The following is a 72089-nucleotide window of genomic DNA, read 5'->3' as shown; positions in this document are numbered from 1 at the left end:
CAAGTGAAGGAGATGTGGCAAATACTAAATTGCACATAACATGATCACCAAAAGGCCATTGGGGACATTGAGTCTGAGGAGGGAACTGATTTCAGATCCCTTAATGCCAGTGGCAAGATGGAAGGTGGGCTAGTGAGTACATTTTACAAACTGATGGTGTCCAGATCAATGGACAAGAGATCCCTAATAGAAGAATGGACAAGGTGAATAACATGTAAGAAGACTCAGGAACGATGGGAGGTGGTTTGTAAGAATGTTTGCCTATCTTCTGTAAGCCTGGGCGAAAGATGGCATCAGATTAAGATCCTGAATTGGGTGTATTGGACACCTGAGAGATTACATAAGAGAGGTCTCTCTGATACGAGTGCATGTTGGGGTTGGGTTCACAGAGTGGGCACCCTGGAACACAAGCTCTGGGAGTGTGTGAGAGTGAGTGATTTCTGGAGAAGACTTTGCATCATTTCTAACAATGTGTTAGGACAAACCTTGGATTACAATTGTAATACATTAATTCTTGGTGATGATGAATTACTGAATGATCTACGCATCTCACAACAAAAATGGCAATTTAGAGGTGTCTCAGTGGCTACAAGACTGAAATTAAGAGGATGGAAATTGACAATGTCTCCAGAAATAGATGTTTCAATGGACAAAATGTTCAAATTGGCTGACATGGAAAGATTGATTTATCATTGGAAGAAGTCAATGGTCTTTTTTAAAAAAGATATGGGGTAGATTCCTGGACATGTGCTAGCTCTGTTTATACTTTTTCTTTATAGGGGGAGGGAGAGGGGTTATTAAGACATGTTGATTGTATATTGTATCTGTTTGTATCTGTAGAGTGCTGTAAATTGCACAAATTGCTAATAAAAAAAGAAAAATATGGTCACAACTCTTACAAGTTATTTATTAGGGAGGAACAGGGATTTTACTATGAATACATAGGTTTTTTTTTCTGAGTTGTGTTGCATTATGTAACTAAGGTTTCCACAGTTTCCTCACTAAGAATATATGTGACATTGAGTGTGGCATTTCTGTAACAGATTTGAAAGTACATTGAATCACTGCATTGCATCTAGAACACCCTTGGTACCATAATCTTCAGCATCATTGCATGCAGATGGGCTGAATGTGTACTAGTCAGAATAATATGTTGATAGTCATTCATAAAGAATAAACAGTAACCATATTTGATATTTTCACAATCGTCTTGTAAATTGTGTACTTTAGGAGGGCAGGGACCCACATGGGTACTATACTATGTGATGACATATACTGTTACATAATGCAAAGACCTTGGAAGATGTGAAATGAATTGGGGGCAATAGCAAACCTTAGCATCAAACAAGCAGCATAGCTCTACCCTGGACAAATATTGTAGCTGTGAATGTGCTTTGTCGTTGGACATCAAGCTGTTTCATGTGACCTGATATTAGTAACTTTCTACTGAGTTGTGGAAGTATTTGAATGTGGCTTTATATTTGAGAAGTCTTATGATGCAGTGCACCTGATCAATGATTACTTGGTTATGATGTTCGACAATGTTATTTTGCTTATTTGTGGAGATTTCTGGATTCTGCCAGCTTTATTCTCTTGCAAAGTGGTTTGGGAATTGTACACTGAGATAATGTTTACAGTATGCCGGGTAGTATAAGAGTGTTTTGGGAGTTTCAAGCCAAATGCACCACAGTTTCAGAGCAAATGTGAAATAAAGTGAAGAAGGTGAAAGCACAGTGGCCTCATAGTTTGCATTTCAGATTTTTTGTAGTAATCCAACAAATGTATTTGATTGTTTTTGTATAGGTATAACCTTGGAAATTCCATGCATTTCTTTCACCTAATATGTGTATGCATTATTATGAAATCTTAAACTGGTAAAGAAATTGTCTATTTGGTCTATAAGATTAGTTAATATTTTATTTTGATTTAGCATTCCAAAAATGTAGTCTGCTAACCACAGATGCATCACAACCTGACTAACGTAGTTGTCATTCATTGAAACTCGAGTTTGCTTATTTTATTTATGCTTTATGAGATGCTCAATACCATCCCACATTACTCATGCACTAAGAGAATATCTCTACATGGGGCACTTTTTTTATACTGCAGCAATTGCTCTCTAATCTAATTGTTGCATTATGTAGCTCAGCTATGTGCAGTTTCCTCACAAACAATATATGTGAAATCAAGTCTAACATGTCAGTCACATATTTGAAACTAGATTGCATCAATGCACTGTATATAGTACAGTATTTGTACTATACTGTTCAGCACCATTGCATGTACATGAGTCCAACCTGTGGGGTAGACAAAACAAAATGTTGATAGTATTTCTTAAATAATAAACAGCAACAATATCAGACACTTTCACAATTTGATTGGAAATGTTGAGCTTTGGAAGGTCAGGAACCCACTTGGGTTCTATATTATGTGATCACTTATGTTGTTACACAATGTACATACATAGGAAAATGTAAAATGAATCGGGGTGCATAGCAATTCCTATCATCAAACAACCAGCATACCTCTATGCTTGACAAATATTGCATCTGTGTTTATGCTTCGAAGTTGGATATCAGACTCACGTGACCCCATTTTAGTAACTCCCTTTGTGTGAGATTTGTGGAAGTGTTTGAATATAGCTTTAAATATGACATGTCTTGTGATGGAATGCAGCTTATCACTGCTAGCTTTGTTACAAAGTTGGCAAATGTTCTTTTCTTTTTGTGTGGTAATTCATGGATTCTGCCACCTTAAAGGGAAAGTTAATTTAAACTGGTGAGTTTGCAGTGAACATTTATTTTCTTGAGAAGTGGTTTGGGAATTGTACTCTGGAGTTATGGCTAGATATGCCAGGTATTACTAAAGTCTGTTGGCGCTTTAGGAGGCAAAATACACCAGGTAAATGGTTTCTGAGAAATTATAAAGCTAAGTGAAGAAGGTGAGGCCCCATAGTTTGCACTTCATCTTTTCTGCAGTAATCCATCAAATGTTCTTGCCTCTTTTTATATAGGTATGACCTTGCAAATCAAATTTTCACTGGGCTGGGGGCAAGGGTAATATTGAAGAGTTGTGCTAGGGTAGCTTTCTGGGGCTGCCCAGGGCACTTGGCCATTTAATCCCTAGTGAGAGTGGGGATGGGCACTGGAGGGTGGACACACATGGTGATGTCTTCTGTTGAGTAGCAGTAGTAGTGATTACTTTGTAGGTGAAATGTACAATAGAGGGTCAGGCCATTGGCCCTATCCAGCCTGAACAGGTACAAACAGGTGAGGCCCTTGTCTTTGTGCATCATTTGATGAGAACGCCTAAGGAGGACTGATTAAACAGGCGGTGGAAGGAGCAAGTGAGTGGCAGGGCCCAGTCATGTGATCAGCAGCCTACACAATGCTGTCTGCCTGGATCTGGACTGCAGTCCTTAAGTAGAGGCTTGGAAGGCGTGACAACTGGTGCTGGTTGGAGCAACTGAGTGGCAGTGCATTACTTTTAAGCTCTCTTCCCTCATCACCTTGCTCATTAATTGAGGACACACCAGAGAATCATGAATGGCAGGTTGCTACATCAAACAAAATATGTGTAACAGATTATCTTGCAACACCTTTATATATGTGAATTAACAAGTGATGCTAATGTATGTCATGTTTACTGTGCTCAGGGCTAAAATGCCCACTTTGCACCTTCCTTCACATTTCTGGTGAAGGAATGCCTTTTGCCCAATACTCAGACATTCCTCTTGAAAATTAGCCTCATATGATTGGAGAAAGTGTGTGAAGGATTGCATGTAGCATTAATAAGATGAGCAAAGTAGAGTTTCAATGGGTGGCAACTGAGTTTCTCAGTTTGTGATGCATTTGTGGTTGGCACAGTACATTTTCAAGATGCTAAGTATGATTGAAACAACCTGAGCTAATTGTATAAATCATTGTGAACATTTGTTTCACAGCTTAGAATTCATGATAAGGGATGCATATATGAAGTGAAAGATATGCACCAACTATGGGATTTACCAGGTCATACCTATAGAAAAAGAAGCAAGGACATTTGATATGGGAAATATATTGTTCTCACACATAACCATAGTATAACATGTACTACTGCTTGAACACGTTTCAGAAAACACTGAAATAAAATATGCAAAACCCTACTTTCCAAGTAATACCCATAAACTGTACTAAATTACAAACTTAAACATACTGAATACATTTCATATAAACAATTCAAATTATATATTGAGAATATAAAAAAATACAATCACTGAACTTTACCATCCCAATGTTACAGCTTTTTTCTAAGATGCCATCAAGCAAGCAACAATGTGCTAGACGGAAGAATTGTGTGTAGGGAAGTAAACATTTACAATATCATATTTTTAAAAGCAGTGGTCTCAAATCTGTACATAGAAATATAGTATATAATGCAACAATACCTGTTATTGATAATACTTCTGAAATATACAATTTCACAAAGGAGATATGCCAATTTAACAAATTAATGGACCCCAGAAGGTTTTTAGTGACAGTAATACAAGAAAAAATCTATCAAATCCATTAGAAGTTATTAAAAAAACAAAGATTTTTTAGAAGAAAAAATAGCAAATATGCTATCAATTTGAAACAGAGGAAAATGTACCACTCTCATGTTTTCACAAATCTTTGGAGAAGTGTGAAACCAAAATCTAGATATGTTGTAAAGCATTTTTTGAAAAAGAAAAAAAGTAGAAGTAAGATTAAAAGAAGCTTTTCATTTGAAAAGAAAATTGCTCATTTGTGGATTGAATAAACTTAAGAAATTACTTAAGGGGACTACACCATTCCATAGAAATATAGAAACAGTTCATCTACTTACACGTGACAACTTTTGTGACTTTTGGTGGCAAGAGGAAACACACTTCTAATAGAGAAAGATTTTTTATTGAGGAGAGTTACATTCAAGGAAAGAACGTGCCCCTTGCTATTGATGAGAGTGGGCATAGCTATGAAGTTCATTTTTTTTGTTGCAATTTTTAAAAGTCTTAAAGAGATTTTGGCAAGTTTTGAACAAAAATAATAATATTCAAGAAAGATCAAGATTCTACAGAGAAAAGATGACTGTGAATTTTGTGAAAAAACAGGTCTTCTGGGTCACTCTCTCGCTTGCTTTGATAAAGCTAGATGTAAGAGTCAGTTTCATCATATACGGATGCTGGCTGCACATCATACTAAAATGAGATACCTTCTAGTTAAACTATATGAGTAGAAAACACCAGGTATGTCACCTGCACTTTTAAATCAAACTCTTTTGACTGGAACTATAGAAAGGGTAGTTTGTATACTGCAAAGGATACATACAATGCATTTAAAAGATTATGTGTACGTAGATAAAACACTTACAGGAATTGGGAATGATGATACTATGCTTTAAAAGGTTCTGATTTAGTAGAACAGTATAAAAAAAAGTATTACAATGTTTGAGATGGCTTCTACTGAAAGACCTTACAATGTTTGAGTATCTTGTCTCAAGTGCAAATACTGTGCATTAAGGAAAGAATCAAACAGAGTGTAGAAGATGTTTGTAAAGAACTTCATCTGCATTTGTTTGTAGAATGACGATTTGACACAAGTGAGGCACTTTATGTTTGTAGACACTGGGCCTCATTACAACCCAGGCGGTAAATTCCCTACTTTACCACCATGGTGTAAACTCTGTTTACACCATGGTGGATGGTGGATTTACCGCCCCATTCCAAGGTGAGTGGGGCGGTAAATCCCCATTCCCCATTTTCCCTTCCCCATTCCCATTTTTGCCCCATAGGGCATAATGGGAGTGGGGAAGGCGCTAATTACGGCATCGTAAATTACGGTGCCGTAATTAGCACCAAGGCGGGTTAGCGCCTTGCATTTTAACGCCTGCTAAAAGCAGGCGTTAAAATGGTAATCAGGCGTTAAGGGTTAACGGCGCTGATGGCGCCGTTAAACCCTTAACGCCTGGGTTGTAATGAGGCCCACTGTGTTGGGTTTTAGCATCAAACAAGTATTCCTCGAAGAAATGTCTTGAACAACATGGTAGTGCCTGAAATCCATGTTGTGCTTCAAAAAATGTAACATGTGTGAAGTAATTGCATTTCAAACTGTTCATCCTTTCCAAGTTATGGTTAGATTGCAAACAAAGATGTCAAATTTGCATTAAAAAACATAGGTGCACGGTGTGAGAGGCAAACTTATGTTTTTACCTCTCAATTCGGAAGAAAATGTATATACTCTAGGAGTGAAGCGTGCCATTGCAGATTCTTTTTTTTAGTAAATGGTGTTGCTATAAAATATATGAACATTTGGCAACAGATTATAGATATTGGAAAGCTGAAAACGCATTGTTGTTTCTATTGGAGTACAATTATTTATACATAGGCAGTATGGCTGTACCAGACTTGACTATTCTTGATTCAACAAATAATAACAGTGACAGTCAGTTCTAATGTCTATCTGTTGCAGAAGGGAATAGTTTGTATGAACATTACACTATTCACCTTCTACAGTCATGTGAAGTAATGGGCAACAGTTTGGAATTATATCAAATGAAAGCAATGAAAGGTGCACCAATCAGTGTCTTGGAAAATATGCTGGAATCTTGTTGTTTCTGTAGGTTTTTTCCTACTGTACAGGAGGCAGATTGGATGATCTGAGGTTCAAATTCTTCTTCAGAATTTCTGTTCTGAAGATTCCCGATTCCGCAACAATGTTGATTATATTTTTCACTTATTGTATGAAAGTTAATTTTCAACATTATGTTATGCTGTCGCTCATACACTTCAGATCGAAATTAGATCTCACAATCTTTCTGTATGTGAGATGCTGCAAAAGGTGAAATAATAAAATGATGTTTTGAAGGGTACACTTTACAATATTCTTGCTACAATGAGAGGAACTACAGAGTATTGGAATAGGAGACACTCCAAGGTTAGATGCATGATCAGAAACTTGGGCTCTCCAACTTGGTTTGTGACTTTAAGTTGCACTGAGTATGGTTGGGCTGATCTTGCAGAGAGGATTTGTGAATCTAACCCACAGAGATAAGACATATAGCACATGAGACCAGGAGGATTGTGTTCCTTGAACCCTGTAAGTATATTGTGGTTCTTTCATCACCATTTATAATGCATGTTACACTTTATATGTTATAAAGAAAATGGTCCACTAGGCACTGTGGCAAATCTTTTTTTTTTTAGGAAAGAGTACCAGGCACCTGGGGCTCCACAAAAACATATGATGTTTTGCTTTAAGGAAAGTGAAGGCAGTGTGATGGAGTTCATAGAATGTATGTTACATGGTCCATTACTTCTCAGCTTGTGAATGTTGACCTACAGAACAAGGTGGAAAGATTTCAAAGGCACTCATGTAATAAGTACTGTCAAAGAAAAAACAAAAGTAAAGACAAGTACTACACTCAGTGTAGTTTTGGATTTCCAAGGCCTGTGACACCAGTTGGTTGAGTGAATAGATTGATGTCATCTGTTCGACAACATGTTACTGGTAAGTCACCAAGAAATAACTATAATTTAAAAAGAGATAAGGGATGTCAATTCATTAATTATTGCAATCCTGTTATTGTTCAGCTTTCAAAAGCAAATACAGATGTACAGTATATTGCTGATGATACAACAGATGTTGCTTGTTATGTTACAGCATATATGACAAAAGCTGAAAAGTGCAATGCATCTGAGGTGTGGGAAGACTTAGCAGATAAAAGTCTTAGTCAGAAACTTCTAAGCTTTGGTCGGAAGATGCTCTCACATGGAGAGTTTGGTAGCTACGAAGCTGCAGATCTGCTAACTAGTTTGCCGCTGTATGGACGTAGCATTAATGTACTTTGGTTAGGTAGTACTAGATATTGGGTACTGAAATCTGTGTGTGAAATTCAACAGTTAGCTAAAACAGGAGCTGACAGTACAGAGATTCTGAAAACCAACTTTATTGATACCTATTATCCAAATTGATATTTAGATTTGGAGGAACTTGGTTTATATGAAGAAGCAGAAAACAACTCATATCAAAATATTGAAACAAACAATGAAAGAGGATGGTTTATAGTACATGGATGTATTGGTATTCTAGTGAGACATGAGAAGGTAAGTCTCATCGACCACATGAAACTGTCTGGCCAAACTGCAGAGAAAAAGGAATTGTTTGTTCTTCCCATGGCGTGCAGAGAGTGATTTGCTTGGAAGTTTTGAAACCTTTGAAGAATCATTTTCTGCTAGAAAAAATATCTTAATTATATATCCAGAATGTGAGGAGTACTTGGAATTACTGGAGAAAAAATTACGTCAAGCATAACTATTGGCAGCTGAATTGGCAAAAGAGACTTCTGAGGGAAGTCAAGATGCTTGCTCCAACAGGTTTAGCAGCATTCAGTGTAGGAGTTGTTACTATACACAGACTGTTGAGGCTACCAGTGGAGCATCACAACAAACTAGATATCAAAACCCTGCATCACGTGCAGCACAAGATGTAGGAAAAGCTCTTAGAAAATGAAATACCTTGATTGTAGATGAAGTAAGCATGACGTCTAACTTGATTCTAGCTTTCATTAACTTGCAAATGCAAGAGGTTTGGAATACTGACTACAACATTTTGTTTGGAGGTAAAAATGTACTTGTTTTTGGAGACTTGATTCAAATAACTCAAGTGAAAGGTCAACCAGTGTTCAAAATACTTAAGGATAGTCAAAAAACTATAGGAAGTATTGGTAATTTTAATCTTTGGAATTTGTTTGAATTCCAGAACTTATCATTAATATGAGGCAATCTGCAGACTTAGAGTACGTATAAATACCTAATAGGATTCATGTAGGTGTTCTTGAGACTAATGTGAAAGCAGTCTTAAAGGAAAGTCTGATTTCTAACATGTTTCATGCTGATTGCAGTTGGTCTAATGTCATGTTGACTCTTCACGAAAGACAAATTTCTTGCGTTGCTTTGATGTGCTTTGAGTGTAACAAGTTTAACTCTACAATGGTACTGTTAGAGAAGCAAACTATTGTGGAGATAAAACTGTGTGATGTTTTAGATGGTCATGTTATGCCATTAGAGTTGGATAAGAGAGCAAAAGCTCAATTAGTTCTACTAGAGAATTCAATTTATAAAACAGCAGGTCTAGAAGCAGTTTTAAAACTGTGCAATAATGCACATGTAATATTAAAGAGGCACTTGAATGTAGAAATGGGTCTAGTCAATGGAGCGATAAGAAGAGTGATTGCTTTTCACAATTTTCCTAGCTATAGGAAGAGTCATTGCATTTCACAATGTTCCTCACAGTACAAATATTGAACATGTTAAAGTTTGATTTCTCTGACTATTTCATGCTTTTTAAGGATACCTTTGTAAAAAGAAAACAATTTCCATTGTTGTCTGCTTATGCAATTATTATTCATAAATCACAAGGGCTGACTTTAGAAGCAGCACTTATTGACATCGGTCACACAGTGTTTAAAGAAGGAATGTCACATGTAGCTGTCACATGAGAAAAATATTGAAGGTTTATTTTTAATTAACTTTGATGAAAGAAAAGTGACAGCTGACATTTCATGCATAAAAGAATATAATAGGTTACATGTAATATATGCTCCTCACCATTTGCTTATACCTGTACCTATCATGTACTTCGCCAAACAACATAAGGAGTCAGTGAAACTATGTTAATATAAAATGGTTTCTCTTAAGAGAAAAAACAGCAGAATCTACTGGAGTTGTAGAGTCATTAAACTATGACGTTCTCTCATTGCTTATTTAGTCATGAAACAGGAGTTGAATGCTCTTCTAATGCAGCTTTGTTTATGTTGTTTCAAATGACACCATTGATGCAAGAAATAGCTTCCACAGCAGACAAACAGCTATGTGTGGAACTTTCAGTTCTTAAAATATCTGTAGATAAAAAAACACACAGTACACATTTGGCAATGTCAGTTCGAAATGTAGTAGCCATTGCATGTGTAAATCAACAATTTTCTCAAAATACACAGAAAGATATACAATAATTTTGTTTTGCAAAATGAACATTTCCATTAAATGTGTTACAAACTCATGTGTAGCCCCCACAAAATATCCTAGCACCCACTACCCCTGCACAATCCCCGCCCCCTGGCCATATCCACCCTCCCCCTGCCCCCTTTCCATCCTGAAGCAGGTTCTCAGTAACTCCAGTAAGTCAAAAACTAAGGTTAACACCCTCTTTCGGGGAGGACAGGTCCAAAGTGCTGAGAGAGGTGTTATATTTTCTCTGTGGTGAGACACATGTTCCTAGAAAACTCCCAAAATGTCCAGCACTTCAATTCAGCAGTCCCTCGTTCACTGAACCTCTCCTCTCCTCCCCACAGCAAGTGCCTCCCTCCACCCAATGTTTACCTCCCATACTTCTAAAAGAAGGGGAGCCATAGCCCTTCAATATTGGCAGTGGATTCATCCAGAAGATGTGTAAGGTGTAAGTGAATAGAAGATAGGACAGGGACAATGTGCTGGTCTTGGAAGCAAGACCACGCAGAGCAACAGAGGTTCGAATCCCAGATCCGCGCTTAGAAACTGAGCTCAAGTACGGTATTAGGTGCAATATAAAAAACAATTAAATAAAAAATAAAAAATAAAGGTATTCCATGTCATATATCACCTGGATTTTCACCACACGTTCCCTTTCCCCGGGAATTTGTGGTTTCTTCCACCATTGAGCAAGGCAGCATCTAGCAGCGACCAACATAATCTCTAGCATATTCCCCTCTTCCACCTCGCTCTCCTCTTCTGACCAAAACCCAAAAAGGAGAAGCCTGTCGCCCCTTTTATCCATGATAGGACCTCCCTCCAGTATGATTGTACCCTAGAGCACCCCTACCATATGTGTGTCTTTTTCCCAATGGAACTTCCAACAGTGTGGGTCGTACCCCTTGGACATCTTGACTGTCACAGACGATGGGTAATGCCATCTATGCATCAGCTTCAGAGCTTGGTGCCTATATTGGAGGCAGATTGTATAACGTGTTGCCTTCCTACACATACGTAACCCACAATGAGTCATCTATTACTTTCCCCAGATCTTGCCCCCATCGAGTCCTAGCTGGAAGTGGGACCCTGGGATCTGCCAAAAGCATTGACCTATATCCTACATTGACCTACAGCAATCAGTCCTCTGGAGCCCTTTACCGTAACAGGAGCCGCTCAAAGCACGTCAATTCCCTCCTCAGATTATCCCAGCATTGGCCCTTCGTCAAAACCTCCTTCAGCTGTAAGTACCGGAAGGGCGATAGCTCACCAACATTAAAAACACTCCTCCAATCTGTTTAATGAGATGAAATCCCCCTTCCCACATTTGCCCAGCCCTGGTTAGCCCTGCCTCATACCATAGCTGAAATGCAAATGGGTCCTCAATCCCATACCGTATAGGTGGGGCCCAAATACAACTCAAAGGCAAAGGCCACTTGGACAGCTACCTATTGCCCCCCCCCTTCCAAATAGACCACAAAACATCCAGTACCAGGAGGGACAGCACCCTCTTGGGGATACAGGACCTGGGGACCCATAGCCACTCGCCCAGTGAGACTGGAGCCAAGACTGCATTGTCCATTGGAACCCATTGCTTGTCGGTATGTAGGTTCAAGTGGTCCATCACAACTGGAAGCTGAGTCCTCCTGCAGTATATCTCCAGGTCTGGGAACCCAAACCCCCCTCTTCCTTCGGTAAGGTCAGTGCCCTATAGGCTACCCTGTGCTTTGTCCCCACCCCAAGGAATGTCAACATAGCTGCCCAAACTTCAGCGAAGAAAAACAATGGGATCATCAAAAGTAATATTTGAAATTGAAAATGAAATTTGAGCAGCACCATCATTTTAATACAATTTAGGCGCGCCATACACGATAACCCCAGTCTCCCCCACATCTCCATATCTGTTCTGATTTCCGACCACAGTGGTAAAACATTCTTAGGGAAAAGGTCACTGTAGCAGCAAGTTACCTATATCCCCAGATAGCGGAAGGACTCATCCTTCACCCGAAACAGCAACCTCTCAAAATATTGCTTTTCCACCTCTGACAACCCACCTATAGACTACCGATTTCCCCAAATTTACTTTAAAACCTGACACTTCCCCATATCGCTGCAGGGTTTCCAACAAGAGGGGAACTGACTGCACTGGCTTGGCAATGTAGAGAAGGGCATCATCTGCGAAGAGACTGACCTTGCATTCCACACCCCCACAGAGACCTCCCTTATTGTCACTTCTACCCTTACTGCCCTAACCTCTGCCACCCACGGCTCCATAACCAGTGGACATAGCAATGGAGAGAGTGGACATCCCTGTTGTGTGCCCCGCTGCAATGTAAAGGCCTGCGACTCATTCCCATTGATCACCACCCTGGCCATCAGTGCAGGGTAGAGCACCAACATTCATCCCCTCCATCTCAGGCCCATCCCTATGTCCGAGAAGACCTCCTCAATTAAGGCCCGGCTCACCCAATCTAAGACCTTCTCGGCATCCAAAGATAACTGCCGTGGCCCTCCCTCCCTCACCGGCAGGGTAGTAAAAACATGCATCGTCTTTTGCATATTGTCTGCCCTTTACCTATGCATCACAAAACCAGTCTGATTGATGTGGATAAATTGAGGGAGGCACATCTCCAATCACGATGTAAGGAGCCTCGCAACGATTTCTGCATCCACATTAAGCAGGTATATGGACCTATACAATGCACAATTGGTTAAATCCTTCCCCGGCTTCTGGATAACTGCTATCAAAGCCCAGAGGAACGTTGACAGGTTGGAGCCCTCCCCCACAACAGAGTTGAACAGTTGGTGCCGCCAACCAGTATAGACTGGTACTGTTTATAAAAATCTGCAGTGAACCCATCCTCCACAGGGCCTTCCAAGTCTTCAGTCTCCTGATTGCCTAGACCACCTCGTCCTGTATCACTTCCCTCCTCCAGCAGTGCTCTCTCCACCCCCCAGAGCATAGGCAGCCATTGGCTGGCTAGATAACCCTGCACTTCATCTACATCCGACTCCGTCAGTTTTGCATAGAGCTCCCGATAATAATCAGACATTCTTTTGATAGTTGTGTCATATTTAGCTTATATATGCTGTTTTCTGCACCTTCACTAGGCTTCATGATGGTTACGTTATCATGTCGTTGTATGTACTGATGTCTGCTCTGGCCTTGAAGCATGTCAAGTGTTGGCTTGTGTGTGTCTGGTTGAGTAATTCTGCTTCATGGTGAGCTACAGTTTTCGTATTCGAATTTGGCTGAGTGTGCAAGCATCTTTTGGTGTTTGTGGGCAAGGAGACACGTTTTACTTTTTGGTGGCAGTCAATAGTGATTTCATACAATGGCAGCGAATTCACTTTTGTCGCTGATTCTTGCCTACAATGCAATCTCAATAAAAGGGTCACTGGCACGTCGTTGTCTTACTGCTAAAACGTTACTGTTCATTGTGCCAAAGTCGTCCCCTTATGTTTTAATTAACGTTTAATTAATGTTTACATCAGTTAAGCCACTCACATTGTTTATACAATGGTTGCCAAAGTCAGAAACATGACAGTGATTCATTGAACATGTCATTACGTTTTAAATAAATGCAACTTTTGCTATTAAAATAACAATACACATGAATGGTACAGTTGACTAACTGCACCAATCCATTCAAAAATATTTGTATGTAAAGAATCACTATTTCTATTTGTATATTTATAGAGCGCATATCCACAAGGGAACCTGGCTGGGAACTGCATCTATGCGCAGATAGATCTGAGTTTGATAGACATGGATTACTTGCCTTAAGGCCCAAAGATTTATCTGAACAGATATGTTTTCAATTGCCCCCTAAATGAAGCTAAAGAATCACTTTGCTGTAGCTGAACTGGAAGAGCTTTCCAGGCGTGAGGGCCTATGGAGGAAAAACGTCTCTCTCCCCAAGTGGAAGTTCTGGACAGAGAGATTTACAGGGTAATTCATGGAATAAATGTGCGCCGAAAAGGGGAGCGCAAGCATGAAAATCGCATTGCACGTGTGCCAAAGCCGCACACGCAGCCGTTGATCGATTCATCGAATGCGCTGCACCAGTAAAAGCTGGGATGTGTGCCGAATCTGTAGATGGTGCACGCGGGCGCACACATCACTAAATGGTGTGCTCTACGCGCACAGGGAAAGCGCACATAGTGTTGCGCACACAAGAAAAGTGGGCAGAACACTGGGCGTAACATGCAGAATGGGAACAACGCGTGAAAATGTGGGCGCTACGGGGGAAGTACAGGAGGTAAATGCTTGCAACGCCCACATGCGCGCTAACAACACGTATTCATGGAATCGAACAGGGGAAAGGCGTGTGCCAAAAAAGATGCGCTAATCCGGCAGGAAGCAGGCGTAAGCGGCCCCGCGCAGCATAAAAGTGCGCGCAAACAACAAACAAGCTCAGATGCTATGATGAATATACCGTTCCTCGCAGCAGTGGTCGTGGGACATCGCAGGAGGAGGAGGATAGCCAGGCCCCGCATTTTTTTACCCAGGACCATCCTTTTTGGGATGCCTGATGACCAGGTGTATGGGAGGTACAGGTTTCCACCACACATAATCCTAGACCTGGTAAGGGAGTGGGAGGATGACCTCACATGACCCACTCTGTGCTCGCAAGCACTGAGCCCCTTGGAAAAGGTGCTCAATGTACTGCACTTCTTGGCTACTGGTTCATTTCAGCGGTCAAGTGCCATAGGGGGGGGTGTGTCACAGGCCACACAGTCACGCTGCCTACACCAGGTGTTGGCCATCATGACTGCACGCCCCTCAGTCCGCAGGCACATATACATGCCCAGAACACCTGCAGAAAGGCAGGCTGTTGTCCAGCAATTTTACGGGGTGGCACAATTCCCCAAAGTCCTAGGTGGCATTGATTGCACCCATGTGGCTCTACCTCCACCCAGGGCCACTGAGCATATCTATCGGAACCGCAAGCACTGGCATTCCATCAACGTGCAGGTTGTATGTGATGCCAAGGGAATCATCACCTCAGTATATGCCAACTATCCAGGGTCCAGCCATGATAGTTTCATATTCAGAATGTCACCCCTAAACCGGGACCTGGAAGCTGGCCGGCATGGTGACACATGGCTAATTGGTGAGTATAAATGCCTCTGCACATGCATGCATGTCAGAAACTGAGAAATGGGAAAATCCCAATAATGACAACCATTATCACCTCCACAGGGGACAGTGCCTACCCTCTGAGACCTACATGATGACGCCAATTTGGAACCACACCACCCGAGGTAAGATACAACACAGCCCATATTGCAACCCGGGGCATAGTGGAGCGCACATTTGGAGTGCTCAAGTCACGCTTTCGCTCACTTGACCGCTCTGGTGGGCAGCTGCTATATGCGCCCCTGTAGTGTGCTTGATCATAGTGGCAGGTCCTGCACAACATTGCAACCTGGCGGGGCATGCCAGTGGACATGGTGGTGCCCCCACATCCCCAACCGCATGCACAGCCGCTGCTCATGGGAGGTGAAAGGGCATGTTGTGAGGCAGCCCGGGCCCAGCTTGTGGCAAATTACTTCACCTAAAATCCCACCCCTGCGGAGTGCACACAGGCCTGGCACACACCAGCTCACTATCAATGATGATGACAAAAGGGAAAGTCAACTGTCACAGCCATACCAGCCTAAGATTGTTCACCTGGAAGTGCTACATTGTGTGCATCCCTAGCTACTCAACGACACCCAATGCTGTGTCACAAAAAGGCACAAATTCATGCAGCATGAAGGACTACCCCCTTGCAAAATACCACATCAAAATAGTGGCATGCCGCCCAACACCTCCAGAACACAACATGGCATGGCATGCAATGTGAAAGCAACCAAATGAATGCACAACATATGACACAAGTGTCACAAAGTGCACTGTCCCAAATGGAAACAGGCCACAGACAATTTGCTCTCAATAATGAATAAAAATACAACACACATGAACAAATACTTACCAGCAAGATAAAACATCAGTACATGTTCAAACAGTGGCAACATATGAGAATTAAAAATAAAAGTAGTTCAAGTGTCACAACCTCACTCAGGCAGCACATCGACCCCTTCCAATTGCAGAGTGTTGGTGGTAGGCAAATGTTTCAGTGTACTGCATACAACATGAACTGCATCTGCAAAGTAGACAGGCTTGTTAAGACATGATGAAGGTACATGTATATAAGGAAAAAGTCATGGATGTAGAACCATACATAAATCCACCATGCAGTGGAGATTTCTGCAACAATACCCACTAGGGATGTATACACAGTTTTGACTAAAGACTGTCAACACAACTTATGGGAGCCCAATGTCACTGTGTAAGTTACTGTCACTTGGTCACACCCTTTGCAAGCCCATGGAAAGGGGAAGCAGGAGGAGTGTGTGCATCAGGAACCCAAGCATCTAACCCAAAGACAGGACAAGCCTGAATGTGCCCAGCTGGAATACACAGTGGATGCCTACGGAGCCACACAAAGCACCACACTGATAAAAAAAAAAAAAATGGCCATGTGTGGACCGGGGGAGGCCACCCAGGAGGGAGGAGGTACAGGGTGCCCCAACACCCACATGTGTGGATTTTGAGAAAAAACAAAAATACCTCCATGGGCTCATGGCCTGCACGGCTACGCTACAGTGGGAGAACTGCCGTTGCTGTCATCACCCTGTGGTGGTACATCAGAAGGTGGCCGTGATATGGGAGGCAGATGACGCAAAGGCCTGGCAAGCTCCTCCATGGCAGCAAGCATGCTGGTCTGAAAGGTTTAGTTCTGCATGATGATGGTATGGAGATCCCCATGAAGCACCTCACAGGTAGCCCTCATTTCTGCCTGCATGGCCTTGCATGATGCCCAGATATCCTGACGGGTTGCCTGGAGCTCAGCTGAGAGTGTACGTGTCCGCTGTTCCAGCTGCTGTTCTGCCCTTGTACTCTGGGACACCTCAAATTCACCCAGAGTATCTCTGAGGGACCTGTGTTCTAACCTGAGGGCTTCCCTGTGGGCCTCTGACTCTGCAGATATGGCTGTGCGCAGAGTCTCCAGTCCAGCCCGTCGGTCCCTGTCGGACACCAACATGTCCTCCCTGTGTGAGTGGCAAATGGAGTCTGTTGCCTGCTGCTGGAGCTCCACAAGCCTTTCAGGGGGGAGAATGGAAGTGGCCACCCTATCCATTGCCTGAGCCATCATTTCATACAATGCCCCCAGTTGTGCTGCTATAGTGTAGATGGAGTTCTCCCACACAGTATTGCCTGGTGGCGCACGGCCACCGCGTTGTCGGGCACCACACCTGGTTGGGGCAAGGTGATGTGCACCTTGCTGTGCTGGCACTGCCTGAGGCTGCAGGACTGCATTCCTCCTTTGATCTGCTGGCCCAGGAACAGTAGCAAATATTGTGGAGTGTGACCCTGCATCCGTAACCGTCTACTCCCGGTGCAGGTGGGTTGGACAGAACAGCATCCCTGCCAGAAACACTCACCTGCGACGGCACATATGTCTCAATGTCCGATTCAGCACCTGATTCATAGAGGTCTACGGAGGTGTAACCAGAGACACCCGTGCACAGTATGGTCTGTAGGAGTAATAGATTTTCACCCACCACCATCCCACGTCCTACACTGGTGCCCGGTTGTGGCTGTGAGTCCTCCTGGGTCTGCTCCATCTCCTCCTCCTCAACAGCATCAAGTGACTCATCATCTGCAAAAACATGAAAGATAACAAATGGAAACAGGCATGAGCACCATAGCACACACATAGGCATGACGAGGCAGAGATCCAGTACATAAATGACACATGTCCCACATGACAATAACTCTGGCATGCATGCACTGTCAATGAGTTGGAAGGGGAGGCAAAAAGCACACACTGATGACTGCAAGATGGAAAACCAACACATGTGCTGCATGCTAGATAGCACTGGCATCATACATTAGCCTGTGAGTGGCATGGACAATCCACATACATGATACATGCCAGCACACAGACGGCACATACCATAGCCATGGCAGATTTGACAAGGATACCCAGATGGTAGCAAATCAGTACTGTCACCCATCCATGTGAGATGGACATCATGAAATAAAACATGTAAAAAAGAGTGAGAAAACATGCATGTGCCACACGCTGCAACAAAGCCAGTGTTCACTGTTGCAGTGATGGCAGACATATGGATACATCAATGGTTTGTCACTTCGACATGAGAGGATATAATTGTCATGTTCAACATTCAAACAGGGCCCCAAAATGATAGTCTGCAGGCCATGTGTAGGTGCACATTACTCAATCAGCCTGATTATAGAAATCTTTCACCTAATAAGTCAAGAAATGTGGGCCATTGTGTGGTGTAATCCATGACAGAAGTATTTCACATTTGGGACAGTAGGCCACAAAAATGTCTGGTAAATAGCTAATCATTTCATCAATCAGGCTGAATGAAGAGGAAAACAGTATGAACAATGTTGTGCCAAGAGGACAGCTGAAGGCCAAGTGGATTAATCATGTGCAAAAAGTGAACTGTGGTCAGAAGGGATACTGTGAAATGGAAACACAAGGCCGCGGAATGGTTTTGAGGGACCAAATGGGTGACCCATACCAGTCATGACTAGACAGCCTCACCTGGCACTCAATCAGAACACATCACACAAGCAAAATACACATGGATTGCACACAAATGCATGGTCACTCACCGGACATTGCTTCAAGATCTGGTAGGTCTCCCACGCCTTGGATCTGATCCTCTGTGATGAATGTTCCAGACTCATGTTCAGTGAGTTGTTCCTCCTCTGGTGGAGACCCATAGAGGCATGATTTGAAGCCACCTTGTTTTTTACTCTGCGTTTCAGGTCATTCCAGCGCTTAGAGCAATCATTAGCTGTGCGCTTCACAAATCCAAGGGAACTAATGTGGTCCGCGATGGTCTGCCAGTGGGCCCTACTTTGAGCAGTCATAGTCTTGCACCCTGCAGTCACCACCATTTTGCGGCCAAGGGCCGACTCACAGCCCACAAGTGCATCTAGTTCTGCATCATTGAAACAAGGCTTCCTTGACGTGCCGGAGTGGGTAGTCGTGTCTGGGGTCCCAGCCTGTACTGCAAGAGCACCCTTCTTCCTCTTGGAAGGTGGTGCAGACCCTGAGTGGCTTATGCTGCTCTGGTTGGTAGGGGCAGAAGCGCAGGTGGGCTGGGCACTGGAAGTTGCCAAAGGCACGATGACCAAAGGGTCAAAGGGTGATATTGGCAGGACCAACCTCAGTGTGATGGACTTGCACCGACATTGTCCTGGCTGGGACACTCAGAGCTGGGGTGGATTGAGCTGCAGCTGCCCCTGCAGCCTCCTCACCCTGGCTACTTGGGGCAGCAGATTACATTGCTGCCCCAGATCCACGTGACCTGGTGACAGCAACTTTCACTGCCACACGTGGCTTAGACTTGGTGACGCGGAAATCATCCTGGGAGTCATCCTGTGCTGGTTCTGTTGACAACATGTGCCGGTTTAACAAGGGCTGAGCTGGTATCAGCTACATCTCCCCAACGATTGGGGGGGCGTAGGTGTCCCTGATTGGTCCTCTGCACACTGGCCTCTTGGGCCACCCTGCACATCCTGGGCACGTCCCCTACCATGCCCACCTCTTTGAGGTTGGCCACCTTTGCCTGCCTTACTGCTTGGTCGCCTCCCAACCATGGCACTGATGTTGTTGTGCATATGGGAGTTGCAGTAAACAATTGTCCAGGGTAATTGGGTAAAAGGGGAAGGGTACTATTGATTGATTGATAGATTGATAGTTTATTCCTATTGCGCTCGTACACAAGTGTTTCAGAGCGCGACAAGGCAAGGGAGGGGAACAGGGGAGAACAAAACAGCGATCTTACTAGGCCCAGTGACATTGAGAACGCGCAAGTGCATGGGAGAGGGGGTAGGGGAAAAGTGCATGGAAGGGGGGAGAGGTGGAAAGTGCGTAGCAGAGGAGAAACAGATAAATAACAATAAATAAATAATAAAGACAACAAACAGTGGTAATGCAGCCAGCAATTTGCAAGTGCTAGGTTTAAGGTAGCAGACAGGGTAGGTCCGAAAAGTGCAGGAAGAAAAAGGGGGGCTCTATGGGTACAGATACAGACCCCAGTGCAAGGGGTGGCCCAGAGGCAGTGCGGGAGGGTGACAGGATGAGCAGGTACCTGGGCCCAAAAGACAGAGGGTGGCCAGGTGCACGGTGCCAAGAGAGAACAGATCAGCAGGGGAGAGGGGGAGTGAAGGCAGAAGAAAAGAGGAAGGTTTTGAGGTGCTTCCGGAACCGGAGATGGTTCTCCTCAAGTTTTAGAGTGGCAGGGAGGCTGTTCCAGAGGGAGGCCCCAGCCGAAGACAGAGATCTACCCCCAGCTTGTTTCTTAGAAAAACAAATGACCCTGAGTGAGTTGGAGGTAGAGGAGCGAAGAGCTCGAGAGGGGAGGTATTTGCGGAGGGATAGCTGAAGGTATTTTGGACCCAGGCCCCAGAAAGCCTTGTGGACAATGCAGAGGGTTTTGAATTTAATCCTTGCATCCACTGGAAGCCAGTGAAGAGATTTCAGAGCTAGAGAGATACGATCCCAGGGCTTGAGGCCAAGGACAAGTCTCGCAGTCCTGTTTGGGATTAGTTGCAGAGGGCGGAGAGTAGAGGCAGGTAGATTTAGAAAGAGGCTGTTACAATAGTCCAAGCTAGAGAGAACCAGAGCTTGAGATACCATGAGCTTCTGGGGGAAGGATAGGAAAGGCAGAGTACCTCTGAGGATGGAATTCGTACCCTAGTGCTCTAGCAAGGCTGTCTGTGACCCCTGGGAGAAGATGATGGGTCACGCAATGCACAGGCACCCCGAAAAAAATATTTAACGTGCACGCAACCCCTGGTAGACCACGTGTGTGGAAAAATGAACCTGCACTACGCTGTGGCACCCAGAAACACAAAAAGAAGCATATGCATGGTACACACAGCCTACAATGACCTCTGAATGGGTACGCAACAAACGTGGGCAACCACAGTTGGAAAATAAGTGTGTGACTCAGCGTCTGCCTGGAAAAAGCATGTGAAAAAGACGCGCATGTGCGCGTTGGCAACACCCCCGCCAAAAGAAGAATTGAACGCTGTCTGAGTAAAACAGGGAGTACGAACTGGAACCGTTGTGAAGTTATCGCGTGTGAACCGACAAGAAGTACAAGAATCACCCACTTGCTCTCCACAAAAAGCACGTACAAGAAAATGGCGTCCTACACGTACCCTTTAAGCCAGCCCACACATGCAACGTCACTTATGCGTGTACCCGCTAAGGCCCTTTGCTCCAATTGCATGCAGTGACACCTGGACATGCAGTTTTTGCACGTGTACAATCAACATGCACCCGTGTCGAGGGAAACGCCCTTGCGCGTCATGTCACAGACGTGCTTACTCGCTAAGTGCCTTTCCTCGAATTACACACAGACGTGCAGTTTTTTCACGTGCCAACTCACTCCGTATCAAGCTGGCCACGCAACAACACATGGAAGACCACGCTCCTGCCCAGAAGGCAATTGTCCTGCCCCCAAAGCCCCAAGCATGCTCCTACCTGCCATCTGCTGCTGCCTGCCTGCTGCCCACGTGCCCTGCTGTTTCGTGCCTGCACGTCAGCCATCTGCAGGAGTGGAGTTGCTGTGACCACCCCTGCTGGAACAGAAGACTCCCAACTGGTATACCATCGCTCCACAGCCCAGCCCCAGGACCTGGTTGCCCACTCACACCTGCCTCTGGGGTTGCCATGTTGGACACAACACCATCTGGCACCACTTGCAACCCCCAGCCAGAGAGGCAGAGGGCTACCAGCTTCAGTGCCAGTGAAGTTGGTATCCTGGTGGAGCAAGTCCTGGGGCAGTATGATGCCCTCTTTGGAAGTTTGCGCGCCGACAATGAAGGACGGAAGAGGATCTGGATGGACATCATGACGGCCATCAACGTGGAGGGGGTAGCAGTCCGCGACATTCAACACGTCCAGAAGCTTCAGGTGCAGGACCCTCAACAAGGCCTGGCGCCTCTTGAAGGCAGCGGATGCCAAGGGGTGCCGGGTCCGCCTAACCAACAACCAGATGAGGGTCCTGGAACGTATACGCCCAGCGTTCCACCTCCAGGTCCTTGAGAGGCAGACCCGTCTGGAGTCGAGCGGTAAGTGTACATGCGTACTGATTGGACGCTGTGCATGTTGAGGTGTGGCAGGAGTGTGCAGGTTGTACATATGTCTGTGTAGGGCCATGTATGCATGTGTATGTACAGGAAAATGAGCCTGCCGCATGTGAGTACTCTCATGTGTGAGACACATCGATGGTGTATGTGTTGGTAAGCATGCTGGCCAAATGCAGGTGTGGGTGCACACATTTTTACATTTGTGTGTATGTACAGTGGCATGATTGTGGTGTCACACATGGATGGTGGTTCCACCTGCATGTATCTGCACTATGTACATGTGCATGTGTGTTTATTTGACAAGTGTGCAACTGTGATACACCATGGATGCATGTGATAGTGACATGTAGGAGGCTGATTGCCAGATGTGACATGGATGGCGATCTTATCACTGCGACAGGTGGTGGAGATGTACAGATGCATGTATGTCTGGTGGCGTGTGTGCATGTGTTCTGCACTCCCCGTGTTGCATGTGAGGTGAGGCTCACCTTTGGCTGCTCATGCTGTTGTTTGTGTATGGATGGTGTTGCCTGGTGCAACATTCCTGTTGATGTGCTCATGTGTGTGAGTTCAAATGATATGTGTGTTGTGGAGTGTGATGCCATGTCTGAAGTTTGACACTGCCACTCATATACAACTGTCATGTGTTTATCAGACCATTGTACAGTGCCCTGATGCCTGTGTTCTATCTTTCCCTGTTTGCAGTGTCAACTGATGAAAAGGGCGGAGACGGTGCTGTGGAGCAAAGTGGCAGGGATCGTACAACCAGCCAGAGACACAAGGCCCGGACCTCCTCCCATCTTGTCATCTCATCAGGGAGTGAGGAGTCTGGTGCCGCGTCCGTGGCTGCGGCTGCTGAGGGTAGGTCCAAGAGGCGGTGGTTGGAGGTGGACTCCTCAGCAGCAGAAGGGGCAGCTGAGACCCCACAGGGTCTGATGGAGGAAGATGGCACGGAGTCATCCAGATTGGTGGGGGGTTTGGTTGAGGAGGAGGCCATGGAAGGGACACACACGGGGTCTGGAGGGAGGGATTCCACTGGTGCTGGTGGTGCAGTCCAGGGGTAGGGACAGGAGGAAGCACAGGCCGCCGCGGAGGTGCCTGTGTGTAATCCTGTCCCCGATCATGTGACTGCATCATCCCGCACCAGCAGGGATGCCTACATCCAGACCCATTCTCAGGGAGGGGATGAGCGCACAACAACTGGCCTTCCTCTCCCTGCAGACGTGGCAATCCGGGACCGGGTTGAGCCCGTCCTGGCTGGGGTGGCGTTGCATCAACGGGGCATGCAGGATGAACTGCAGTGTTTTCGTGAAGACACTGCATGTTATCTCGGATGCCTCTTTGACCGCGTGAACCTACTAGGACGGGTCACCAGTGCTGGATTCCTCCATGTGCTGGACCTTGTACCGACCCCCTCCTCACCTGAACCCCCTATGCGCCAGTCCTCCTCTGTGCCATCTTCCGGGCCATGTGTCACCTGGGCACCCTGTGGAGCTGCCTCTGACCCAGCAGCCAGGCTGGTGGAGGACACATCCCTGCCACAGTCGGAAGTCGGAGGTCCCGCAGGGGTGGCCACACCAACAACTGCACCCCAGCAAGAGGAGGACATGCAGGCATCAAGAGGCAGGGCACAGCAGCAGCAGGTTCAAGGTGGGAGCGATGATGGCTCGGGGCCATCAACATCTGAGGGACAGGCATCGGCCGGAGGGCAGAGGGACCCTGGATTGGGAGTGTCTTCCGTGTGGCAGCGGTTGGGCCAGCACATAGATGCGGAGAAGCGGCAGGCGGAAGAGGCACGGCTCACTATGGTCAGGGCGGAGAACTCCATGCGCAGGGCGCTGTGGCGGGCCGAGTGCCTCGAGGCAATTCGCAGGGAATTGGAGTTGGACATGGCGTTATCCCTGTGAAACCTCGGGCCATGGAACAGGCCCACCTCCAGGACATAGAACAGGAGTTCGATGATGCCCTGGCCCAGGAAATCGGCAAGTGAGCCGTAGGACTTGCCCACCAGCATTGTATATAGTTAGTTAGTGTTAGGTTTCATTTATGTTTTTCTTTCATTTGGGGCGCTTGGACTATGCCCCACCTTTTTGTAGATAGTTCTTTATTAGGTCGTTTTTTTGTAGGTTTGATTTCAATGGTTGGGCTCATGGACCCTGGATTTGTTATTTGTATATAGTTGAACAGTGGATTTATCATCATTTTTGTTTTTTTCACCATGGAGCAATGGATTTTACTTATTTCTTTCCCTTTGGATTTGCTTTGTTGGACGGAGCCTTTGGACACATTTTCATTTGGATTTATTTGGATTCTGATTTGATATTATTTTTCATTCTGGGACATGCTGCATTTTATTTCTTATTTCCATTATTGTGTGTTTTTTGATTCCCTTCATTTTGTGTTGAATACATTTTTGTTTCATACTTCAATGTTTGGTATTCTCTCACTGGTTTCATGCATATCATGATGTGGGTGTTTACATTCACTGGCACCAATTGTGTGTGTGTGACGGACATGTGTTGATGTACATACATGCCATTTGAGTTGAATCATGTAATGGGCATTTCAATGTGGGGTGGATGTAATACTTGGTTGGATCTTTGGGCACGGGTGGCGTGCAGTGGGATTTGGGTGGCCATGAGGGCCATGATTGTGGATCATGATGACGTGGTGGGTGGGACATGAGTCAGGGCCTGCTCACAGGTGCCCCTAACTGCCGGGTGGGTGGGGGTGCAGGGGCACATGAGTAGGGGCCTGCTGGCAGGTGCCCCTCACTGTCGGGCGGGTGTGGGTGCAGGGGGACATGAGTCGGGCCTGCTGGTAGGTGCCCCTCATTGCCGGGTGGGTGGGGGTGCAGGGGGACATGAGTCGGGGTCTGCTGGCAGGTGCCCCTCACTGCCGGGTGGGTGGGGGTGCAGGGAGCATGAGACGGGGGCCTGCTGGCAGGTGCCCCTCACTGCCGGGTAGGTAGGGGTGCAGGGGGACATGAGTTGGGGCCTGCTGGCAGGTGCCCCTCACTGCCGGGTGGGTGGGGGTGCAGGGGAACATGAGTCGGGACCTGCTGGCAGGTGCCCCTCACTGCCAGGTGGGAGGGGGTGCAGGGGCACATGAGTGGGTGCTCACTGGTGCATGGTGACATGTCGGCTGGCTGTGGGGCATGCCCAGGGTGGATGGGCTACCTGCGGGGCATAGCCTAGGTGGGTGGGCTGCCTGCGGGTCCTGGGGAGTGGAGAGAGGACACACCTAGGAGGACCCACACTGCCAATTTGCATGTGAAACTCCCCGCACACCCCAGAAATACATGTACCCCGCTCACCCAGCGAATACGCGTGTGCAACTCCACGCACACCCCTAGAAAAACACGTACCCCCTCGCACAAGACCTATCGCCTGTTAGACTTCCCGCGCAACCCCAAAATACATGTACCCCGCTCGCCCAAGCCCTATCGCGTGTTAAACTTCCCGCGCACTCCCGTTATACACGTACCCGCTCGCCCAAGGCCTATCAAGTACTTCCTGCACACCCCCAAAATACACATTCCCCACTTGCTCAAGGCCTATCGCGTGTTAAACTTCCCGCGCACCCCTGTTATACCTGTACCCCGCTCGCCCAAGGCCTATCGCATGTATTACTTCTCTCGCACCCCCAAAATACACGTACCCCACTCGCACAAGGCCTATCGCGTGTATAATTTGCCGCGCACCACTCGGTATACACATACCCCGCTCACACAAGGCCTATCGCGTGTGAAACTTCCCGCGCACCCCTCAGTATACACGTACCCCCTCGCAAAAGGCCTGTCGCGTGTATTACTTCCTGCACACCCCTCAGAATACACGTACCCCGTCCGCACAAGACCTATCGCGTGTTAGACTTCCCGCGCAACCCCAAAATAAACGTACCCCACTCGCCCAAGCCCTATCCCGTGTGAAACTTCCCGCGCACCCCCAAAATACACATACCCCACTCGCCCAAGGCCTATCACGTGTTAAACTTCCCGCGCACCCCTATTATACACATACCCCGCTCGCCCAAGGCTTATCGCGTGTTAAACTTCCCGCGCACCCCCGTTATACATGTACCCCGCTCATCCAAGGCCTATCGCATGTATTACTTCCCACACACCCCCAAAATACACATACCCCGCTCGCACAAGTCCTATCGCGTCTATAACTTCCCGAGCACTACTCAGAATACACGTACCCCACTCGTAAAGAGCCTATCGCGTGTTAAACTTCCTGCACACCCCCGTTATACACGTACCCTGCTCGGCCAAGGCCTATCGCGTGTATTACTTCCCACGCACCCCCAAAATACATGTACCCCGCTCGTCCAATGCCTATTGCATGCTAAACTTCCTGCGCACCCCCGTTCTACACTTACCCCGCTCGCCCAAGGCCTATCATGCCTTAAACTTCCTGCGCACCCCCGTTATACACGTACCCCACTCGCCCAAGGCCTATCGCGTGTATAACTTCCCGCGCACCCCCCAAATGCACTCTACTGCCCTGTGAACTGGTGCAGGGTTAGCACGGCCCTTTGCGCTGCATTGGGGATTTCAATGCCTTATCCTTGCGCAAGGGGGATTTTTGGGGGCGTAACTGGCGCTGCGGGATGTTCTCTGCGCCAGCGCCCTAAATGCTTTGATATTCCATGAATACGTGGTGCACCAGAATGCTGTTTAGCGCACACGGCTGGTACATGCTGGCGCACGCTACTTCTCTGCGCTGCTCGCGTGTGCTGCCTCTGCGCTGAAATCTATCAATCACCCTGTTAATTGATCAATGTGTAAGTTACAGCTTATACTGGGCTGCCAAATGCAGCACAGAATTTTTACTGTTTTCAGTTGCAAATCCAAACAAAGTTGGATGAAGAAGCAAAGGTAGCATTTCAGCCAGTTTTTTTTATGGACCAAAAATAATTATCTCCATTTTGGAAGGATTTAACTGGAGTCTATTTTCCAGCGTTCAAGACTGCATTTTTTCCTCACATTGTATAACTCGCTCCACTGCCTCCAACGGTTGCCTTAACTAAACATAGATCTGCGGTTCATCTGCATATGAATGTTACTGCAGATCAAATTGGGCAAAAATATTGATCAGCGGGCAGATGTACACATTGAGTACAAGGGGCGACAGAGATGAGCCCTGCAACACTCCACATGTTACAGGTAAAGTTTCAGAAAAAGAAGGACCTGTCTTAACCTGCTTGGAGCGATCAGTCAAGAATGAAATAAACTATTGAATGGCCTCTTCAGAGACATGATCCAGTGATAGCAATATGAATTTAAGTATGTCAAAACAGACTGTATCGAAAGCCGCCGGCAAGTCAAGCAAGCATGCAGAAGTCACCCTTGTCAGCAATCTCAAGAAGGTCGTCCCAGACAGCCACTAGGGTCGTCTTGGAGACATGGCCTGACCTAAAACCTAATTGAAAGGAGTCCAAAACTTTATTTTTTTTCCAGAAATCCCTGCAACTACTTTTCTCAAAAATGTTAGCTGGCCATAAAAGGCCTGCAATGGGATGATAATTAGATAGAATGTTATGGTCCAGTGTAGATTTTTAACAGTGGAGTAAGATATGATTTTTTTAATTCTGCTGATATACTTCCTTGGGTTAGTGAAGTATTCACCAGGGCTTGTAAGGGTTTACTGAGAGTTCATGCATGTTGTTTGGTCATATAGGCCGGAATGGGATCATAACTATGATTAGTAGGTTTGAGGTTCGCAATCAGTTTCACCATACATTCCTCTGTAGCCAGTGAGAAGGTAAACTTAGGCACAGTCACTGGATTGTCAGCGATGGAACCAGTGAGAAATTGGTATGCTAGCATTTATACCGATAGGATTAGACACAATTCTAATGGTCATAAACAAAGCTTTAGGTCTATTGTCAACGAGAGTTATCTGTTTTTGAAGACATAGGGATTTGACCAATAGGATCTCTTCCTTATAGGTCTTTAATGCAAGCTTAACCTCAATATAATCAGCTTCCGTTCTAGTTATGAGCCATTTTTTTCGATTTTCCAATACAGACCCTTGAGGGTTTTCAGTTTCTCACTGTACCACTGATTATTTCTTTTTTTTGCCACTTGGACCTTTTTACTGGGGCAATGATGTCACAGTTAGTTTTGCAGCTGTTGCATCAGCTTCGTATGCAAGGCTGCACAGTTAGATTCAAATTGCTCTACAGGTAACTCTCACAGAAGCTCACTGTCCAACAAGATGCTATTGTATGGATATATATTTGACAGCAATATATACATACACCAAGAATTAGAATACAGAGTAGAGATTTGCTATACGAAGCAGGCATTTAAAAGATATCCACAGGTTCATCAGAAGAAAAAAAAAAAACAGTTCCAACCTCTTCTGCAATATGTATTGTTGTCTGCTGATTAGTGAGAGTGATCTTCAGATTTTCAATACTCCACTGAACGTGAGTGTTAACAATTTGTATCTGCCGACCAACATGAACGTGCACTACTTCATACACATTGCCAGGATGAGCAATGTAGATTGAATTTTTTAACCCATAGATTACGCACTTCATTACTATTCTATTTTCAAATAAAAAAAAATTATAAACATTCTGAACGTTTTTTTTTTTGTCAGAAACTGTATTATTCTTATGTCTTCTGAAGAAAGACATGATTTTTGTTTGTCCCCAAATTATCTGTTGTGGCACACATCCCAGTTGTGCCACCAATTAAGCTGGGCAGTTTCAAGGCAAAACTGCGCCCAGGACGAAGCACCAGAATATGCTCCTCTCTGCCCCCCCCCCCCCCCCCCACACTCCACGGTCCTTCCTAACCCCACACAGATTGCCTGCATGCTTCTACCTCATACGGCTTCCACTTAAAAGTAAAAAAACAACAAGTAGACAATATTACAAATAAATAAATGCACTTTAAATATCCCATGTTTCTGTTAATTATTCACTAAATCAAAGGCAGTCTCCCAGATGTTGCTGCTGTGTACCCTGTTTTTGTAACCATTTTGCTCTCTTTCTTCTATTTCAAAGTGCTAAAGATGAAGACAGGGGAAATAGATGAGGCTATGAGAGACACATTATAACAATATCTGTCAAATTGTGTGAGTGCATGATCATTCAATGGTAAAACCTGGCATAACTTGAGAGTAGCTCAGTTTAGGACGTCAATTTCTACCAATTGGCATGAATACTTAGGCCCATGATGGAAATAGCTGCCTAATTATGTGGGCTCCTGGGCATATAATGCTAACATTTGACCAATGGTTGCATGCTGGATGGATAGCTCATGTGCAATGTACTTGTTTCGGGAATGGAACAATCCCTTGTGACATGGTTGCAGTTCCGGTCAGGCTGATTGGGCTATTCATACTTCTGAGGTGAATAAAGGGAGTGCCATGATTGGTTAACAATTATACTGATTGTTGCAGCATTGGTCCATCTACAAGAAGCTCTATGGAAAGCCTCAAAATAGTATTATATAATGCAAGTATAAGGCCAGCTCATTGAACTACCAAAAACATTGCATGAGTTGATGTTGCCTAATGGCAAAAGCTGTTCATTCAATGTGAGTACCTTAGTATGTGATGACAATACTTGTAATGTACATTGAGTGAATCCTGGCAAAATCTGTCAAACGATGGGAACTTGGATGTGGGATTATAACACCTAAGCAAATCTTAAGGGTACGTGGGCATGTGATCTCTCAACCTTTAGCAGCGAAAAGAAAACATGTTCACTACACACTGTTGCCTTTGTTGATGGTGGTTCTCTAACTTTGCACACATATATTTTTCTTAGTTAACAACACACCCAAAATTGCACCTGGACACATACCACACCAACCAATGGCATTCATCCCTTTAAGAACAATCCTCTCAGACTTCAAATCGTTCTCTGCTCTAAACCATTAGCGTACAAGGTTTCCAGTTCCTGGCCCGCTGGTCTAGAACGTGAAGAGTAACAGCATTGCTTTATTCACTTTTCATACAGAGCACAGCTTGTCCAGGTAACACCATATCACCGGGGCACATGGTTTCCAGTTCTGAGCTTCAATTAAATCATCAACAATGCATTGTGGGAGGTGATGTCTTTTGGTCTCAATTGGATTAAAATATCAGAAAATAAAGTTTTTCAAATAATACCCCAGTGGTATCCAGAAGATATAGAGTCACATATTTGATCACCCATAAACCCCAAACACACATAAAAATAGGCCTAGTCCTCTGCCACAAGCCCATACTTCAATGCTAATGTGCCCCTTTTACTCCTCCAGCTCCTCCTCTCTTTGCCACATCTCGACTCTTTCTCCCTCGTCCAGCTTCCGCTGTGCCTGCAATCTCTCTCCTATCCAGATTGCTTCGAACTCACTCAGCCGCCTCCTCCTAACACCCATACCACACTGCCTTAGTGGTACCTTGGAAGATTGTCCCTTGTGTGGCTTTAAGGTGTGGTAATCCTTGTAAGAGGCCTGTGCAGTCAGTCCATATTAGCGCGCACACACACACACACACACACACACACACACACACACACACACACACACACACACACACGCGCACACACACACACACACACACACACAAACTAAAGCACTAAATCACCTAGCCCCACCTTATCTCACTGATAAATTCACTCTGAGATCCTCCAGCCGTATTACAAGGTCCACCAACACTTCTTGCCTAGCGGTACCTAGATACAACCTTAAAAGAGCAGGCAGCTCCAGCTTCCCGCTCATGGCCGCCCAACTATGGAATACATTCCCACTGAACATCAAATCCATCCAAGCATTCGAAAAATGGGGATGTAGTGTTATCACCTGGCTACTCAATAAGAACTAACAAATCTTTCTCTCAGCTATCCAACTGGACTTTTTGGTAATTGTACCCTCCCGTCCATACACATGCTTCCATCGCTTATTGATGACTGAATTCATGCTTATCTGTCTATTGTATTAACTGAACTCATTCCTGGTATTATGTGTCGTATGTACTACTCTGTATAAAGTGTAACATGTAACCATTTTCTTATTCACTTGCGTTCAGATACCCCTGGGTCATGCACGCTATACAATTAAAATAAAGAAACAAACAAACAAACTTTTCAAGGGCCAGCCACTATGTTAGAACCTACTCCTGTAATGTCTCCTTCATGGTTGATGAGCACTGCTCATCCATTTGCAGCTCCCCTTCTAGTCAATTAAGGCTTGCAGGTCTCAAGGTTTCCATGTATAGTGTCTGTTGTGTATAGTGTTTCTCTTGCTGTCTTGATAGGTGGCATGGTAGTGCTGAAATTGATGTTTTACATGAGTCTATTTAAGTATCAATGGTTCCTATGTGATGGGCCCCTGTCAACAAACTCTGGTGTGCTGGGGTGACCAGTGGACACTAACCACACCATAACTGGGCTCTGAATCACAAATCGGGTAACAACATCCCATCACCATGGTCACCCTCCTACACACACACATAGGCTTGAACGGGGGACATTGTTACAGTGCACATTTCAAATGTTATGCTAGACCTACATTAATTCGAATTCAAGTCTAGCACTATTCTAAAGTAATTTCCTTCCATTTAGAAAAAAACAACTTTTTACAGCATCAACTAAATCTTTCTAAACCTCTGAACATAATCCCCAAATATAGGGTATTTCTTATTATGCTTTAATTAGTCAGTCACCTAAGGCATATAACATTCCCCATACAAATGTCATGTGGTATATAAATAAAAAATTAACAATGAGGTCAAGCATAACAATGACTTAGTTAGAAAGATCACCAAATCTCTCACAAATGTGCAATGCCTGTGGCCAAATGTACATATGTTAACACAGCTAAAACAGCACAGTGATGGCTTTTCTAAATCACAAAAACACGTGGATTTTCTTTTATTGAAAACCATATGTATCAAATTAGCATAACTTCCTTCTTTTGTGACACTTTCATCACTTACGTTTGTAATGCAATTTCTGCATATGGATATATGCATCTGGTTTCAAAAAGCACAAACTAATGTTGGGAGCAACAACGCACTGTAAATCATAAAAGCATTGTGGCAAATGTTTGCTCATCCATCATATGACATATTGGGTGTCCTGGCCTGTGGCATGTTAGGAGTCAAGGAATTTTGCAGGCCAGACTTCTTTCAAGGGAGCACCGTGTCAGGAGAAAGGGAGGGGCCCAAAAATGAAGGAGGCATTCAGTTTAATAAAGATATAATTCCAATCAGGCCGAGTCTCCCTGTGTCCTCCTTTTGTGGTTGTTTCCTGGTGCCAAGAAGCAACGACGAGGGAGACGGACCACCCAGCAATGCTTGCTGCCACCGCAGCATCCGATCAGCCACGAGCATAGTGTCCTACTAAAGGCATCTGTGTGCCACATCCTGCCTGCTGCAGCACCTCATCCACCACAAGTGTGACGTCCTGTGAACGGCGTCTGTGTCTAAGGGCTCCCGCCGCTGGAGGCGGTTCACTGCATCAGTCAAATGTGCCCTGGTCTCTCGTTAGCCCACAGAGTCCTGCCGGCATGGAGACATCCTGCAGCTGGTCTTCCCCCACGTTGAGCGCAGGTCGCTCGCGAGTGCTCACTCACCCGCGTACAGTGGCGGCGCGGGCTGATATCAACAAACAAAAAAGGGGGGAAGGTAAAGAAAGCAGGAAAAGGAAGAATAAAGAGGAGAGAGAAGGAGCACCATGATCCTGGGGACGCCAACCCTGAAAGCAACAGATATAGTGCTACGGCCCCATTACAGATCGTCCCAGCGCGTGCATGATGCCTGCATGTGCCCCCATGAACGTCCTTGCACACTGAGGCAGCCACAGCTGGAGGGGATACATCTACTGGACACCGCCAACAGTGTTCTCATCAGGAAAGAGGTGCCTGGCCACGACTGCTCATCATATACCTCATGGATGCTTCAGCAGAGCTGGGACACAGGGCCTCATTACGACCCTGGCGCTAAGCGTAAAACGATGGCGGTAAACGATTACCGCCATCGTTTTCCGCTAGGGCCGATTACGACCCCTGACCGTTAACTACGATGCCACTAGCGGCATCGTAGACAACGCTACCGCTAACTGCGCCAAGGGCGCGTGCACGCAACCTCCCACACCGTAACTAGCGCCATGGCGGTAAGGTACGCGAATGCCGACCCAAGCGGACATGCACCTTACGCCATCACCCAGCCCGTAAAGTACCTTACCGCCATGGCGCTAACAACGCCATCGCGAATCAACCGCAAAGGGACAAGTCAAGTGAATGCAGCTGCCACAGGTGCACAGAAACAGCACAGGTGAAGGCAATACAGACACAGGAAGCACAAAAAGAGCACACCCCACCCCTGCCCACACCCAGTCACACACCACAATGCTACCGATAGGACTAGCAATGTTGAGGCTGGAGGACCTGATAGCAATGCGAGTGCTATAACAGCAACTACAACAACAACAACAACAACTACAACAACAACAACAACAACTACAACAACAACTACAACAACAACAACAGGCTGCACAGAGGAGACGCAGGAGGAGAAGGAGGGCAAGGCAGGCCCAGCATGCCCCACCAGCACAGCCAGTGCTACCACGCAGGCAGCCCCCAATCCCACGCGTCAGACCCAACCCATTCAACCTCACCGCTGAGCAGATCCACACCCTGTATCGACTGGACCGGGACACCATCACCACCATCGTGGACATGATACACAACGACATCGCCAGCATGATTGAAACACCCACCGCCACCCCCCCCTACTGAAGGTAGTGTCCGTGCTCCACTTCCTGGCCACAGGCACCTACCAGCACACAGTAGGGCACTTGCATGGCATATCACAACCATCGTTTTCGCGTACACTGACGCAAGTGCTGGATGCACTCCTCAAGCACACAGATGACCACATCTCACTACCACGGACTGCCCAGGAGATTGCCAACACCAAAGTGGGTTTCCATGCACTAGCTGGCATACCTGGTTGCATTGGTGCCATCGACTGCACCCATGTGGAATTGACGGTCCCACGTGCCCAGGAGGTACCGTACCGGAACCGCAAACAATTTCACTCAATCAACGTGCAAATGGTCTGTGACTCCAACAGTATCTTCACACATTGTTGTGCCCGATTCCCCGGATCAACCCATGATTCATTGGTCCTGAGGAACTCAACATTACCACGCTACATGGAGCAACAGGCAGGGCCCAGAACCTGGCTACTCGGTGAGTCCAATGTCATGGGCATTGAAATGTGAAGTGGGTGTGTAATTGACATACCAATGCAGGGGGGGAATTATGCATACTCCAACTGGCGGGAAGGGGGGGGGGGAATGATGCATGCTCCATCTGGCTGCGACTAGCATTAGCCACAACACACCCTGAGGCAGCACTCATGTCACCTGACACCTGCATACATGAGGCCTGACCTAAGAAGACCTGACATGTCAATGAAGGTGTCACCCAACCCTGACACAACCACCTACAAGTGCATTGACCATACCGTGACCACATACACTCCAAAGAAATGTACGTCCATGCACATCACCAACAGCTCCTACTGAAAGGCCTGTTCCCCATGACTGTGCCCAAAGGAGGCACATGATGGACTGGAAGAACAATGCACCAAAACACAGACAGCAAGGCCCACAGACTGTCCCCATGGGCAACAGTCTTGTTCACTGGGGTAATGATGAGCCAGACTGCATTCCCGCTATCATGTGAATGCAACCCTCAGGGGACACGTGCCAGGTCACCTACAGAAACAGCCTGAACGGACACAGTGGATCGGCACTCACAAGGCACATGTCACCCCTGCATACCTCGTGCCTTGGAATTCAGAAGCGGCACATGTGAGACATGTGGCACACTCTGTGAAAGTCGATTATAGAGGTATATCCAATAGACGCTCCATAAAGTCGCACCTAGAAATGTACCCAATAGCCTCTAGATAACTGATTTTAGAAGTGTGCCCAATAGCCTCTCTATGGAAAATAGTATATAGAAAACCGCCCATTAGCCTCTCGTGGGAAAATGATTTTTGTAGTTTGCCCGGTACCCTCTCTGGGAAAAGTTGCATTAATAAATGTGCACATTGAAAGAGCATATAACCCATCAAATCACACCACCACGCTTACTCTCTCCTTTACATCACCACTCAACTAGAACACAGAGATACTATGACACCATTCTGTATAACTGTTCCCATACTAACACCGCTTACTCCACATCAATCTATGTAAACACTGCTGGTTTCACACCCCCAGCCAGGCGTTTTCCTCAGGCCTAACGCAGCCACATCCGTCCTGGATAAATCCTGCCTGAACGAACACATTATCCTGATCTCTCAACCACCACATCTGCCGCTAAGAAGCAGCTATTACACAAGTACCGCACGAGCTGCACACATACCCGGTGCTCACACGCACCTTTTGACTCTCCCTACTCTCTCTACTGATCAGAACTTCGGTTCCCAAGGGCGTTCAACCTACCAGCGCCTTCAGACCATACCAATGGTATATAAGGCGCTATATAAGTGCAAAATAACAATAACAATAACAATATAGCGGTTGCACGGTGTGAAACCAGTAGCACAGAAGAAACTGCTGCAAAATCAATGTTCAATGCAATTCATGGTGGCATTTCATGTACATCACTCAAGCTCATCCCTGACGCATACATTCTTGCCCACATACAGGTGATGCAGGCTATCCCCTGAAGAGGTGGCTCCTTATACCAGTCCGAAACCCACAGAACCAGCATGAGGAGGACTTCAACCGTGCCCATTCCCGTACGCGTGTAGTGATCGAGCAAGCTTTTGGCCTACTGAAGGCACGTTTCCGCTGCATCAGCAGGTCTGGCGGGGCACTCCTGTACCGGCATGAGAAGGTTGCAAAGGTCGTCATGGCATGTGTCATGCTACACAATATGTGCGTCAGAAGAAATGTGCCCCTGCCCCCTGACGTAGAATTGCTACCACCTGACGATGAGGATGATGAGGGTGGGGATGGGGCACCACCTCAAGGAGGCAGCGATGCACAGGAGGGGCGTGTCATGCGTCAGACTCTCATTGACCAATGCTTCTAGCACACACAGCGTATGCGTGTCACATGGAGACGGCACTCGGCGCACTGTGTGTGTGTGTGGGACATGCACACTGTGGACTCTACAACAATGTAGCACATGGACGCAATAAAGATGTCAACACATTTGGTTTGTGGTAATGATAAATGTGTATTGCAACAGTGAAATCTTGTGACACACCCCCTCCCTCCTCCCACCTCCCCCCTGAACACCCCAACACACCCCCTCCTCCCTCCCACCTCCCCCCTGAACACCCCAACACACCCCCTCCCCCCTCCCACCTCCCCCCTGAACACCCCAACACACCACCTCCCCCCTGAACACCCGAACACACCCCCTCCCCCCTCCCACCTCCCCCCTGAACACCCCAACAATGGTGCAGTAGTGTCCGTGCTACAAGGTGCGGAGTAGTCCTGCTGAACAGGCAAGTCAAGGATGTGTATCCCCTCCCATGGCCCCTGGGGCACCCCTGGCCGTGCTGCGGAGAGTGCGCCCAGATCTACGGACGGGGCTGCTCTGTGCTGAGCTGGTGGTTGATGAGGCTCCACGCCCCACATCCGGTCGCATGTCCCTGATGGTGTGCACAAGTTCACTGAGTTCATTGCGCACAGCCGCTAGCTCAGTGCATATACTCCTTGTGGAGTTCTCTATGGCAGCTGTGACACGGTCAGCTGACCGCTCCATGGCATCCCTTGGCCCACCACACTGTGCCACATGTGCATTGAGGAGGTCAGTCAGTTGTTGCTGCCGTGTTGCAATGTCCTGTAGTGCCTGCTGGTTCTGCTGGCCTATGGCCAGTGCCATTTGCATCTCCGGTGCGATGCCCACCTCAGGCTGGGGGGATGGGGTGGCTGGCCATTCGTCGGAGTCGGACTGCCCCTGTGTGGCATCCGCCTGCAGGGGGCTTAGGGAAATTGTGGGGGAATGTGGATGGGCAGTGGGCCCTTCAACATCAATGTCCTCAATGCTGGCTGGCCCGCTGTCAGAGTCTGCCGCTATGGCTGCACTCTCCCCAAGGGTGCTGCTTGCGGCAGAGGCTGTCCCCTCAGTGGCCAAAACTAGTGGCATGTCTGCTGCTGCTGCTGTGTCTGTGTCAGCAGTAGTGGGGGCTGGCACTTGCCTGTCCTCTACCCCAGGCAGGGTTGGTGGCTGCCGGTGGGTTCCCTTCCGGACGGCTGGGGTGGATGCCTGCGGGCTGGCCATTCTGGAGGAACAGGATGCGGTGTTGCCCTCTTCCTGGGGCTCTGTGTCGGAATCTGTGGTGGAGCAAAGGAGGGATGTGTTATTGATGGGTCCGCGGACATTGGACGTGCATTAGGGGATGACATCTATACAGTCGGTGCATGCAGCGCATTTCATACAGGTTTGGTGGCTTTTGTGTGGAGGTAGCATGGTGCTATATGTGTTCCAGCAGTTAGGGTGTGCATGCTGCTTGTTTGCAGGGTGGTGTTGGGATGTGTCTGTGCACGTTCACCTGTCAATGTGTTGCATGTGCACTATGGGGCAACTGGGTACTTCGCACAGTGGGGCTTTGTTGAGTGTGGCATGCATAGCTCTGGCCACCTACCTGCGTCTCCTGGGGTCGGCACTCCTCTCTCCATGGCTCCAACACCTTCAATGCTCTCCATCCCTATGGTGGATGCGCATATTTCCTCCCACGCCTGGAGCTTGATAGGTGATTCTGAGCCTCCTCCAGTTGACATGGCTAGGTTGCGGTTAGCCGAAATGATGCTACGGACACGGAGCCTCAGATCATCCCAGCGCTTGCGGCACTGCTGGGCTGTGCGGGGTGCGGCCCCCACTGCACTCACTCGCTGTGCCACTAGGGCCCATATCGCCTTCTTCTTCATGATAGCCGCCCTTGTCATCTGTGTCGAGAATACGACTTCCGCATTCTCTTGCAGGGTCTCTGCCAGCATGTTAAGTTCCTCCTTGGTGAAGCGGTCTTGGCGCTGCCTGTCACATGCCTTTTTAACAACTTTGGGCATGTTGGATGTGGTTTTGGGGTGGGTGATGGGTGTGGATGGTTATGGGGGCCGGATGAGGTATGGTAGTGGAGGATGGCGATGGATTGTGTTTTTAAAGATGGCCGCCATGCCATTTCCCGTTCCTGCGCGATGGCGCTATTTCTGCTTCCGCCTATTTACGGTGACCGCTAACTGCGGTGACCGCTAAGTACGGTGACCGCTATGGTGTGCTTGGCGGTAGTGCTCCATGGACGGTGTGCGATGGCGGTAAGGGCCGTTTTTGGCCCATTAGCGCCATGGCGTACTTTACATTACCGCCATGGCGTAAAGCACGTGCCCGATGGGTCGGAATTAGGTGCTATTTACGTCTTCGCTACTCGGCGTTAACGTAATTTACGCCATGGCGGTAATTTACGGAACTTACCGCCAGGGTCGTAATGAGGCCCACACACACAGATTGGCAGCCTGGCACACCTGTGGGGCCTAAAAACCGCTGTCAGGACATCATGGAGGACCAAGGTGCTGCACAGATGGCGGCCCCGCTCGCCAGTGCCAAAGCATCCTTCTTATGGAATCCATGTCCATTTATATTACTACCGCAACAACACAAGGGCCCACGATGGACTGAATGGGTTGAAGGGTTTGATTACTTCATTAAAGCGGCATGAGAGGAAAAGTTGCCTGTTCTCAAGGACATCTTCATCAAGAAGCATGAACCTGCGAGGAAGGAAATCAAAGGCATCATCAAGTCGATCCCATCGCAGGAGAGAACCACCTATGAGACCGTTGCTGCCCTGAACAAGAAGCTTGTGATACAGCCCAACAGAAACTATAAGAGGTACTCATTCAATTCATGCTCTCTATCCACACATGAAAGGATGGAAGAGTTTATCATGTGTCTCCAACAGAAACTTTTCCACTGCCTATTTTCACTGTTCTCAGATGATGAGGCCATCCGGCTTCGCGTCATCGAGGGCTGCGTGTTGTCCGCTCTCCGGAAGCAACTCCTAAAGAAGCTACTCATTATTGATGAGGTCATATAGATGGCAAGAGTACACAAACGAGTTGAGATACAAGTGACTGCAATACAGAGGCCAGGGAAGAAAAGCGAGAAAGATGAGACAGTAGCTGCTGGAATAGGCAGCTAATGTGATAGGTTTAGGATTAGAAAAATGTGTTCAAAGATTTAGACTTTAGAGATCACTCATACTGCAGCATGCTAGACTGGTATTATTGGTGAGATGTGAGGTGCTCCCCCACCGTGACTGGCATTCAACCATTCAGGTGTGAAATCACAAGTGCTTGATCTGAGTTCCTAAAGTTCAATTGAGGAAGAAACGGTTCAATCTTTCGGAGAATTACATTTTCAGAATATGTTGGCAGATGTTGCTAATGGATCAAGTTTAGGTGACAAATATCGAATCGTACATTATATGGCCTACCTTGGATGGCCTCACATTTCAAGGGGGGGACTAGTAGCATTAACTATTTTTGTTGGGTATAGCTTCAGGCATTTGCCTGTCATTCAGGTATGAATGGTTTTAGGGCAGTCCTCTGGGTGTGTGAAACATTGTGCACAATTCACTTTAAGATATAGCTTTGTCCCATTTCCATATTGGTGCACTGATAGGCCTCGGTAGGTGAGGAGGTTTCCACTAGACTTCATGTGTTGATTGAAGATTAACAGGGAGAGAATGGATCCCTGTGGGCCTTCCGATGAGACGAGGTGGAGATGAAGCAGCCAATGTCTGTGGCCATGAGTACCTTTCTGTCTGTTCCTATCTTGGTTAGCAGGGTGTGATCTACCATGTTGAAGCTGACAGTGTGATCTTTAAGGACCAGAAGTGACAGAGGGAATCAGAAGATTGTTTAATAAACCCACCTAGCAGTTGTCAGTATTCATAAACTGGGGGCATTGATTGTTTCTTTCTTGACTATCATCTAATTATGACTACACTACACTTATGAAATCTATACATTTTTAAAGGTGAAATTCTACTCCTCCAGAAATATTCAAGTGAACGATGCAGAAATAAATAAGTGATTTTCTGGCAGTGGGATTCCAATAGATCTTCGAATTACTGTGTAACAGAAACAAACAGTCGATGAGCCTTACATTTATTTTTCATAACTTTATTAGTGTGCCTATTTGGAACAGTGATTTAAAATACAAACTGAGGGTGTCATGCGTCATCGGGATATGACCATGAAGAGCAAAGAACTGACAAGTGCACTTTCTTGGAAGAAAAGTGCTTGATTGGCCACTGGAAACACAACAGCTAATCCAGCAAAGGAAACATGCATAGCACATCACAGGGCCAATTCTGAGGTGTGTGCAAATGTAGGAAAGTGTTCACCCATGAAGGAGGAACACTTTACTTAAAAACACCATATTCTGATGAAGAAAGAATGCGGTGCATGGACATGAAAGCTTCTGCTTTTGCTTGTGCCTGATTTATGGCTTGTCAACAGTCCTAGAAACCATCTGGAATGCATGGCTGTCTTAGAGTGGATTCTCCTCCCAGCAGCACAAGTTTAGCATGACAAAATAAGAGCAGAAATACGGTACCTTTGAGGTGCCATTTGTTAGGCAGAATTATATGCAGTACCCTTTGGGAACACCACACACAATTAAGATTACAAGTGACACTACAAATTCAACTTTGGTACAAGCCTGTACTACAGAGTAAAGTGGTAGCGATGGCTGAGCAGCCAGACTTATCTCAAGAGTAGGTGAGCAGTATCAATAGTTACACAAAGGACAGCAATTAGTATGATTCAAACACACACTGACGCAAGGTTTCTGAGTAAAAGAATATACATTTATTTACACATCAGATGTTTCAAAATGTCACTAAAGTAAAGCACTTTAACAATCACACTCTTAATACACCACACAACTCCCAATAGGTTCTAGACAAGTTAAGCTCACAAAATGAAGTGGGAGCAAAATGGCACTCCAGAAATTTAAAAGGGAGGGAAAGACAAAGTTAGGCAGAAATAGAACAGCGCCAACAGGTAAGCAATGAGGGCAATCTAGAAAGAGGAACTACAGTGATGGGATCAAATCAAAAAAGCTTAAGGCCAAAGTGAATAGGACAAAAGTCTTTTGCTCAAGATCACACAGCTCAGGGTAAGTTGTGGTTAAATCTTTGCCAAGAGTTCCGGACAAAATTGGTCGGCAGAAAAGTTAGGTTAAAGAGTAGAGAAGGACGAGCCCTCGGATTGGAGAAAGATTTCAAACACTTTCACTGTGGCTGAACGAAACAAACAACCAGATTTGAACAGTATCTTTCAAAGGAGAAGAAGTTGTAGCTGAGGCGGACTTTCCTGTTATTTCCTGCAGGCTCTCTGTTCCTGAAGCGACTGTTGGACTGACATGAAGTAGGAAGACTGGAGGGTCCTGCACTACCCAGGGAAGAAACCAGCAGCAGAGCAAAGCAACAAATAAAATGTGTGCTCATTAAAACCGAAGCAGGGTCTGACCTTCCTGGCTATCTGGCCCACTCTAGCTCTGTACAGCAAATTCGACCAGAGGAGGGAGTCCTGGCTTGCAGTTTGGGCAAGCTGGTTGGTCCCACCAGCTCAGGGGGAGAAGATTCCTGGAGGATCTTCTCTGTTGTTGAAGTTCGAGGATTCGAACCTGCAGCAGAGCTTCACTGGGCAGTTCAGTCGTGTTAGGGGTCCTTTTCTGTCAGCTCCTCATTGGTTCATTCATTCCAGTGGTGACTCTGCCTTTCCAGACCTAGAGACCTGCTTTTTATGCAGTTTTCCCCCATTCACATGGCCTGGCTGTCCATCACACAGCAGGGTGGCTGTCCCGCCGGGACAGTCACCACAGCAAATCATTTCAGAGAACAACATGGGTCTCCAAGGAGACCCTGTGCAGAGAGTCCTAAACCCCTGACTCACATCCTGTCCCCCCAGACATACAGGCGCGTAAGGGGGGCTTCTGTGTAGAATCCCACAAAAAGATGGTGAACAAAGGAACCAAACCTGGTTTGGCGCGCAGAGTAAAATGCGAGAAAGACTTTTACAAAATGAAATGGCAAATAAACCCAGCCGGATCCGTAACATCTAGCTATATGGTCTAGTGGTTTAAGTTCGAGGCTACGAAGATAGCCTAAAACAATACCAAGGTTATTTAAGATAACCGCGGTAGGAAAAAAAGGATTGTTACCACTGCCACCAGCCAAGTCTTGATGAAAAGGGAGCGAAACAATGCTCCAAGAGAAACAGTCAAAAAGGGATAAGTATTAACCCTTTCCAGTACTCCATGTAAGATGGTTTGTGCTGGATGTGTGGTTTTACAGAGGCTAATAAAGTTAACAGCAACTTTATATGTTCTGGGAGACAGTAGTCAGTCCCAGACAATGGAGTCTGAGTTGGGAAGCCTAAAAGACAACCCTGTGTCACTGCAATGAAGGTGCTGTGTAACACACTGTAAAAAGATGATGCATGTGGAGTAAGTGAGGCTCCACAGTCTATGAACACAAACAATTTTAAACACATACAGCAAAACACATGTAAGAGTGGGAAGAAAAGGCTCACACTCTTACCAGATGAGAAGATAAATCCTAGAAATCCAGCAAAGCTGCTGAGGGACTCATTAGGTAAGGGAAATTAGCCATTCTGCAGAATTCTCCCTAACACCATTACATTTCATTGCACACTTTTTCCCTTTATAAATAATACATTTCTTAGACTGCAGCACAACTTTTCTAGTTTGATGAAAGTTTAAGAAAATGTCTTTAAATTAGAAAAGTGGCAGTCTATTAAGAAATACTTGCAATGCCACAGGAGCACAAGATTTCCCCACACTGTGTGATTTTGGCAGCTTTTCCTTGAAGGATGAAAACTTTCTTTAAAAGCACCATATTCTGATAAAGTGCATATGTGGCGGGCCGTCTGGCATCAAAGCCACGACTTTAGCATGCGCTTGATTTACTGCTTGCCAACTACTTTAGAAACCGTGAGAAATGCAGAGCTGCCACTACGAGGGCATTCTGCTCTCAAGAGCACAGCTTTAGCACAACAATAAGAGGAGTTAAACTAAGACACCAGTGAGGTGCTGTTAAATGCTGCTTCACACTTTTTCCTTTATAAAAGTGGCATTTCTGAGACTGCAGCACAACTTTTCTAGTTTAATGAAAGCTTAAGAAAACTTTCTTTAATTAGAAAAGTGACAGACTTTTCGAAAATGCTTTCAGTGCCACTGGAGCACACGTTTCTATATGAAGATGTATGCAGCTTTTGCTGCTGGAAAGCACATTTCCCTTCCAATATGTCGACCATCCCCAGAATGGTGGTGCTGGAAACTGGCGGGGAGAATGTCATACTTCTACACACTTTTTATCACAAGCTCAGAATCAGGCACCATGTCGTCGGTTTACACTAAAACCCCTCGAATACGCCATTTAACTCTATCACACTCTAGAATAGAAACAAGGATGAGGTTGCACTGCAAGACATAACCTTCCCCAATCCTCCAGCACATTGGTCCACGAGACCCCGTTGTACGCTGAGTGACCTCACTGCTTGAGGAGGATTCTGCCTGCCACTGAGAACTATTATATCTGTTCATCCAACGGTATACTGACATCCTCCTTCAATGATGCCATTTCAAGTTTCAAAAAGCTCTGCTGACTCGCATGCTCACAGCTTTACAGATCCGAGCAAAGCACTGCTGCTGAGCAGTTTCTCATCAGAAACCTGAGGCAATGACAGCAGGAAATGTTCATATCATGAGAACATATTTTAGAAAAGATCTTTCTGCACAAGAGGAAGTTAGCCGATTGATTCTCGTCTTCTATTCCCAAAAACGAATTCATTTATCAAACAGAAAAGGGCAAGAACAAATGCAGCACATTAGGTTAAGATGCCACTGGAATAATGACGTCACAGGCAGTATTGAGCAGTTATGATCATATAATCATTGAGGCTCACTTGTTGTGGGATCCACAGACAGTGTTGGAAGTATCGTGATTAAGTGCCTCACAATGGCATGTGTCTCTTCCAAAATAGATAAACCCTGATCTCATGCTAATAAACAGCTGCAATGTATCTGCATTATTGTCTGTGTTCTTTTGATGTTTACATTAAAACACGACATTTCCCTAAACTGCGACTGGGCTTATGCTTCAATAGCAGGGAGGGTCCAATTTGCTTCATTGTGTACACCTTTTGCCAGTCGAGCGTACCCCCCACCCCCCCCCCCCCTCCCCCCCGGCTAAAATGAGAAACATTGAATGCCTTCTTTATGACTTAAAGCCTACCTCAGCGATCAAACCGCTGTCGTCAGGACTGCAGGCCAGACACTTCACCACTGCACTATTTATTGTGATGAAAAATAACAAACTACTACAGGTGAAATGTCGCATTTTGGTATTTCAAGTTCCAGGGAAAACATTTGTGTTGGTTCTTGGAGTTTAAAACATGCACACCTTTTAACGCGTTCAAAACACTAGTAGAAGAAAATATTCTCTCTTGGTTTTGTGCGTGTGTTGATTTTCTGAAAGGCAAATGCCATTTGTCCTGTGTAATCTGGGTGGTTATGCAAAGCCAATTTAATGAAATGTGCATATTTCTCCTTGATATACTCACTTCTGGTGAGTCCCCCCACTTACATTTTTAGAACTTGATCCCTGCCTTTTGCCCTGTTTCGTGAGTTTGTTTGGTTTTTTAATTTATTTATATTGCGCACCAGACCCGAAGGTATTAGGGCGCAAAGGCATAAAGAGGGTTGTTAAGCTTATGTTACATTAGTACGCAGGATTAAATTGCAGCTATGGTTACAATGCTGTATTCATGAGAGCAGGCAAAACGAAGGTTATACAGAGGTAGGTATGCACTGCTGTAGGATAAATAAATACAATAAATGCAGAGAGATCCCGACTATCACTTTAAACCTGTGTGCTATTAATGTTAAGGCACTGCATGGATTCACCGTAAACGTGATATAACCTAGACTGAAAAAACAAGAACCTGCATACAACCTGAGAAAATAAACCCATGCAAAACTTTTAACACCTGCTGTACCTTTGTTTTAATTATAAGACTCAAACCAATGCTGGGAAGCATTCAACCATCGTTCTAAAACAGGAATGATCCCCGTCGTCCCCTGCATTGTTTCTCGATCAGTAACCAGTACTACCACTCTGTGCCTCAAAACATTGTACTATAGCTCTGTTTTGTATGGAGCATTGCCGACATTTCAATGCCTTCAAGGCTGCACCCCACTCTTGTCCGCCATGGATATCGTGTGGTAAAAGAAAATCAGAACCAGGGAGATGAGTGCCAATGCTATGCCAATGCTATGGTGGCACAAACAGGAGCAGTGATGTTGATGCCTGCACCCGCCGCCGAATACTCTCAAGAAATGTATGCACATTCTCACCTGCAATGCATATCAACACAGCCTATGTCCAATGTCACTTTATTACCCTTGTGTGTGTCTCTTTGCTTGCTCAGTGTTTGAAACTACATTTTTGATTTGCCAAATCACTTTCTACATCTTGGTGAAACTATGACATACTCGATACAGGGGAGTTGCTAGGTCTGGAAAAGACCCGGGGCTAAGCTGATGTCTGAACTGTTGGGACTGGGGGCTAGCTAGTCTTTTGGCTGTAGCTCCTGAGATTCTATCCGGGGCTACAACCAAAAGATCAGGGGCTATAGCCCCTTAGCCCCCCCCTAGCAACGCCCCTGCGTCGATCATATGCTACATCAGTCATTTTAAGGATATTTATGTGTAAATATATTATCCTGAGCTAGCGCCTGGCTTTTAATGTTAAGACAAATTGTTTATGGAGTTTCAGAAAATAACTTTTCAGAATAACTCTTGAATGCTTTCATGACAAATTCTGAAAATATTCCACCATAAAATGTCGAGGTAACTGGCTTTGCATGGAAGATGATTCATGAACACCGTCACATTTTAATAACATGTTACTTTGTGTTTTAAAAAGTTCTGAACATGGGGTTTTTCCATTGACATAAAATACCTTTTCAGTCAAAATATGTAAAAATTGACTGCTTAGATTTTTGTAATTTTTGGGATCCCATCAGGAATTGGTGAACTGAAAAAAAATCGACTTGGCCAATTGTGGGATAGTAATGTTTTAAAATCCATCTTTATAAGATGCATGCAACATTAATGGCATTTTACATTAAAAATATATCATTACAATGATAACATTGTTAAAAAATCTAGGTAAAACTATTTATTTTATTGTTATGACATATCATTTGATAATTACAGTTCTCATAGTCTGCTAAAGTAGATACAGGACACAGAATGGGTTAATGTCGTTTAATAATATATATAATTATCCGGCAATTACTTTATTAGCTTGCAAATAGTAAAAAAAAATCTAAATGTACACAGAAACATACACTACATATTACATTTCAGCTCTGACATTGTCTCTGAAAATCCAAACATTGTCCTTGTCCAAGCATTGTTTCTCTGGGAAAAGCCTCTATATAAAATGTACATCTTTCATACGAACTGTACAAAGAGGCATATTAATTTCACAGATCATGCAATATGCAATGTACATCTCCTGAAATCTGTCATGAATATGGTGTTTCATCCCTTCTACTTTTGGGGCTAGGGAGTTGAATGAATGAAGAGAATAGATCCCTATGAGGGGTAACTAGGTCCTGAGCCTTGGAACCAGCCAAACTGTTCAAAGCTGCATTCCAAATCCAGGAGAAATATATGAGGGAGGACACATACTCCTGCAAATCAAATGAGAAAGTGGGAACAAGAGAACCAAGGGAACCAGGACGGGCCTACAAAGGAAGAAATTAATAATTCCAAGGATCAATTACGACAATACCTACAAGAGGCAGCCAGGTCCAGAGAGTGAATCAGACTTAAATAATAAGAGTGGTTACTGGGGCCCAATAAACCAGAGCCTTGAAATCAGCCAAACTGCTGAAAGACATACACAAAAGACAAGAGAAATATATCTTAAGAGGGGATATGCATATCCCTGTGAATTAAGTGAGGAATAAGTGAACCAAGGGAGCCAGGAGGGCCCTATAAAGCAAGTAAGGAATAATCCCAACGAGACACCCCCAGAAACAAACAACAGAGTGGAATCTCATGGTGAGAGACCCACATATTTGGTGTAGGACTATTAAGAAAATATCCCTGCATCTATAATCTTTGAGAGATTGGACTTTTTTGGGACTTGAGAATTTATTTTGTATGCCTGAGGAAAACATTTTCTTTATTTAGAACTTTGACAAAATGGACGCAAAATGGGAAATGCAGGAGACCTGTATCCCATTGAAAGAAAACAGAGAACTGAAACTAGGAAGGATTCCTGGAAATACTGAGAGACAGCACAGTAAACACCACTGAGGGCATCCTTGTTTACCTGCTTTCCCTTTTTAGTTGTTATTTTAAGTGTTAGGTCCAGTTCAGAAGTTAGATAGAGGACAAAATGTATTATTTGGACTAATATTGATGGACACCCTTAGTTTTAATTTGTTCGATAGGAAACTACCCTATTAGCAATAGGGTCAGTAAGGAATTGTCCTTAGGTTAAATAAACATCTTTTAGTAAAAGTATGTCTTCTGGTCCAAGTTCTTCTTCTGGTGATCCACAAAATTCACATGAACGCACTTAAGAAACACACCGTTAAGACACACACAGTTACGACAAACGCTCCTATGACACATGCCCTTCCGACACATGCTCCAGCGATACACACATTCTTACTATGCATGCTCCTATGACGTGCGCTCATATGACAATCTTTCATATAAACTGCGGAATCTGGCCTTGTCTCTGTCATAAACTGCACTGCTGCGGCTCTCATCTGCTCAGCATCTGGAATAGCTGAACAGTGTCCATGTCAAAGAATTGTAGTTCTGGAAACAGCTTTGACACAAAATGTACATCTTTCATACAAACTGTACAAAGAGGCCGATGAGTTTCACAGTTCTCACATTACACAATGTACATCTACTGAAAACTCACATAAATGCTCTTTAGACAAATTGGGCCTCATCAGGAGTTGGGCGGTAGCCCTTAAATGCGGCGGTAATGCTATTACCACAGTATCTAAGGGCTGGCCCAATCATGAATTGGCGGAATGTTTGGAGTTTTACTGCAGTCATTTTGCTGGAGGTAAAAATCTCCAGATTCCGTCCATTTTGGGGCTATTAGCACAGCGTTAATTGCACCAAAAAACCTCATTGGGTTCAATGGGGAATGGGGCTTAACCACCTTATAGCTACTTGTGAACCGACGAGAATTGCGCCGGTCTGAGTTGTGGGATGTATTGACCCAATCCGCTATGCTATGCGGCATCACCCTGCCAGTTATGAAAGAAACGGCAATAAGGGCGATAAAACCCTTGTGTGCACCAAAAACCTACAAAAACCTACACAAACCTACGAAAACCGTGCGCTTCAGCACACAAAAAGAGGGATGCACAACCTGCACCCATGGTACTTGCATGCTACACCCTGCAGAAATGTACCAGTGGGCTCCATGACCAGCAAACAGAGTGCAGAGAGAGAAGCAGCACTTTGCAAGTGAACCCCCAAAATGTGCCTACAAATGACATTTGCTTTGTTGCTAAAAACTCCAAAATGCCTATAACACAACACTTCTCAACATTCAAAATCTTGCTTAGCGCTAAAATTCATTTAATCTAAGGAAGCATTGTGAACGTACAAAGTCCTACTGTGAAGAGCAAAACATTCATCAGACAAACTGTATAGTCTGTAAACTGACAGCCTCTGTCAAAATCTGGGTGCTGTAGCCTGGACTACCTGAATGACAGCTGTCAGATGGGTTACTGATGAAACTTTAAAGTGAACTGTGGAAATGTGCATAAAATTTGGAAATTGTGTTCATAGCGAAAAGGACAACATTCTGTAGAAAGTTGAGACAAGATCCCACCGCTGCAGGGTTTTGTGGAATAGCTGCTACATAAAATATGGCATCTTTGTGTTTGATGTGTACAAAGGTGACCAATGTAGAAATGTACATTTAGGGGGTAATTCATAGAAATCAGCGCACAAATGGCGCATGTGGCTGGCGCACAGTGTGCGCGTGCGGCAGTCCGTGCCAGCCGCATGCGCCAAAACCCATTTCAGCGCACAGCATATTCATAGATTTCAACATCCATAACCAGCCGTGGCGCAGAGTGGCGTGGCGACCCTGTAGCAGCAGCAATTACGCCTCCAAACCCGCCCTGTGCACCATGAACAGCGCACAAATTCAGTACACGGCACAAAGGCCACTGGACCAGCATACAGCCCCCCAACCATGAAAACGTGTGTAAAACTCCCCACGCACGCCCCAGAATACACATACCCCTCTCATGGCAGCAAAAACACATGCAAAACTCCCAGCGCACCCCTCTGAATACATGTACTCCGCTCACGCCAGTGAAAACGCGTGTTAAACTCCCAGCACATGCCCCAGAATACATGTAACCCGCTCGCGCCAGGCAAATAGTGTAGAAAAAGCACCCCCGTGGCGTGGGCTTCCTGTGGGGCATGCCCAGGGTGGATGGGGTGCCTGTGTGTAATTGGGGGTGCGCAGGAAGTTTCACACACAATAGGCCCTGTGTGAGCGGGGTATGTGTATTTGGGGGGTGCGCAGGAAGTTTCACACGCGATAGGCCCTGTGCGATCGGGGTACGTGTATTTGGGGGGTGCGTGGGAAGTTTTACACGCGATAGGCCCTGTGCGAGCACGGTACGTGTATTTGGGGGTGCGCGGAAATTTCACACACAATAGGCCCTGTGCGAGCAGGGTACGTGTATTTGGGGGGTGTGCGGGAAGTTTCATATGCGATAGGCCCTGTGTGAGTGGGGTACGTGTATTTGGGGGTGCACGGGAAGTTTCACACGCGATAGGCCCTGTGCGAGCGGGGTACATGTATTTGGGGGGTGCGTGGGAAGATTCACATGTGATAGGCCCTATGTGAGCGGGGTACGTGTATTTGGGGGTGCGCAGGAAGCTTCACACGCGATAGGCCCTGTGCGAGTGGGGTACATATATTTGGGGGGTGTGCGGGAAGTTTCACACGCGATAGGCCCTGTGCGAGCGGGGTACGTGTATGTGGGGGTGCGTGTGAAGTTTCACATGCGATAGGCCATGTGCGAGCAGGGTACGTGTATTTGGGGGGTGCGTGGGAAGTTTCACACGCGATAGGCCCTGTGCGTGCGGGTATGTGTATTTGGGGGATGCGCAGGAAGTTTCTCACGCGATATACCTTGTGCGAGCGGGGTACATGCATTTTGGGTGTGTGCAGGAACTCATACACACGTTTTCGCTAGCACGAGAGGGGTACGTGTATACTGAGGGGTGCGCAGGGAGTCTCACATGCGATTTGTCAGTGTGTGTCCTCCCGGGTGTGCCCCCTCCCCAGGCCCTGCAAGCAGCCTACACCACAGGGGACTACCCTACACCCCTGGCCTTGCCCTGCAGGCAGACCATCCACCCTGGCCATGCCCCGTTGGCAGCCCATCCACCGTGGGCATGCCCGCAGGCAGCCCACATGGCACCATGCACTCGTGAGCCCCAACACATGTCCCACCCACCATTGACGGGCACCTGCCAGCAGCCCCCGACTCATGTCCCCCTGCACCCCCATCCACCCAGCTTTGACGGGCACCCGTCAGGAAGCCCAGACACATGTCCCCCAGCACCCCCACCCACCCAGCATTGACGGGCACCTGCCAGCAGGCCCCGACACATGTCCCCCCAACACATCATCAACATCCACAATCATGGCCCTTATGGCCACCCAAACCCCACCCCACGCCACCCCACATTGAAATCCCCATTACATGAAACATCCAAAATGGCAAGTATGCACATCAATACATGTCTGTCACACACACACAAGGGTTGCAAGTGAATGCAAAAAATATATATATAACTTCGCTCTCCCTGGACGGATCCTCACCAAACTTTGCAAAAAAAGTAGTTGGGTCACTCTGAATTCTTTTGCAGTTTGGTGAGGATTCGTCCAGGGAGGGCAAAGTTATAGGGGGGGTCCCAAAACTTTTTTTTCCCATAGACTGAATGGGAAAAAACTTTGCGCATGGCTACAGCCCGAACCGCTGGAAGGATTTACACCAAATTTGCGGCAGGAGCGGCGGCCTGGTCCCAAAAGCGTGGTTTTGTAAATTTGGTGTAAATCCGTCCAGTAGTTTTTTTTAAAAATGACTAAAATGTAAGGCAAAAAAATTAGTGATATCTGCGTTCGCTTCGCGGACAGACTTCCCTGTTCGCTCCGCGGACAGCACCCCGATTGGCCCCTGGGCTTGCGTCATGTCCGCGGACATGCGACGTGTTAGCTGATTGGACGGCGAGGGGCGTGGAGCGCGTCAGATTTTCTGTGGCGCCCGCCATCTTGTATTCGCAGTCGACCGCGTACAGCGCAGTGAAACGTGGATAAAAAATTGTATTTAGTGCCGTGTGTTGGTGTGTAAGAGTGTTTGGGGAGGGTGGGGGAGTATGAGATAGGTTCAATGCTTTTTTTTTTTATGTGCTAACGTTTTTGTTGCGTTCGATTTGTCCGCGGAGAACACGGCTGTTCTGACATTTTGTAAATAAACTAAATGGTGGGGTGTTTAGAGGACGGAGTATGTGTCATTTTTGTTCGCAAGGAAGGTAAAAATGAGCTATGAACACTCGCGGTGTACTTAATTGTTCGTAAATACACAAACTGGGGGTGTCCTCAGGACGCTGTCTGTATTGTAATTTGTCTAGTTGAATGTGTTCTAAGAACACTCGCAGTGTCCCGAAATGGTTGCAATTACACAAAATGGGGGTGTTCTGAGAACGCTGTTTGTATTGTTCGTTGTGAGGGTGAAAGTGTTTTAAGAGCACTCCTTTTGTCCGCTAATAGTACAATTTCCTAGGGGCGTCAACTGACTTTTTGTCCACTAAAGAAACGATAAATCCGGCTGGTGTGCGTCGACATTATGTGATAATCCTATGACTGGCGCTATTGACCTGGCTGACTTGCTTTTGCGACACTAAATCATATCTCCCGCCACTAAGCCTGATATTATCAAAGCATTCATATTCCCCGCCTTTCTGCGTGATGTTACAGGGTGCGTAATGAAACGCGCCCAGTCGTCTCCAGTACTACGCGACTTTACACAGAACCCGGAAGACAACACACATTATGTCACAACACAGTGCGCCACAATTCAGAATATGAAACTGTGATTTAAAAGCAAAGAGCAAGATTGTAAATGTTGTAAAGTACATTTATTTGACATCAAATGTTTAGAGAATATTCAGCAATTTGCATTTGTCTTTGTTGTCGATCCGCAAAAGTTCATGTTGAGACACGCGATGTTCCTTTGCGGTACAGAGAGTGTTAGATCAGGTTACAACTCAGTGTGTCACAATTCGGAATATGAAACTGTGGTTCAAAAGTAAACAGCAGGATTTTACACTTGGTAAAGTACATTTATTTCACATGAAATGTTTAGTGAATATTCAACGATTTGCTATTGTCTTTGCTGTCGATCAGCAAAAGTTTATTTGGAGCCGCGCGTTGTTCCTTTGCAGTAGATAGGCTGTTGGTTTATGATAAAAGCAGTAAATGGTCTCTCTGATAATCGGAAGGTTGCTCCAACAACGAGCCATTAGACCACCGCATTGGTTGGTATGTTGTTTGTAGCCGCTAGTACTGCGTAAGGGCATATTGGTCCTTGGCGATTGTCCCATAAAATGGTGAGGGTCATGAAGTTGCATATTTGGACTTGCACCTGGCAGTTGAAGACCCCATCCGCTGGAGTCTGTACATTGTGACATAGACAAAACGGGGCCACGTACCTGTTTTAAAAAACATAAATTAGTCTCACCAGCCGATCTTCATTAAAAATCATCATTTTATTTATTAGGGCGTGAAACTATTTGCTATCGAAGATAGTGCAACAGAGTATGTTAATAATAAAAAAATAATATTTTCCCATTCATATAGCGCTAAGAAATGTGAGGTATCTAAGCGGTGCTTATTATTAACCATGGTGTGTGTGCTCATTTATCGACCACGGAAGGATGAAAGGCTGAGTTTGGGCTTGCCTGGATTCGAACTTGCGTTAGCAAGCTGTGCACGGATGTCAAAGCGAGCGCTGTACTCCCTGTGCCACTTGACAGGCTACAGTAAAGTGGCACAGTGAGAAGAGCGTTTGACCGCCTATAGACCGGTTAAATTATTTCTATTAACCCACTCTGTGTCGTCTGCCCTTTTCAGAGCCCTCTAAATGACAGGGGATCAATTTGGCGGTGATAGTACGCAGTAGAAAACATTATGCCACTTTCAACAAACAAGTTCAACTTCAGCGGTCTTTAATGCTACGCTATTCTAATTATATTTGGTATAAAGTAATGTAAAGGGTTACTTACAGTACAATTGCAATTTCCATTGTCTACGAGTGGTGCAGTCCGAAAATACGACTCCGCGTGTGCCAACGATCTTTCGCATAGTGATATAATATGTAAAAGTGGTTTCGTTTCAGAAATGTCATCTTTATCTTCTCTGACGTTTTAGCAACACTCCTTCAAGAGAAGTCTTTCATCACAATCTCTGTCTGTCAAGGTCAAAACACAATACAACTTTATAGTCTGCTTCGTGAGCCTCTCCGGGGCCCGAGAAAAAAATGAAGCAGCTGACCTTCACTGTGAACGAGCATAAATTCTTACTTTGCAACATTCTGTGTAAAGCCATCTGTAGAAGTTGGTTTTTGCACGCCATGTTTGTATATTGTTTGCGTGATATTAAAAAAAGTTTGTTTAAAGGACGTTATGGTTCTAAGTACAGCCGAAAGACCCCTGAAAATAGCAAGTTATGGTAAGCTATGAAAAATAACTTGCACCAACACCATGCACTGCTAAGACTAACACCCAGGACATCAAAGATGACATCGCAAATGTCATTGATGAAATCACTGATGACATCACATGTGTATGTACTTTTCATGGAATTTGTGTACTAGGGATTTTCATTATAATGTTCCGAAAAAAGTGTCAAGGATATTGCAATAAATATCATACCGTTATTAGTGCTTTGCACGATGCATTTATATCAATAAATAGCATTGTATTATGGGATTCTATGTAGTATACTGAGCTGCTAATGGAGAAAGATAGCATTGTGTACAAGATAAAAGTATAATATTTGTAATGTTAATATGTAGAATAATGAAATGATCATTGTCCTGAAATGTTGGAAAATTCACAAAATGGGGGTGTTCTGAGGACGTTATTCGTATTGTGTGATTGCTTAGCTGTATGCAATGAGGGAATGGTACAGAGAGTAAAGTGGACGCCGTCCGCAGACACCGCGGCTGTTCGTGGACAGGGCGTGGTAAATCCGGGTTTTTCCAGGAAATCCAACATGGAAAGAAGACTGTACTGATCAGCCAATCAGATGTCGAGGTTGTGGATTTGTGTTGAAAGAGACTGTGTGTGGTGAAGATGGCAGAAGTGGAGAAAGTCAGAGTGTTGGTGCTCGGAGATATGTTTGTGTATGGTTTACAGCAGTACGCTGAATGCAGGCATGTTGCAAAGAACTTTGATGTCAAAGGAGTGGAGATGGTGTGGAGCACTGTGCCTGATTGCAATGTACAGGGAATTGTACAAGTTTGTGCGGATATGGCCACGATGAACAGTCCGCATGTGGTAGTTTTGCACTATGGTGCTTTCCATTTGGGCAACGTCAGTGCCCCTACTTTGTTGGGTGATTTGGAATGCTTGGTTCAAGCCGTAGTGAAGATCCTTCCAAATGCGAAAGTAATTGTTTCTGGATTACTACCTAGGGCAATATGGGACAATAGTTCAGTTTTTTGTCCTCAGCAAAACATTGCTAGGTGTGTCATCAACCGAGGCATGTGTGCCTTCATGCTTAGAGCTGGTATGTTCTTCTGTAACAATGAGAATATTGATGCCAGTAATGCTGTTAATTTTAAAGAAGATGGCATTTCTTTATCTTTTACCGGAAATGTAAGGGTTGCTTTGGAGAAGGTTATGTGAAGATTTTAGGAGTAAAGTAAGTAAAAAAACCAAGAAAAAAAATATAAAATAACAGGTGTCTGTCAAGCATCTGTAAAAAAAAAAAACGGCTCTTTTCAGAGCCAACTTCAAAGGGGAAATGGGGCACACTATTTAAATTTACATTCTCCACGCTCAGATTTTCGATGTGTCCGCGGACATGGCGGTAGTCCGCGGACATGAAAATCACTACGAGGGGGTTAGTATGTTCTATGTTATTTGTCAGGGATATTATGGTTAAATTGTGTTACTAAAAACCTATGAAATTCAGTGAAAAAACTTTGTTAAAGGGACGTTATGGTTCCAAGTAAAACCGAAAAACCCTTGAAATTCGCCAGTTATGGTAACATAAGCAACCATAACTCGCGCCACCGTGCACTGCTAACACTAACACCCAGGACATCGAAGATGACATCACAAATGTCATTGATGACATAACTGATGACATCACATGGCTGGCTTTCCCTTTTTATCCTTTACTGACATATCGAAGCCACATAGTTTTCTGCAGTAACAGTCAGGAAGTAAAAGTTGAAAAGGTACTATATTTGTAGACTTGGGTTCCTGTCACATCATATATGAAACATGTACGTAGCGGAAGGTACAGGCTTGAAAGAGAGGAATCCTTTCTGTGCATGAAGATAATCATTATGGTATCAGCACTTTGTCTTAGTTTTAGTTTGTATTACTCTACCTTCCCTCTATATGCTCATATTTGTATACATTATAGTCACTCTCCATAGAGTGAATGGGAAAAAAATTTTGCTCGCGTCTACAGCCCAGACCGCTGGACGGATTTCCACCAAATTTGGACCACGATCAGCGGCTTGGTCCCGAAAGCGTGCTTTTGCAAATTTGGTGGAAATTCGTCCAGTAGTTTTTTTTTTAAAATGACCACAAAGTAGGTTAAAAAAAATTAGTGATATCTGTGTTCGGTTTGCGGATACACTTCCCTGTTCGCTCCGCGGAAAGTGTCCTGATTGGCCAATCGTCTTGCGTGATGTTCGCGGACATGCAAAGTGTTCGCTGATTGGACGGCGTGGAGCGTGAAGCGCGTCAGATTTTTCGGTAGCGCCCGCCATATTGGATTTGCGGACGTCCCGGACAGCGCGGTGAAACTTTGTTCAAAATGTGTATTTTGTAGAGTGTGTTGGTGTGTAGGAGTGTTTGGGGAGGGTGGGAGTGTGTGAGATAGGATGAAAGTTGTGTTTTTTATGTGTTAGATGTTCTTTTTGTGTTCAATTTGTTTGCGGACATCACGGGTGTTCTGAAATTTTCTAAATAAATTGACTACGGGGTGTTCTAAGGAGTCAAAATGTGTCTGTTTTGTTCGCAAGCAAAGTGAAACTGTTCTAAGAACACTCGCAGTGTCCGGGGAGTGTTCGTAGGTGGTGTACTGAGGACCCTGTCCGTATTGTTCTCTGTCAAGTTGAATGTGTTCTAAGAACACGCGCGGTGTCCTGAAATGTTTGCAAATAAACAAAATGGGGGTGTTATGAAGACGCTTCTAAGAACACTTGCGGTGTCCTGGGAGTGTTCGTAGGGGGTGTCCTGAGGAGGCTGTCCGTATTGTTCTCTGTCAAGTTGAGTCTGTCCTAAGAACACTCGCGGTGTCCTGAAATGTTCGCAAATAAACAAGATGGTGGTGTTCTGAAGACGCTTCTAAGAACACTCCCGGTGTCCGGGGAGTGTTCGTAGGGGGTGTCCTGAGGACGCTGTCCATATTGTTCTTTGTTAAGTTGAATGTGTCCTAAGAACACTCGCGGTGTCCTGAAATGTTCGCAAATAAACAAGATGGGGGTGTTCTAAAGACATTTTTGAGAAAACTCCCGGTGTCCTGGAATGTTCGTAGGGGGTGTCCTTAGGACGGTGTCCGTATTGTTCGTTGTTAAGTTGAAAGTGTTCTAAGAACTATCGCGTTGTTCTGAAATGTTCGTAGGGGGTGTCCTGAAAACGGTGTCCGTATTGTTCGCTGGCAAGCTCAAAGTGTTCTAAGAACACTCACATTGTTCGCGGACATTAAAAGTTTCCCATAGATCATAGTTGAAATGTTTGACTCTATGGATGTGATATGCTGCGGTGGTTGTTGGCAACAACCACCGCAGCATATCACATTCATATTTGTTTATAAGTTTGGGTGAAAAACAAATGTATAAGGAACAAAGGTATTAGATACTATGGATGTGATGTGTTGCTATGGTTGTCCTTATTATTGTATACTTACTGTTTGGTATAGTAATGGGAGTCCATGTTTTTTTTCTTCATTTCTGTGATAAAAGAAAATAGCATGTTAGTATTAGTATTTTGTAATGACTTATTACATTGTATAAGCAATATACTTTTATTTTTTTTCGACCCTCATATTTAGTAGAGTACAAATCAGAGTACTGTGCAATTTGCTCAGTTTCTGTATTTGTTGCTAAAATCATTGGGTCTGTGGGAGAAAAAAAAAATCCATGTTGGATTTAAAAAAAAAAACTTTTTCTGTTATGCTACAGTATATTTGTTTGTTTGTTTTCAGTGTTCACTTGTTGTTTCTGGCTAATGCTTTATACTTTGCTTTGTTGTATTTCTTTTGGAACAGTAACAGATTCTTCATTTGTTTTGATATTATAAAATTTTGGAGCAGTTAGATACCAATTGGCGTATTCTAACTGTCTATTTTTTTAATATATAGTAGTGGTTTTCATTTACCTATTTGGATATTGTTAAATTTTGGGACAGTTAGATACCAATTGGCGTATTCTAACTGTGTATTTTTTGGCCTAATTTAGTGGTATTCATTTATCTGATTAGTTGTTGTAGAATATTTGAGTGTTAGATAGCTTTTGGAGTATTCTAACAGTTTATATTTTTGTAACACAAATATACTGAAAGGTTTAAATACAGTTTATTTATCAAATTTTGGTTTTAAGAACATCAAATAAGCGTTTGTAAGATTTGCTGGTAATCTCTGCTTTAGAGTAATGGTACTATCATTACATTCAAACCATCCACATTTCTTTTTTATGTATGCAGTGTAGTGCCCTGAATTGGTTGTGGCTCCTGCGTGGTAGATTATACCTATTGTTGTGAAGGTTTTCTTACCAAGTGATATTTGACCATGTGTGAATCCAGTCAGCTTGCAGTTGTTTTTGGTACCATCTGCATTGTAACGTAGAAGCATTAGTATTACGTATTTACTATGTGTTTGTATTACTAACGTGGAGCGATTATCTGAATTGCAGGTAGAGCATAATCTACCATGGTTTGCATTTTGTACAAGTTGCTGAAATGGAATGGATTCACAATTTGGTATTGATATATATATGAAGCGTTCATTGGGGATTTCTTCTTGTGTCACATTGTTGCAGAGAGTGCATGTATGTTTCCACATGTATGAAATCTGAAAGATTTCATTCATAGGTATGTTTTTATTTTCCAGTACTTGTAGTAAGTACATTAGAAATTCTTGTGGATCTTCCTGTGAGTTTATAGTGAATTTCACCATTCCAGCACAGTAGTCCAATTGTCGTCTTATTCCAAAAACACTATGAGGCCGATTCATGGAATAATTAGCGCGGCGCAAGTGGGCAAAAACGTGCGAATCGCAGTGGAATAGCGAAAATCGCAGTGCAAGTGCGAAAATCGCACGAAAAGCAGCGCACGTCGATTCATGGAAGGCCGTGCGCGAGAAAACCAGCGGATGTGCGATAAAAAAGTGCGCGGCGCACGTTGGCGCACGTTGGCGCACAGGCCATCTAACAGCGTGCGCCAGGTCACAGCGAAGATCGCACAGGCCACAGTGAAATTCGCACATAGCGCGGCGCACGCAATAAAAGTAGGCGGAACACGGGTGTAACACTCGGAATGGGGAACAACTTGCCAAAACGTGGGCGTCACGGGGGAAGTACAGGGCACAAGTGCGCGGAACGCCCACACGCTCGCCTACAACACGTATTCATGGAATAGAATAGGGGAAAAAATCGCACGCTCAAACCAGCGCACAGGCACAAACACGACCGCCACAAGAAAGGAGGCGGTAGCGTCTCTGCGGCTGTAAGAAATGTGCGCCAAAAGGTGCGCCAACAAATAGCACCTATATACTGCCATGATGAATGTCCCATACTGTGGCCCTCCAGGAAAAATGACGTGCAAAGGGGTACCCACAAACACGGACACCCGCTGACAAAAAATACGTGTGCATGTATACCGGGGTGCGCGGGAAGTGTCACACGCGATTTGCAGGGTACGTGCATCACAGGGGTTCGCGTGAAGTTCCTCACGCGATCGGGCCTGGGGGAGCGGGCTACGTGTATTACAGGGGTTCGCGTGAAGTTCCTCACGCGATCGGGCCTGGGGGAGCGGGCTACGTGTATTACAGGGGTTCGCGTGAAGTTCCTCACGCGATCGGGCCTGGGGGAGCGGGCTACGTGTATTTCAGGGGTTCGCGTGAAGTTCCACACGCGATCGGGCCTGGGGGAGCGGGCTACGTGTATTACAGGGGTTCGCGTGAAGTTCCTCACGCGATCGGGCCTGGGGGAGCGTGCTACGTGTATTTCAGGGGTTCGCGTGAAGTTTCACACGCGAATAGCCTGGGCGCGTGAATTTGAGGGGTGCGCGGGAAGTTCCACACGCGATCGGGCCTGGGGGAGCGGGCTACGTGTATTACAGGGGTTCGCGTGAAGTTCCTCACGCGATCGGGCCTGGGGGAGCGTGCTACGTGTATTTCAGGGGTTCGCGTGAAGTTTCACACGCGAATAGCCTGGGCGCGTGAATTTGAGGGGTGCGCGGGAAGTTCCTCACGCGATCGGGCCTGGGGGAGCGGGCTACGTGTATTACAGGGGTTCGCGGGAAGTTCCACATGCGAATAGGCTGGGCGCGTGTATTTCAGGGGTTCGCGGGAAGTTCCACACGTGAATAGCCTGGGCGCGTGTATTTCAGGGGTGCGCGGGAAGTTCCACACGCGAATAGCCTGGGCGCGTGTATTTCAGGGGTGCGCGGGAAGTTCCACACGCGAATAGCCTGGGCGCGTGTATTTCAGGGGTTCGCGGGAAGTTCCACACGCGAATAGCCTGGGCGCGTGAATTTGAGGGGTGCGCGGGAAGTTCCACAAGCGAATAGCCTGGGCGCGTGTATTTCAGGGGTGCGCGGGAAGTTCCACACGCGAATAGCCTGGGCGCATGTATTTCAGGGGTGCGCGGGAAGTTCCACATGCGATCGGGCCTGGGGGAGCGGGCTACGTGTATTACAGGGGTTCGCGTGAAGTTTCACACGCGAATAGCCTGGGCGCGTGAATTTGAGGGGTGCGCGGGAAGTTCCACACGCGATCGGGCCTGGGGGAGCGGGCTACGTGTATTACAGGGGTTCGCGGGAAGTTCCACACGCGAATAGGCTGGGCGCGTGTATTTCAGGGGTTCGCGGGAAGTTCCACACGCGAATAGCCTGGGCGCGTGTATTTCAGGGGTGCGCGGGAAGTTCCACACGCGAATAGCCTGGGCGCGTGTATTTCAGGGGTGCGCGGGAAGTTCCACACGCGAATAGCCTGGGCGCGTGTATTTCAGGGGTGCGCGGGAAGTTCCACACGCGAATAGCCTGGGCGCGTGTATTTCAGGGGTGCGCGGGGAGTTCCACACGCGAATAGCCTGGGCCCGTGTATTTCAGGGGTGCGCGGGAAGTTCCACACGCGAATAGCCTGGGCGCGTGTATTTCAGGGGTGCGCGGGAAGTTTTACACGCGAATAGCCTGGGCGCGTGTATTTCAGGGGTGCGCGGGAAGTTTTACACGCGAATAGCCTGGGCGCGTGTATTTCAGGGGTGCGCGGGAAGTTTTACACGCGAATAGCCTGGGCGCGTGTATTTCAGGGGTGCGCGGGAAGTTTTACACGCGATTTCTGCACGGTACGTGTATTTCAGGGGTGCGGGGGAGTCCCACATGTGATTTGACAGTGTGGGTCCTCCCAGGTGTACCCTGTACACCCTCCATGGCCCCTGCAGGCAGCCCACACCACAGGGGACTACCCTGCATCCCTGGTCATGTCCCGCAGGCAGCCCACCCAACATGGGCATGCCCCCCAGCAAAGGCACATGTCTCCTTGAACTAATGAACACCAACACATGTCCCCTTGCACCCCCACCCCCCAGCACTGTGGGGCACATGCCAGCAGTCCCCCACCCATGTCCAACTCATGTCCCCCACCACCCCCACCCCCCAGCACTGTGGGGCACCTGCCAGTAGGCCCCCACCCATGTCCAACTCATGTCTCCCACCACCCCCACCCCCCAGCCACCAGGGTCACCCTCCACCAGGGCCCCACTCATGTCTCCCACCACCCCCACCCCCCAGCACTGTGGGGCACCTGCCAGCAGGCCCCCACCCATGTCCAACTCATGTCTCCCACCACCCCCACACCCCAGCACTGTGGGGCACCTGCCAGTAGGCCCCCACCCATGTCCAACTCATGTCTCCCACCACCCCCACCCCCCAGCCACCAGGGTCACCCTCCACCAGGCCCCCACTCATGTCACCCACCACCCCCACCCCCCAGCCACCAGGGTCACCCTCCACCAGGGCCCCACTCATGTCTCCCACCACCCCCACCCCCCAGCACTGTGGGGCACCTGCCAGCAGGCCCCCACCCATGTCCAACTCATGTCTACCACCACCCCCACCCCCCAGCACTGTGGGGCACCTGCCAGCAGGCCCCCACCCATGTCCAACTCATGTCTCCCACCACCCCCACCCCCCAGCCACCAGGGTCACCCTCCACCAGGCCCCCACTCATGTCCCCTATCACCCCCACCCCCCAGCCACCAGGGTCACCCTCCACCAGGCCCCCACTCATGTCTCCCATCACCCCCACACCCCAGCAGTGCAGGGTCACCCTCCACCAGGCCCCCACTCATGTCTCCCACCACCCCCACCCCCCAGCAGTGCAGGCTCAACCTCCACCAGGCCCCCACTCATGTCCCCCTGCACCCCCACCCCCCTGCCACCATGTGCAGCCCCCACCAGGTCCTCACAATCCCCAATCATGTGCGTAATGGTCAGCCTCCACAGCCAAAAAGACCTACCAAGTAACCCATTCACCCACATGGAAATGGAAATCACATGTTACACCCCCAATGTACATGAAGCAAATGAACCCATGTCCGTCACACACATATTTTCAAATTGAATGGGAAAACACACAACATGACATGCATGAAACCAATGAGATGAAACCACACAGTGAACAATGGAAAAAAAAATGTATTGAAAAAAATACAAATGCCAAAGAAAGAAAACTAACTACAATGTAAATGTGAAAAAATAAGCTGCATGTCCGCATAAAAACACAAAACTAGAAAATCAAATCAAAAAAATGATGTCCAAAGTGAAATGTAAAAACTCTCCATGCAACAAAGAACTATGTACTAAAATAACAAGGGTCCATCATCACAACTGAACTAAGGAAACCTCCTAAAAAACCTACCTAAATATCAACTATATACAAAAAGTGGAGCAGTGTCCGTCGACTCCAAATAATAATAAGAACGAAAGGAAACCTAAAACTAAAGAACTATATACAAAGGCGGCGGGCAAGTCCAGCGGCTCACTCTGTGGTGTTCCGGGCCAGGGCATCATCGAACTCCTGTTCGATGTCCCGGAGGCGGTCCAGTTCCATGGCCCCGAGGGTCCGCAGGGACGACGCCGTGTCCTCCTCCAACCCCCTGCGGATTGCCTCGAGGCACTCGGCCCGCCTCAGGGCCCTCCGCATGGAGTTCTCCGCCCTGACCATTGTGAGCCGCGCCTCTTCCGCCCGCCGCCGCTCCGCACCTATGGCGTGGCCCAACCGCTGCCACACGGAAGACACTCTCTGTCCTGGGTCCTCCTGCCCTCCGGCCGATGCCTGCCCCTCTGATGTCGAAGGCCCCGAGCCTTCATGGCTCCCACCATCTTGCTGCTGCTGCTGCTCTGCCTCTGCCCGTGCACTGCCTCCTGCTGCCTGCACATCCTCCGCCGGCTGGGGTGCACCTGTTGATGTGGCCACCCCTGCTGGACGTCCGACTCCCGACTGTGGCAGGGATGCCTCCTCCACCAGCCTGGCCGCACTGTCAGAGGCAGCTCCACAGGACACCCAGGTGACTGATGGGTGGGAAGATGGCACAGAGGACGACTGGCGCGTAGGGGGTCCAGTTGAGGAGGGGGTCGGAGCAAGCCCCATCAGACAGCGGAATCCGGCCTGGGTGACCTGTCCCAGCAGGCTGACGTGGTCAACGAGCCATTCGAGATGACGTGCAGTCTCTCCATGAAAAGACTGCAGGTCACCTCGCATGGCCCGTTGACGCAACGCCACACCAGCCAGGACAGGCTCAACCCGGTCCTGGATGGCCACGTCCGCAGGCAGAGGAAGGCCAGTTGACGTCAGCTCATCCCCTGCCTGAAAACGGGTCTGGACGTAGGCATCCCTGCTGGTGCAAGATGATGCAGGGACAGGATCGGGGACAGGATTGCACACAGGCACCTCCGCGGCCGCCTGTGCTGCCTCCTGTCCCTGGTCCTGCACTGCACCACTAGCACCAGTGGGATCCCCACCTCCAGACCCTGTCTCTGGTGTTTGCGCGGCCCCCTCCTCCACCAAACCCCCCACCAACCTGGATGACTCTGTGCCATCTTCCCCTGTTGGGCCCTGTGGGGTCCCAGCTGCCCCTTCTGCTGCTGAGGAGTCCAACTGCAACCTCCGCCTCTTGGACCTCCCCCCGGCAGCTGCGGCCTGGGACGCGGCACCGGACTCCTCACTCCCCGACGAGATGACAACACGGGAGGGGAGCCGGGCCTTGCGTCTCCGGCTGGCGGTCGGATCCCCGCCGCTGTGCTCCACAGCACCTTCTCCGCCCTCTTCATCAGTTGACGCTGCAGACAGGGAGAAACAAAACACAGGCATCAGGGCACTGTACAATGGACACATACACGCACGACAGTTGCACATGAGTGGCATTGGCAAACCTCAGCCATGTCATCACAATCCCCAACACACGTGTCATTGCAACTGGCACACATGAGCCATACCACAGCCATATCGCAACTGCCACCACCATCCCTACACATACAACAGCATCAGCAGCCAAAGGGGAGCCATACATCACATGCAACACAGGAAGTGCACCACACATGTACACACACCACCACACTTGCATGCATGTCTACACCTCTGCCAAGTGTCGCACTGTTCAGACGGGCATCCATGTCACATCTGCCAATCAGGCTTCCACATACCGCTGTCACATGCATCCATGTAGCATCACTGTTGCACCTTTGACAAATACACACACATGCACATGTACACAGTGCTCATACATGCAGCCGAAAACAACATACATGCCTGACATCACGGACATGTCTACTTACATACACATTCATCCAAACATGTGTGCACGCACAACTGCATTTGCCATGCAAGCCCACACACACAAGCACCATCCATGTCTCACACATTACAGCCCTCGCATGTGTCAGCCCCACGGCCCTGTACACCCCCACCCATACTCCACCCCATACAAACAGATGTGCAACCGGCACAATGGGGAATGATCACCACACGCCCTGCTCACAACCAGGATGCATGTACACTCACCGCTCGACTCCAGACGGCTCTGCTTCTCTAGGACCTGGACGTGGAGCGCTGGGGATATGCGTTCCAGGACCCCCATCTGTTCTTCCGACAAGTGGCCCCGGCGCCCCTTGGCATCCGCTGCCTTCAAGAGGCGCCGGGCCTTGTTCAGGGTCCTGGACCTGAAGTCCTCCCAGCGCTTCCTGACATGTTGTAAGTCCCGGACTGCCACCCCCTCCGCGTTGATGGCAGTCACGATGTCAGTCCAGATCCGAGTCCGTCCTTCCTTGTCGGCGCGGGAACTTCCAAAGAGGGCATCATACTGCCCCAGGACTTGCTCCACCAGGGCACCAACTTCGGTGGCACTGAAGCTGGTGCCCCTCTGCCTCTCTGGCCGGGGGTTGTCAGTGGTCACAGATGGTGTTAGCCCCGACATGACAACCCCAGAGGCAGGAGTGGGTGGGCAACTGGGTCCTGGGGCTGGGCTGTGGAGCAATGGAATTCCAGTCGGGAGTCTTCTGTTCCAGCAGGGGTGGTCACAGCAACAGCACCCCTGGCTGATGTGCAGGCAGCAAATGGCAGTGCACGTGGGCAGCAGGCAGTCAGGCAGCAGCAGATAGCAGGTGGGAGCGTGCTCGGGGCTCTGGGGGGCAGTAATTCGGCCTTCTGGGCAGGAGCGTGGTCTCCCGTGTGCTCACGCGTGGCCAGCTTGGTACGGAGTGAATTGGCACGTGAAAATCCTGCACGTCAGCGTGAAAACCGAGGAAAGGCCCTTAGCGCGTAAGCGCGTCAGCACGCATACGCGATTCCATTGGACCAAAGGCCCTCAGCGCGTAGGCGCGTCTGTGACGTGACCCGCACGGGTGTTTCCCACACAGCACGTGATGACAGAGCACACGTGGAAAGACTGCACCTCAGAGTCTCATTGCGTGTGATTAGTGGAAATGGCCGTACACCGGGATACAGCTGACGTACTTGCGTGTGTAAGTGTCCGCGCACACCTCATATACACGTACATAGGCCAATCGCGTGTACACGCACTTTTGTCCAATTACACGCGATGAGACTCTGACGTGCAGTCTTTCCACGTGTGCTCTGTCATCACGTGCTGTGTGGGAAACACCCGTGCGGGTCACGTCACAGACGCGCTTACGCGCTGAGGGCTAAGGGCCTTTCCTCGGTTATCACGCTGACGTGCAGGATTTCCACGTGCACTGCCATTTGCTGCCTGCACATCAGCCAGGGGTGCTGTTGCTGTGACCACCCCTGCTGGAACAGAAGACTCCCGACTGGAATTCCATCGCTCCACAGCCCAGCCCCAGGACCCAGTTGCCCACCCACTCCTGCCTCTGGGGTTGTCATGTCGGGGCTAACACCATCTGTGACCACTGACAACCCCCGGCCAGAGAGGCAGAGGGGCACCAGCTTCAGTGCCACCGAAGTTGGTGTCCTGGTGGAGCAAGTCCTGGGGCAGTATGATGCCCTCTTTGGAAGTTCCCGCGCCGACAAGGAAGGGCGGACTCGGATCTGGACAGACATCGTGACTGCCATCAACGCGGAGGGGGTGGCAGTCCGGGACTTACAACATGTCAGGAAGCGCTGGGAGGACTTCAGGTCCAGGACCCTGAACAAGGCCCGGCGCCTCTTGAAGGCAGCGGATGCCAAGGGGCGCCAGGGCCACTTGTCGGAAGAACAGATGGGGGTCCTGGAACGCATATCCCCAGCGCTCCACGTCCAGGTCCTAGAGAAGCAGAGCCGTCTGGAGTCGAGCGGTGAGTGTACATGCATCCTGGTTGTGAGCCGGGCGTGTGGTGATCATTCCCCATTGTGCCGGTTGCACATCTGTTTGTATGGGGTGGAGTATGGGTGGGGGTGTACAGGGCCGTGGGGCTGACACATGCGAGGGCTGTAATGTGTGAGACATGGATGGTGCTTGTGTGTGTGGGCTTGCATGGCAAATGCAGTTGTGCGTGCACACATGTTTGGATGAATGTGTATGTAAGTAGACATGTCCGTGATGTCAGGCATGTATGTTGTTTTCGGCTGCATGTATGAGCACTGTGTACATGTGCATGTGTGTGTATTTGTCAAAGGTGCAACAGTGATGCTACATGGATGCATGTGACAGCGGTATGTGGAAGCCTGATTGGCAGATGTGACATGGATGCCCGTCTGAACAGTGCGACACTTGGCAGAGGTGTAGACATGCATGCAAGTGTGGTGGTGTGTGTACATGTGTGGTGCACTTCCTGTGTTGCATGTGATGTATGGCTCCCCTTTGGCTGCTGATGCTGTTGTATGTGTAGGGATGGTGGTGGCAGTTGCGATATGGCTGTGGTATGGCTCATGTGTGCCAGTTGCAATGACATGTGTGTTGGGGATTGTGATGACATGTCTGAGGTTTGCCAATGCCACTCATGTGCAACTGTCATGCGTGTATGTGTCCATTGTACAGTGCCCTGATGCCTGTGTTTTGTTTCTCCCTGTCTGCAGCGTCAACTGATGAAGAGGGCGGAGAAGGTGCTGTGGAGCACAGCGGCGAGGATCCGACCGCCAGCCGGAGACGCAAGGCCCGTCTCCCCTCCCGTGTTGTCATCTCGTCGGGGAGTGAGGAGTCCGGTGCCGCGTCCCAGGCCGCAGCTGCCGGGGGGAGGTCCAAGAGGCGGAGGTTGCAGTTGGACTCCTCGGCAGCAGAAGGGGCAGCTGGGACCCCACAGGGCCCAACAGGGGAAGATGGCACAGAGTCATCCAGGTTGGTGGGGGGTCTGGTGGAGGAGGAGGCTGTGCAAGCACCAGAGACGGGGTCTGGAGGTGGGGATCCCACTGGTGCTAGTGGTGCAGTCCAGGACCAGGGACAGGAGGCAGCACAGGCGGCCGCAGAGGTGCCTGTGTGCAATCCTGTCCCCGATCCTGTCCCTGCATCATCTTGCACCAGCAGGGATGCCTACGTCCAGACCCGTTTTCAGGCAGGGGATGAGCTGACGTCAACTGGCCTTCCTCTGCCTGCGGACGTGGCTATCCAGGTCCGGGTTGAGCCTGTCCTGGCTGGTGTGGCGTTGCGTCAACGGGCCATGCGAGGTGACCTGCAGTCTTTTCATGGAGAGACTGCACGTCATCTCGAATGGCTCGTTGACCACGTCAGCCTGCTGGGACAGGTCACCCAGACCGGATTCCTCCGTCTGATGGGGCTTGTTCCGACCCCCTCCTCAACTGGACCCCCTACGCGCCAGTCGTCCTCTGTGCCATCTTCCCACCCATCAGTCACCTGGGTGCCCTGTGGAGCTGCCTCTGACAGTGCGGCCAGGCTGGTGGAGGAGGCATCCCTGCCACAGTCGGGAGTCGGACGTCCAGCAGGGGTGGCCACATCAACAGGTGCACCCCAGCCGGCGGAGGATGTGCAGGCAGCAGGAGGCAGTGCACGGGCAGAGGCAGAGCAGCAGCAGCAGCAAGATGGTGGGAGCCATGAAGGCTTGGGGCCTTCGACATCGGAGGGGCAGGCATCGGCCGGAGGGCAGGAGGACCCAGGACAGAGAGTGTCTTCCGTGTGGCAGCGGTTGGGCCACGCCATAGGTGCGGAGCGGCGGCGGGCGGAAGAGGCGCGGCTCACAATGGTCAGGGCGGAGAACTCCATGCGGAGGGCCCTGAGGCGGGCCGAGTGCCTCGAGGCAATCCGCAGGGGGTTGGAGGAGGACACGGCATCGTCCCTGCGGACCCTCGGGGCCATGGAACTGGACCGCCTCCGGGACATCGAACAGGAGTTCGATGATGCCCTGGCCCGGAACACCACAGAGTGAGCCGCTGGACTTGCCCGCCGCCTTTGTATATAGTTCTTTAGTTTTAGGTTTCCTTTGTTTTTTCTTATGATTTGGAGTCGACGGACACTGCTCCACTTTTTGTATATAGTTGATATTTAGGTAGGTTTTTTAGGAGGTTTCCTTAGTTCTGTTGTGATGATGGACCCTTGTTATTTTTGTACATAGTTCTTTGTTGCACGGAGAGTTTTGACATTTCACTTTGGACAAAATTTTTTGGATTAGATTTTCTAGTTTTGTGTTTTTATGCGGACATGCAGCTTCTTTTTTCACATTTACATTGTAGTTAGTTTTCTTTCTTTAGCATTCGTATTTTTTTCTAATACATTTTTTTTTACATTGTTCACTGTGTGGTTTCATCTCATTGGTTTCATGCATGTCATGTTGTGTGTTTTCCCATTCAATTGGAAAATATGTGTGTGACGGACATGGGTTCATTTGCTTCATGAACATTGGGGGTGTAACATGTGATTTCCATTTCCATGTGGGTGAATGGGTTACTTGGTAGGGCTTTTTGGCTGTGGAGGCTGACCATTACGCACATTGTGAGGACCTGGTGGTGGCTGCACATGGTGGCAGGGGGGTAGGGGTGGTGGGAGACATGAGTGGGGGCCTGGTGGAGGGTGCCCCTGCACTGCTGGGGGGTGGGGGTGGTGGGAGACATGAGTGGGGGCCTGGTGGAGGGTGACCCTGGTGGCTGGGGGGTGGGGGTGGTGGGTGACATGAGTGGGGGCCTGGTGGAGGGTGCCCCTGGTGGCTGGGGGGTGGGGGTGGTGGGAGACATGAGTGGGGGCCTGGTGGAGGCTGCCCCTGCACTGCTGGGGGGTGGGGGTGGTGGGAGACATGAGTGGGGGCCTGGTGGAGGGTGCCCCTGGTGGCGGGGGGGTGGGGGTGATAGGGGACATGAGTGGGGGCCTGGTGGAGGCTGCCCCTGCACTGCTGGGGGGTGGGGGTGGTGGGAGACATGAGTGGGGGCCTGGTGGAGGCTGCCCCTGCACTGCTGGGGGGTGGGGGTGGTGGGAGACATGAGTGGGGGCCTGGTGGAGGGTGACCCTGGTGGCTGGGGGGTGGGGGTGGTGGGAGACATGAGTGGGGGCCTGGTGGAGGGTGCCCCTGCACTGCTGGGGGGTGGGGGTGGTGGGAGACATGAGTGGGGGCCTGGTGGAGGGTGCCCCTGGTGGCTGGGGGGTGGGGGTGGTGGGTGACATGAGTGGGGGCCTGGTGGAGGCTGCCCCTGCACTGCTGGGGAGTGGGGGTGGTGGGAGACATGAGTGGGGGCCTGGTGGAGGGTGCCCCTGGTGGCGGGGGGGTGGGGGTGATAGGGGACATGAGTGGGGGCCTGGTGGAGGCTGCCCCTGCACTGCTGGGGGGTGGGGGTGGTGGGAGACATGAGTGGGGGCCTGGTGGAGGGTGCCCCTGGTGGCGGGGGGGTGGGGGTGATAGGGGACATGAGTGGGGGCCTGGTGGAGGCTGCCCCTGCACTGCTGGGGGGTGGGGGTGGTGGGAGACATGAGTGGGGGCCTGGTGGAGGGTGACCCTGGTGGCTGGGGGGTGGGGGTGGTGGGAGACATGAGTGGGGGCCTGGTGGAGGCTGCCCCTGCACTGCTGGGGGGTGGGGGTGGTGGGAGACATGAGTGGGGGCCTGGTGGAGGGTGCCCCTGGTGGCGGGGGGGTGGGGGTGATAGGGGACATGAGTGGGGGCCTGGTGGAGGCTGCCCCTGCACTGCTGGGGGGTGGGGGTGGTGGGAGACATGAGTGGGGGCCTGGTGGAGGGTGACCCTGGTGGCTGGGGGGTGGGGGTGGTGGGAGACATGAGTGGGGGCCTGGTGGAGGGTGCCCCTGCACTGCTGGGGGGTGGGGGTGGTGGGAGACATGAGTGGGGGCCTGGTGGAGGGTGCCCCTGGTGGCTGGGGGGTGGGGGTGGTGGGTGACATGAGTGGGGGCCTGTTGGAGGCTGCCCCTGCACTGCTGGGGGGTGGGGGTGGTGGGAGACATGAGTGGGGGCCTGGTGGAGGGTGCCCCTGGTGGCGGGGGGTGGGGGTGATAGGGGACATGAGTGGGGGCCTGGTGGAGGCTGCCCCTGCACTGCTGGGGGGTGGGGGTGGTGGGAGACATGAGTGGGGGCCTGGTGGAGGGTGACCCTGGTGGCTGGGGGGTGGGGGTGGTGGGTGACATGAGTGGGGGCCTGGTGGAGGCTGCCCCTGCACTGCTGGGGGGTGGGGGTGCAGGGGGACATGAGCAGGTGTGCAGGGTAGTCCCCTGTTTTGTGGGCTGCCTGCAGGGGCTGTGGAGGGTGTACAGGGAACACCTGTGAGGACCCACCCAGCCTAATTGCGTGTGATAATTCCCGCACACCCCTGTAATACACGTACCAAGCCAAATCGCGTGTGATAATTCCCACGCACCCCTGTAATACACGTACCTGGCCAAATCGCATGTGAAAATTCCCGCGCACCCCTGTAATACACGTACCCAGCCGAATCGCGTGTAGAACTTCCCGTGTACCCCTGTAATACACGTACCCAGCCAAATCGCGTGTGATAATTCCCACATACCCCTGTAATACACGTACCCTGGCCAATCGCGTGTAGAACTTCCCACGCACCCCTGTAATACACGTACCAAGCCAAATCGCGTGTGATAATTCCCACGCACCCCTGTAATACACGTACCTGGCCAAATCGCATGTGAAAATTCCCGCGCACCCCTGTAATACACGTACCCAGCCGAATCGCGTGTAGAACTTCCCGTGTACCCCTGTAATACATGTACCCAGCCAAATCGCGTGTGATAATTCCCACATACCCCTGTAATACACGTACCCTGGCCAATCGCGTGTAGAACTTCCCACGCACCCCTGTAATACATGTACCAAGCCAAATCGCGTGTGATAATTCCCACGCACCCCTGTAATACACGTACCTGGCCAAATCGCATGTGAGAATTCCCGCGCACCCCTGTAATACACATACCCAGCCGAATCGCGTGTAGAACTTCCCGTGTACCCCTGTAATACACCTACCCAGCCAAATCGCGTGTGATAATTCCCGCGCACCCCTGGAATACACGTACCCAGCCAAATCGCATGTGATAATTCCCGCGCACCCCTGGAATACACGTACCCAGCCAAATCGCGTGTGATAATTCCCGCGCACCCCTGGAATACACGTACCCAGCCAAATCGCGTGTGATAATTCCCGCGCACCCCTGTAATATACGTACCCAGCCAAATCGCGTGTGATAATTCCTGCGTACCCCTGTGATACACGTGCCCTGGCTAATCGCGTGTAAAACTTCACGCGTACCCCTGATATGCACGTTACCCGCTTTGCGTTCCTTGTTTGGCAGCCCTGTGGACTGGTCCAGGGTTAGCGCTGCCCTTTGCGATGATTTAGCGATTTTGATGGCTTTTCCTTGCGCGAGGGCGTTCTTGG

This window comes from Ambystoma mexicanum, chromosome 4p (assembly GCF_040938575.1).
Source record: "Ambystoma mexicanum isolate Mex_15411 chromosome 4p, UKY_AmexF1_1, whole genome shotgun sequence".
Classification (NCBI taxonomy): domain Eukaryota; kingdom Metazoa; phylum Chordata; class Amphibia; order Caudata; family Ambystomatidae; genus Ambystoma; species Ambystoma mexicanum.
This window is presented reverse-complemented; position numbering follows the sequence as displayed.